Source organism: Thunnus albacares, chromosome 8, assembly GCF_914725855.1.
Source record: "Thunnus albacares chromosome 8, fThuAlb1.1, whole genome shotgun sequence".
In the NCBI taxonomy this organism is placed as follows: domain Eukaryota; kingdom Metazoa; phylum Chordata; class Actinopteri; order Scombriformes; family Scombridae; genus Thunnus; species Thunnus albacares.
Window position 1 is genome coordinate 4628388 of NC_058113.1, and position 61294 is coordinate 4689681.

A 61294-nucleotide genomic window follows, 5' to 3' on the forward strand; every position below is an offset into this window, starting at 1 on the left:
GTTCCCACTAAGGCTACTGAAGTACCGGGTGGGAAAACTGACAAGACAAAAGACTGTACCTTGAACTAAACATTCCAGCCTGTTGCATCAGCAGTTCATATAAAAGCAATATAAACTACAGCAGAATTACTTTGTGTGAGTCATTGTTTTATTTTTAGCGAAAACACTAAACCTCGCAGCAGCGCTACCTTTGGGTGTTAAACACTGCTCAGACTTTACACCTTGTTCAGTTAGTTAGTTAGTCCTGATCATGTTTGTACAGTACTATTCTATCCACAACCAAGATGTAACGGAAGACCATCTTGAAATCAGTCTGGTCTTAGATGAAGGTCTTAGACTCCAGCAGTCACGCATTGGCAATAAGGTCTGTGAATAGGCAGATTGTAAACAATCCACATTTCCTCTTACCTTGGGCATCATGGTGACATGAACCGACGCTACAACTTAGCTCTGCACCATTGATTGTGACTTGTGGCCAGAGTGGCCACTGTTCACAAAAGTGTAAAGGCTCACTTTAAGTTTGAATTGTGCAGGCTTATTTAGTTAATCAATAGTTAACTCTCTAGTAGTTACTAAGAGCTCAGGAGGAACTTTACACGCAAACTTAGTTTTGCATTAATGATTAGCTGGTGCAACTAAATCCACCTGAAATTGTGTTTTTAGGAGTAAGCCCTGAACTGTAACAGCACGCTGTTAGTTCTGTTTGCTCCCTTTTTGTTTAAATGAAACTGAAACACTGACAACTCCTGACAATGGAGCATACATGTTGTTTTTGATACGCTCAATATGTTTCCATCTGGGAAGAAAATACAACTTTATCCCTTGGCAACGCACTCAAAAGCATTCCCTGTGTATACCTCCTCCTTTATCGATTATCTTGAACGTGAATGATCATTGATCGGGTTGAAGATAGCCATAGTGATGTTGAATAATTCAGGCAATAGGCACAGCAGAGTGCTTTGTAGTGAAAGGCTGATGCATCAACATTTATGAATCTAGACTCCAAGGAGCAAAGCAAGACAAAGTCACAGTCTAAATGGTTGTGTGTGTGCGTGTGTGTGTGTGTGTGTGTGTGTGTTTTGTGTGCTTGGTAAGTCTGGCCTGCCTGAGGGTGGTACTCATGGCTCGGTGTGAAAGATATGGGGGTGGCACTGCTGCACAGCCTGAGAGGATACGCTGTCTGAGGTCTGAGATGGAAGGAGGATGGGAAAGAGAGAGAGAAAGATATATCCACACATACACACAGGAAGCCGGGGAGCGCCTGATAGAGTGAGGGGGAACAGAGAAAGAGTGAGCAGAGGAGAGGAAGGGAGGGAGATAAGCGCCTTAGAGGGTGGGAAAGATAACAGCAGATAGGGAAAACAGCATGGAGGCCGAAAGTGAGTGAGCGAGACAGACACAGGAAGAGAAAGAGAGAGATATAGAGGAGGCGAGAGGCTGAATTTAATAAATTAGATCAGGCGCCTCGCCGGTCTCCTAGCAACCCAGACAAGACGAGCCTGGTCTGGCCTGGTCTGTGCTCCAGAGTAAAGGTCTTTCTCCTCCTCCTCTTCTTCCATCTCCCTCTGCCCCTATTCCTCCTCCTCCTCCTCCTCATCTGCTCACTCATATCAGTACTGGACACATTCACTGTCCGAGTCATTGTTACAGACGAGTATATTTAGAAGCAGATTCATATATGGAGGTAAAATGGTGCCATAGATTTACAACTCAGATACCTGGTTTTTGTACTCAAAAACAAGTTACTCGGTATTCATCACTCTTTTCAAAAATAAAAGAATCATTAGCCATTGCAAGCATTCAATACCCTACTTATTTATTATTTGTGCATTACACCCTAAAACCCTGATAAAATATGTCAATCACTAATTAACTGTAAATCCTCTCTCCTGTGCACCCCTGCCTGGATAACAAGGAGAACCAAAATCATGTGCAATGTGACTACTTCTAAGAAACAAAGAATGGAGAGGGAGTATGGGTATATTTTTTGTATATTTCCAAACGATGATAACCAAACCATTTTTTGTAGTAGTAAAATTCTTATATTTTACCCACGTGGGTGGGCAATAATTCATTGTTTATTGAGTTTAACCTGATTCATATTGCAATTATATAATCTTGTTAGGATATCGGTCTACAAATTCCTGCTGTCAAAATTAATGATTTAAAGTTGTAACAAAAAAACTAATTTAGTTAAGCTAATGTTCTAAACAGTGAAGCACAGTTCATTGGTTTGAACATCCACTTTAGAATATCATCAGGGTTTTGAATACATTTGCTATATTATGAAATATATTAATATCAGAAAATATCTAGTAAGTAAGTGCTTATGAAAGGAACCATATGTTGTCGAGTGTGCAGTAGCAGATTTGCCAATCCCCACTTGCTCTAAACCAAAACATCTTATTGAGTTCACATGATAGCTCAATCAGCTCGAATCTTAGTTGAATGGGTTCATTGCCAAGTCAAAAAATCTATTTCTGTTTTTAGCAAATTTCTTGCAACACCATTTGCATATCAGGTGATCCCACTTGGTGTCCCAACGCCAAGGTTGAGAAATATTTTTGCTAAGGTGAAGTAGAAACAGAATCAAGCACTACATCTGCATTACAGCATCCTCAGTGATGGTTAAAAGATTAGCAGTCAAATGCAAATGTAATCCAGTATGACAGCTTGAGTTACTCTGTGTAAGAAAACACACTCTGCTGAATTATTTGTAATTGAGTTGGATTGTGGGTAATGCAGGCAGCAGTTTTTGACAAGGAAATAAAATGATATGGAATAAACATGAGGATATCTCTGGTTCTGCTGCATCGATTTGGATCCTTTTTTTTTTAAACAGTCCATCATGAGTCCAACAATTTTATACGAGTGAAATTTTAAATTGGAGTACTTGATATAGGGGACTCATTGATAAGATGCAGGTTTTTTGCAGTGCACACATTGTTAGATGTAATCAGACTGGCTAACTGTGGTTACTGTGGGATTAGCTTGTAGAGAAAAAGATCAGGCCGCATGCATGTTCATATCAATTCTGTCCTCTCATGTGAGTGTTGGACCTGTACATTTCCAGTGAGTCACATCACAGGGAAGAAGAGCAGACTGACTGTGGCTCAGATCTGCATGTTACAGAAGCTGTTAGATGGCTGTCCGCTGGAGAGGCTTCAAGGCATGACACAGCAAAACAGACAGTATGTAAACGACTGAAACTGCAGCGCTTTGCACCGCTCTCTCGGATGGCACCAGTATTCAGATATATTATCTGCTACCACTGCGCCTCCATACCTGCTGGTTTATAACCTCAGAGGACCAGTGGGCTTCATTTGAACCTGATATTCTGATGATGATGATGCTCTCTCATCTGATTTGAGCTTGTCTGGAAGAGTGTTTTAAAACTCCTGCTCCAGTAATCAGTCCTGTGATTCATCAGTCAGATTTTCTCAGGCAGTGGAGTGACTCACAGGGCTGTAGTAGCCCCACCCTGCCATGTTGTGTTTTATGGTCTTGTGTCTGAGAAGGATGGCATTACTGTAGCTTTATAGTGTTTACCCTGAGGTGTGCTCTGAGTTAATTGCTTGATATCCAACTAATGCCACAGATAAACCACATAGGAAAGGTCCGGTTTTGCAGTCTCTATGGATGGGGATGCATTTTCAGGTGTAAACAGTCAACTGAGGCTCCAGATACAATCTCGTTATGAAGCTGCTATCTTGTATGATGAAATAGTCCTGATAAAGTTTCTTAATGAAATGAATGAGATTCCCTCTGTTTTCAGGGCTAATCAACAGCGACTGCAAAGTACCACCGAGAGGAAACTTCATTACACCCATCTCAATCATTCTCCAAACAGCTGAGTGGAATAAAACTGCCCCCACCGGTTCCATACGACTCGGAAATACTTTCACATGAGCTTGCATATTTCCCTTTTATCGATCAAAGAGAGGAAGAAAATAAACACAGATAGGATGTCTTTTACAATCGATAGCTCTGTTAATGTTGAGGCCAGGATCTTAGGATGGAAACATAGGAGGGGAAAAAAACAGTCAACATCCACCTGACATTCTCAGTCCAGCTAACCCTCTCTGTTTCAGAGCAATGTTCACTTTCCTTCCTCGCTATCCTCAGATACCCTTTTGGTAACTGGCATAGTGGAAATATATTTGTATCTGGCCATGCAACAATGAGCGTCTCATGTCTGTTCAGTCTGCTTGCTCTGCAGATGAAATAAAAAGGTGGAAATGAGCGGAGACAAAAGTGAAGAGCAAGAGAGGGCTGACTGTGAACATTTCCACATCTCCTCATCTACATATGAGTGCTCTCTAGTGGCCGTGAGGTGAAGCTACAGAGGCCCTTTGCTGAGCACAAATGGTTAGGAATCATTTCTCTCACTGGCAGATGGCTGACAGCTCTGAAATGATAAAGGGAGCTGGAGGAAAAATATTGATTCATCTGTCACCTTTGCTCCATTAAAATGAAAAAGAAAAGAGAGGGAGAAGCAGTGTGAAAATGTTGCATGGCAGATTACACATATGATGCAAACTCAAATTAGAGCTACATTATTCATATGTGATAGAAGAAAGAAAAGCAAGTGGACCATAGTTATACTATAGCAAAGATTATATTTGTGTTTACATTTAAAAATATGGTATAAATAGCAGAGCAGTCACAAGAGGGATCATTTTTGTGGGTGAATTAATTTGAACAATGCAAGAATCATAAAACATACTAAACATACAAAAACTAGGATAGGCCTGGATATATATTCTTTGTAAGATCGCACCAGAAGAGGAAAAGGAATGGTATGAGATGTCATTAAGTCCACCTATTTAGTGGCGTATTACACTTTGCACTGGTTTCTTTAATACGCAGAATATATTATTTTTCATCGACACTCTGCACTTAAAGAGGTACTCCAGTGATTTTGTATTGCACCTTTCATTTGTTAGGGGACTTGTAAGAGACAGATTAAAAAAACAACAATCAAAATTGACACAGCAGAGACCAAGATATCCTAAAGTTTCATCCCTTGAATGTGTCATGCCCCAAAAATACTGGATCCTACATTTCCCATAATGCAACTTGATAGTGTCTTTCATTAAACCTTCCCTGCCTGGTAAACTCCATCTGCCCGTTTGTAACACAGGCTTTCTGTTGTAGATCTGTGGTATCCATGGCCTCGCTGAGATGAACCTGATGACATGATCCAGGTGTTGTTTATTTTAGACTTTAGTAAGTTCCTCCTGAGCCCCAGAAGACATTATAATACAACTCCCAGGTCTTGATTAAAAACATTTTTTAACCATATTGAAATCTGCAATGATGCAAATGAAGAAAAATCCAGCCCAGGATCATAACCTTGCTTGACAGTGTGTTGTGCAGTTCACGCTATTTGTCTAAATGTGGATGATAAATGAAAAGACAAAAACATTCATTAAATATTTGTTTTTAGAGGCCTTTAATGAACACCGTTTTACATACAGGCAACACCTTTGACAGTCATCAGCTCGTCAGCTCATTGGTGGTTATCAATACATCGATATTAAACTTCCAATGGAGCTGTAGTTTTGTTGTATGCTAACAAATGTATCATTACTTAAGGCACAAAGGTTTTAATTCTACTTGCAAGCCAGACTGTAGTAGACACTCATTTATCTTAGAATATGATCATCATATAATCACCAGCAACACATTTCACTTCTTTAGAAAGACACTAATAGAACAGCAGCTGGCTCAAAGTCGATGAGTAAGTGACAAAGAATAAAACCAACTATATTATATATACATTGCTAATTTTAGAGAAAATGAACTGAGAGAGCTCAAAGAAGGCAAAAAAGACAAGAAAAACTAAAGAGAGTTACATTACAAAAACAAAGGCAGAGAACACACATTTGGCCATTGTTACAATAATACTGCATGTGTCATCACTGCCCGGCAGAGGATCTATGGTACTTCTGAATGTTCACACATCATCAGATGAGCAAACTGTATATTTGAGTCACAGGAAAACAAAGGCACATTAAAATAGCAGCAGTTTGTACATGACAGGTTTCTCTGATGAATGAAACAATACATTCCACCGGTTTAAGATGTAATGATGACTTTTGTATCTTTATCAAAAAGGTGCAGGAGTTGTGCACCTGCGTTTAAGTCTAAATATGGTCCTGTGCTCTTCAACAACCAAAATGCAACTGAAATGAACATTTGAGTTAGCCAGAAAAGGCAAAAAAACAAACACACAAACAAACAAAACAAGCAGCTCTACCCCAGGGGACAGACTTTGAATAGATTATTGGTAGCGGATGAATCTATAGCTGCTTCCTGGTGCTGATGCAGTGACGTACTGAAGAGAGTGCTTCCTGTCTGTATCAGAATCATGTGGAAAAACCACAAACCACAGGTTGAGCACTGTGTACAGGAAATACATGACACTGCATATGAGCTTTTGAATGCAGTGATATCATGCACTAACACGGATTCTGTTTCAGTTTGATATCATTTAAAGCATGACTAAGTATCATATGTTTATATCTTATAAATAAGTCTTCTAAAATGTTCAGTGTGAGTGTGTTTTTTATCAAAAATATATGTGTATAATATCAATTTACCTTTTAAGGATTTCCATATTATAAAAAAATATATTTTTAAAAAAGTTATTGTTGCATGTTTGGGTCAGTTTGTGTTCACTTTCCTAATTTGATACCCTACTACAGGAGTGATTAAAGGCCACATATAGACAATAATGTACATTCACTAAATGCTGAGGCTTTGTGGTTGTCCATGTTCCTTTTCTTCATTGCATTTGAGAGAGGTAATTCTGAGAAAATACAGTATAACTGTTGTTTAGATTAATTAACCAAGAAGCTGCAACACCACCTGTGTGTGTGTGTGTGTGTTTATTTATGTGAGTTTATGTGCTAAAACATGTAATGTGCGGGAATCATGTGATACAATCCCATGGGCATCAATTCATCAGTGTGGGAATGCTGCTAAAAAGCATTTTAATGGGGACTTGAACTGTGATGTCATCTCAGGGCCTGTATTCATCTGGGGCCGTATTCATAAAGCTTTCTAGTACAAAGAGTTACTCCTAGTGACGAAATTCTAGGAAAATTAGAATTGTGACGTTTTCTAAGAATTGGTAAGAATAAAAGTTATTCACGAAGCATCTTCGCCCTCAAGAGAGCTCCTAAGGTGAAAAACTGTTAGGAGTAGGGAGGAGGACTTTTAAGAGGCTTAAGAGTTTCTAAAGTAGAGGAGAAAAATAGAAATAGAAAGACAAAGAGGTAGGAGAAATATTCTCCAAACGCTGATTGACAGTGAGTTAATGAAACACTACAGATAAGATGGTGCAGGGATGTTTGTGGTCGATCTCGTTAAAGATGCGCTCACACCTCCCACCCAACGCGATAATGCTATAATGCCAGAAAGTGATCACAACACTAAGATATTTGGCAGCTGGAAAAAAAAAAATCTACATGCCAACCAACACTGCTACTTCTATAGACTGGCCAACAATTACAGAAATAGATTAAAGCTGAGCCATTTTCCCTCATTAATATCAAATGGATTAACTACTAAAATGACCAGCATGGTTAATAAATATAAGCAAATAAGTGTAACAACTATCAGCATATGAACAGGCTACTGCACAAGTAGGCCTGTGGTTTCAAATGTTTCACAGGCTACTTTTAAAGAATGGCTCACAATTTATTCAACAGAGATGTTCATTACATAAAATAGTATTTATAATTACACCATGTCTTAATAGAGAATAAATTCTATGATTAGGCCTATTGATTTCACTGGCCATTCTGTCATTGTCATTAGAGTGATTTTTATTTTTTATTTTTTTGAACCAATCACATTTTAAAAAATTAGTCATACCTAGCAACAAGGTCAACCACTAAGGTAAGGGTTTCTGTCCCTTCCTTGCTCAGAGTTGCTCTGAGAATTTTCCTAAATCACTCCTTGATTTAGGAAAATTGAGGACTTGAGGACTCCTTGCTAGAAATGTTAGGTTAACTGAGGAGCTCTCAGAGTATTCTCAGAATGTTTGTGAATATGGCCCCAGGTTTCTAAGAATATCACTGAATATCACATAACATATGAACTTCAGCGTGTCATGACATTTGAGTCGAACTCAGATCGCTGCTCCTTTTAGATACTTTTATGAATAAACAGTCCTTATTCCTGCTTTGAGAGACTGGGATCTTGTGGCACCGCCTGCTGAAGTTTTGCCTGTTATTGGCGCTCCCCTTTTTCTCCAGAGTCCAGAAAGCTAGCTCATCCCTGCTTCAGTCCACTTTATCAAATACTTGCAAAACTCTGCGGTTGAAGTCCTCTGGCTGGTCAGCGTATACGTAATGTCCAGCCCCACGGATTGACTGCAGGGAGGATGAAGCACAGGAAGAGAAGAGGGCGATTAAGAACAGGTGGCAATATGCCAAAAGAGGCAGTGAAGTGAGTATTGTTTTTACTGGAATTAATAAAAAATATTATGAAATATTGCTTTCATAAAACAGTGGAAAGAAACAATTATTTTCCACAAACCCCAATAAAAACAATTGTCTTATCACCAATCAGTATAGGACATCTTCAACAACGGCTAATGATGCAGTCGCTAAGCAACTGAGTGCTAGCATGTTGATCTTTTGGCTGGCAAAATTATATTTACCTGTTATGTGTTCACGTTTGTTGATTGGACACCTTTAAATAGCTTTAAACATGTCTCAGTCAATTAGAGCAGAGGACACAACATTGAGATTTTCAGAAACAGCCAACATGATTTCTTAAGTATTTTTCATTAATACCCTAAAAGTTTGTATAATGTGTGTGAGTGAAAATCAATTTTGACGCTCCAACTTCTTATTGATGTGATATGACAAACTCAGTTACTAAGTCAGTAACTAAATCATAATGGATAAAAAAGTAACACATCAGGAAACATAAATTAGTCCTGCTAAAAGCTACAATAACTAGCCCAGTTTAGATTCCTTTACATTGTCTCAAGTTAGAGTATCTGCTTATCTGAGGGGAAGCAGAATATTTAGTCTATCCGTATCCTCCTCTTTTCATTTTATTTTGCCCTGAAATGTTTTCTTATCATGCATGGCATCAACATTACTTATACAGTACCAGTCAAAAGTTTGGTCAAACTTTCTCATTCAAGTGAATGGGAAGGTGTCTCCAAACCTTTGACTGGTACTGTACATCAACATTACCTGGTAAAAGGCATTGATTGGGATAGTTGTCTGCAATTACCTGTTGTTGGTGTGTTGTCTGGGTTTGTGAAGTTGGGAAGCTGAGTTCTTTATGTTATTAGTGTTCTTTCTTATGTGTTTATTGTTTGTATGTCCCTTATGGAATTATTAAAATTCATTATATGAGAAAAAGTACATCAGAAACTTACAATGATCTCCACACGAGAGCGTGGCCTTGTCTCTTTGATGACGCTGCCTGAGTTGCTGTCGATGCTGGAGCGGGAGCCGTAGACGATGGTGATGGGGATGGCGGGCTGGAGCTGGTCCATCCTCTGCAGCATGGGTCTCTTAGCCCAGCCGTAGGGAATGGTCATATTCTTAAAAGCTGTTTCCCCACTGTGGTGACACAGAAGAACATAATTCAGCACAGGTAAGCCCTTGCTAATAACAAGGAGTAATGTGAGACACTAAAGATCTCAAATCACTACAACAGCAGCGAAGAACACACTGCTGTCATCGCAGTCATTAAGATGAGCAGCGATAATGAGGTTCGACAGGGAGACAGACACAGACAGACCTCGGGGTTTGCACGTTCAGGTGGTAGATGTACTCTGAGACAGTGTTGTCACTAAACATGGAGGAGAACTTCCTCTTGAAGTCGGGTCTCAGAGTCTGGACCAGAGTGGGACCTGCAGGGGCCACAGAGGAGACGCTCAAGTGTCAAAACCAGTCAGGTAGCCATTAAGAGATGAGGCGGCTTCATTATATTTTACATGATTATGAACAATGTAGAAGGTTGGAGAGCACACAGGAACTATGGTTTGATTTAATCTGTTCAAAGTCCGGACCGATATATTTAAAATCATCTTTGGTGCAATTAAATCATGTGCTCATCATATAAACTACTTTCTATAAGAAGGAAACCTTGAGTATAGTTTTAAAACATTTGCAGCTTCCCAAGGACTCATAATACTGTACATGCTTACTTGTAAAATTATGTTTCTTTATTACATTTACAAATACTTTTTTCACATATGTAGTAGTTCTCCACAAGTTAACTAGAGTAACAGTCAGTTCTGTTGTGCTTAACACTTCTCTATTCCTTCTGCTTTCAATTGTAGCTCTGTTTTTCTTCTGTTTATCCCGTTGTGCTGTGGCCGTCACCCAGTTTTCTGTCAGGGATCATTAAAATCTCATTCAATCTAATTACTCAAAACAAGTAGTGTGTCTTTGCTGCCAGCACTGAGCTACTGTGCTATCTTTCACCACCTTATTGCTTCAGTCTTACCCAGTGGTCCAACAAGTCTCAGGCCAGCCAGGGGGTTGAAAGGACTGAACATGGCTCCGAGAGCTTTGATCCACACCGGGATGGGACGGTCCGCCTCTGCTGTGTCTGGACGATTGGGGAAACCCCAGGGCTCCACCAGGACTATGTGCTTTACTCTGTAGGCCAGAGATGAAGAAATAACATACACAGACATTTGGGTTATATAATGTTTTGTTAGTTCTGTTACTGGATGTATACGTCAAATGAGTAAAACAGAGCCATAGAATGCTTAAAACTGTAAAATGTCTTTCACCGTAACTTAAAACCTGGGTCTTTGGCCATCACCTATTTTGGTTATGATAACATTTTACACTGTGTAAGAACTTCATCATAATACTGTCCATTAGACCAAGTAATACAAGCATTCAGATGATCAGACATGTTGTAAAAACACTGAGGATTAATCCAATTAGGCGAGAAGTGAAAATAAATGTGTTACAATTGTCTTTTTCATTGTTAAACTATGTGTTCCCACAGCTACACTAAGTACTATAGTTTAAATTGGAACCAGACCGCTGCGCTGCAAGATCTAATGAATACTGACAATAGACAACGTTTTTTAACTTTAAAGTTTAATGTCGCTTTCATTCCCAAGTAAATGGTTTAGGTGATATAATTAAACTGGGGAGTTGTTTATAACCTGACTGATCTCTTACGTTGCTGCCCTGATAGACTCTGTATCAGAGGGAATGCCACATAGTCTGCATCTCTATAGTCCATCTGATAAGTTGCTATGATAACCGACAGGAAATGATTACCAAAACAAAGAAGTATAGGATGTAGTAATATATTAACAACAGCTGAAAATCTTGTTTTTGTTGACCTGGTTTAACCTCTCACTTTACTGCAATGATTGAAGTAAATGGCAGTAAATAGTGACAACACAGTTTGGTGTTTTTCAGTACATTGTCAATTTTCATAATTTGATAGCTACATTTTATATCCACAAATGCAAATGATCTAAATCCAAAACTAGTTGGCTGATGTTCTTTTCAGAGATCCAAAGCCAAGTGTACTCTAAGCTAAATGAAGAGCCACAAAAGTCTGATTACTGCCGTTGTACTAAGAGTTAAAACATGTCAACCTTTCATCTTCATTTAATTTTTTTCATGGATGTATGTATTTATTTTCCCTCTCTTTTCTATTTTGTTTTTAAATATATAATATTCTTTACTGTGCTGTACCATTTATGCTGTTGTTCCTTTATCTCCTTGTTTGTTGTTCTTTGAATGTTTTCCTGTGTTTATGTAATACATCATTAATTTTTTTGGGAACACGGCTACATCTAACATAGAAGTCAGATGAGGCAAGAAAAACGAGCAGTCAGATGATCAGACAGAATAGAAACAAACCCCTAAGTTAGTCAAACTTATTAGGAAGAAGAAACAGACTGTAAAATGATTACAGTTTACAGACCGGCTTACTGGTTCAGCTTTGGTTTTAACATATTACACACAGGTATCCTACACAATCGCTTTCAGTTTCACCTCCAGATAAAGCGGTTTAGATAATCTTGTTTATGACCTGTCTGATTGTCTGACTCGTGTTTCCACGTTGGATGTTGTCGTAGTGATGTCACCTCAGCAGCTGATGATGAGAGTACAAAGTAATAAACACTGAAAATAATTACAAAGATAAGATCAAAGTTGTGAAACTAAAATTTGTCCTTTCAGAAAAATTGAAAAACTACATTCATCTTCTCTATCTATGGAGGTACTTCTGTGTTTCTATTTTGCAATCAAACAGAATAGGTTTGTAATCAAAAAACAGATTTGAGAGCAAGACTGTCCACACTGCAATCAAAAAATGTTTTATTGCAAGTAAAATATATTTGTGATTAAAATGCGAATCAAAAGTTTTGCTTGCTGTTGAGCTGAATCTTGTGGGCGGGACCTATGCTGAAAGATGTAAGAGATGTCTCTGTTGGCCAGTCTCGATCGGAGTGACAGCTTGGCAACATCCACAGTTAGTAAACGAGCAAAGGTCCCGCCCACAAGATTTAGCTCAACAGCAGGCAAAACTTTTGGATTTGCATTTTAAATCGCAAATTTATTTTACTTGATAAAATTACTTGATTGCAGTGTCGACAGTCAAATCTATTCTGTGTGATTGCATAAGACAGAAAAGTACCTCCATATCTATCCACATAGTCCTGGTTGTAGCAGAATGGAAACTTTGCCTGCATACAAGCAAACATCATGGACACACTGCCAGTGCACCAGAAACCATCAAAAATCTGAGCCAACTGCACCACACTGTCCAACATTACACACAGTACAAATTGCTTTTCGGATCTCAACTTGTAATCTATGATGTTGTTCTGCAAGTAAACAGCAGGCTTTCTCTTTAGGCAATAACATGAACAATGAGCACAGTTCAGCTTAAATAAGGAAACATTGTATGCTCCTGACCAAAAGTGATCCTGATCCTGTTATAACTTAAAGGCCATTTGGAACAATGAGATAAAAATAAGAGGACAGGAAGAAGGATTTTTTTAGCGTTACTGATGAAGGAGGGTGATAAAGGATTGAGGACGTTTTATCAGACGTCCCTCGGGGTGAGCAGGGTGCCTGCTGGAAGCTGGGAGTTGGAGATTCAGGAAAGATACAGGCTAGTGGGAGGAGAGAGGCTTGGAGGACACTGCTGTTATCTCTAGCTGCCAGCACCTACAGGCACACCGCTACAACTCAATCCTGTAAAGATGCTGGCATGTTTTGCTACAGTCGTGTTAACACTAAAAGGGCAGAATCATTATTCAAACACTCTTTAGTGTAAAGTAACATTTTTCTTCATTAGTTCTTTCCTCTATCAACAGCAGTGGTTAAAATTAATTCTTTTTTTTTTCTTTTTTTTTTACAACTTGACAAGACAACCTCCACTTAAGGTCCGTGTATTCTCTTATTCTAGAGCTTTTGACTGCATCACACTGGCTTCATCAGCAGATCAAATTTGCTGTGTATGTTCAAACTTTTTGTTATTTTGAGGACTTCTTTTAGGACTTCTCGTCCATGTTTGCCTAAAAGTTGAGCTTGACAATTCATTCTTGACCTTGGAAACAATGACAAAACAATATCCACTCAGGGTTGACTTACTCACTGACAGTATCACATGGTCTTGATCAGCAGATTAGACAATGTTCACATTACTATTAATAGGAATGATGGCCAAAACTATGAAAACATTACATTTGTAATACATCTTAATAATACTAAACCAGTTTCTTTATCCGGCTAGCAGTCCAAAACCCAAAGATAATCAATTTACCTTCACTTACCTATAAGATGATTCTAACGAAGTAAGTTGGTAAAAACTCAAGTTGAGCTTCTTAAAATATCACAAAAAGTTTAACTGCTGGATGTTTCAGACACATCCACATTCCCTGACTGATGCTTTGCCCCTGGTTAAATATTCATCACACTCAATGCAGCTCATATCAACAAGATCAGCACCAACACAGCCCTACAGTAAGATAAGATAAATCCCATAATCTGCATTCACCTGCTTGGATATTTAATAGCGTATGACACAGCCAGGTATCCTCCCAGGTTGTGTCCCAGCAGTATCATGGTCTCCAGACCCATTTTGGCCCTCCACTGCTCTATGGACTCCACAAACTGGTCCTCCGCCTCCTGGGCGTCTGAGGAGAACACAGGCCGGCTGCTCTGGCCAAAGCCCAGAAGGTCAAGAGCGAAGACGGGCCGACGCTGGGAAAGAGCATCGAGGTTCTGAGCCCAGAGGCCCACACCACCTCCGAAACCATGGAGCAGAACCATGGGGGTTTTGTTTTTCACACTGTCAGAGCTAAAGGTTAAAGTCCACAGCAGGTTGCCATTGGAGATGGGGACGTACTGTTTGGTAAAAGTGCTGTTTACACCTGTAAAGACAGAGAACAGAGAAATTAGAGTGTAGGCTTGAAAAAGAAATGTAACAGCAATTTTGTGATTATTTCTTTTAACTGAAAGAGAGAAATAAACAGGACTGTTTGTGTGTAAAGTCTCTCCTTTGTTCTTAGTGACTACTAACTAGCTTCAAACTAGTGATTTACTAAAACAGGCTGCACCATTACCACTCAAAAACATGTTTTTCATCTTGTTCCTACAGTTGGATGATTAGGCCTCACTGTGCAGAATGATGTATGTGTAGAGTTTAACAAAAGGAGGCTGTTTTCACATTCATCTGCTCAAAGTGGAAAGTTTCTCTGAGCTCATTAAAAACCAGATTTTAAGACATCACAACTAGTTTGGAAGCCAATCCTGGTCCAATATTCAACATACGGAAGTGTAATGTGGAAACCTGAAGCCTCCAGTGTACATACACTGAGAATGGACTACACAGTGAGATAAGAGACCTCTTGTGTCCAGCAGTTAAACTTTTAAAATGAATAAAATTTGCATATTCATAAATTCTGGAATTTTAAATGAGAATGCTATTTTAAGGATTTTAATGTGGTAATTATACTTTTTTTGTGGAAAAAGCAATAACAAATAACAGTTTTAGGGGCCAAAAGATAAAATAAATTTAACTGCCAGTCCTTTGTGAATGTAGGTTTGTCTTTGTTTTACTTAGAACTGCATACCTGGAGAAATGTGTGTGTTTCAGAATTAGCAGTATTCATGCAGTTTACAGTGAGAGGGAAACATCTGATGATGGTAATCAAACTGACATCATTTGGTAATTTAGTCCAGTACTACAGGCATGACGTTATTGCATAACTGTAATTTAAAGGTATATTGTGTTTCTTCTGTGAAGTGTAATGTACAGTAATGTGTCAGGTCAGATATGTTGACTATATTCCTTATTCTTTTACTCAATCTAAACACCTCGCAATAAGGAAATGTAAATATTTAGAGACAACTTATCTCTAAGAACTTTTTTATGAGGTCGTATAGTGATGCATTAATCTCCACTTAGTAAACATGTTAGGCTATATTTGAACTTTGGAACAGCTGGTGGTGTAACTGGCTTGTGGGTGTGTGACAACACTTTTATATATAGTTTTATACGTAGAAAATAAGTTCTTATTATTATTACTTCTCTAGTTAATAACACTCTCACACTCAAACACTCATACGAGGTAGAGGACTAAATGTTTGAGAAGAAGACAGAGTAGCTTGATCCTTACATTGTAGCATCCTGTCCTCTGCGGTCTTCAGCTGGCTCTGAGAGGTGGGACACCATGACGGCAGCCAGTTGGGGATCCAGCACCACCTACACAGAGAGGAAAAACTCCACTTCAATCATCAGGTATATGAGCTTCATCCTCACAAACTTCAGAAGGGACATGGAGTTAATGCAATGTGGGATTATACGTAAAGAATGCATTTCGACAGAAACGGAAAAAATATACATGGAGAGAGGGTACAAGTTAAAAAGTGTTTGTGACTGCCCAGGACTTTAAAGAGTACAGTTTGTGGATGGTCAGAGATGAGACTTACCTCATTGTGGTGTCCACGTAGCCCCGCACACTGCTGAACACACTGTGAGCACCAACAACAGACAGCATTTTCTCAACAGCCCTGGAGTCAAAACAGAATGAAACAAAAAGTGGATAAGAGCAAAGATCACTGACTGTCTGCTCTGGGAGAAAAGACATAGTTTTCTGCGATGGTAAATTATAATTGTCAGTCTAAGACAAATGTATTTAACAGGAGAAAAAACCCTACTATATCAATGCTCTGACTAAACAGCAATGTGCATCATGTTCAGACTGTGTTATCTTCTCTCAACCAACATTTATGGCACATAAAAAAAATAATCTACAAATGTAGACAGGTCAAAGTGTCAGAACACTATCTTTGAGCTCTCTTACACAGGAGGGGCAATAAACCTGTTTAGCCTGACAACACAGGTAAATAACTCTGGGCAGCATGTTCATGTGTGTGTGTTTAACAGGGTTCGAAATACGGGGGAGCTTAAAAGGACATGAGTTCCCCAGAGAACCTACTTTGAGGAAATTTAGGGGGAGCTCTACAACATCATCCAATTTTGTGTCACAGGTTTAAGATTTTGATTTTCTGTACATTAAGGTTCCTGAAATAAATTAAATAAACTAAGTTTATGTTGCCATGTTCAAGTAGTGAACAGTGATGTTGCCTCCAGGATGTTTTACTATGCAGTAGGTGGTTCTGTGTTGTCATGCTAGCCTATGGGTGCATCTTTTCATTACAGGATTTGAGTCCGTCACTACCAAACCCCAGGAACAGCACCGGGCTGTGAAGCCAATTTGACATAGTGGCCAAACTGTGTAATTACAACCTCACGTGACGCTATTGGGCCCACAAAGACTTTTTCCCATAGACTTACATTGTGAAAGAGATGTCTGTAAATCAGCAGATACATTTTTTTGAACATCACAACCCCTGCGAAATGACTCGTCTCACAATCAGAATTTGATCCGTTAAGTCGGATCGAAAATCTAAAAGAGCTGCACGATTTTATTGTTTTATCCACATTCAAGTTAGCCGGAGGGCTAAACCAGAAGTAGCCAGCTCAGCCAGCGAAGGTCACTAGTGCGCTTGCTCTGTGGGCCCAATGATCCGAGTAGCTTAATACGCGGAAGTCGAACTTTTTTGGCTTCATGCGCCACTGAGCAACTTTCATAGGAATGAACAGGCCCTGCCTCCGACACTGTATCCAGTTCTCTTTATACATCCAGCCATCTCAAAACTCTTAGCTATGGTCGAAAAGTAGGCTATGTTGTATTGTCTTTTCCTCACCACTTTTCCTTGACCTTGGTGGAAGATGTCAGGAGGTCAAGGAAAGATGTGAAGGAGAATTCATAAGGATTTAGGAAAAGACAACCGAGAGAATCTGACTGCACTTACACTGGGCTATGTAATTATGCGATGGTGGATGTTATTGATGTGGGCCTGCTGTGGTGAAACTACAATGTTCTGAAGATGGACCACAAAAAGTGCATCTTAGATACTTTGCCCCGGTCGTTCTTAACATGTTGTTTCATGCAGGCTATATAAACGTGGACAACATGGTGAAAAATATTACTTCATTACCAAGGTCGGAACTGAATTAAAAAATGGAATATAGACTACTTGCTTTGAAGTTGTTATGGTTGATACAAGCTGTGGATGTGTAATGTGATAAAATAGTTGATTCTCCAAAGATATTAATGTCAGATAGTCAATCAACACTACTGCACTCAACAATTGACCAATAACCCATCTACCCAACTGAGTAGGATATATCTTCAACTGGTGGCCTATAAAGGGCAGCTGGTGAGTATCAGAGGTTTACAGCAAAATGGGCGACATGGAGCTGGCTGCTGCTGTGTGGCTCACCTGACAGTAAAACCCAAGAAACATTCATAGGAGGAGGAAATGACTGCGGAGGCTCATGGAATTGTGTTCATGAATGTTAAGAGATGCTGATATTTGTTTTGGACATAGATCACAGGACATCTTCAACTGAAGATACTATCAAAGCATAACTGAAATTGTTCCTGCATATCTAATGTGTTTCTACACAGAACATTGCTGTTGTTTTGCCTTACACAACAATAATGCATCATTAGATTTAAAAATGAAAAAAGGAAACTAGACCAGCTCTTATCATGGCTGCCACTAAGATACTTCCGGGATTTCACTCAGTTAGGAACCTTCTTAAACAAAAAAAGACTATTCGACCGTACCTTTTATATCTGCTCCGAGGAGGAGGAGGAGGAAGGATCTCTGAGGAGCCACGAGCGAGGATACACGAGAGCAGCCTTCACGGAAATCTTTGACACGCCCCCTTATTGATTATCAGTTATTGATTGGATGCTGCTGCTGATCAGACTGATCTGATACATTACAACATCACTGAAGGTTCATACAGCAGTGAAGACAATTAACAGAGTAAACTGAATTGTATTTTTATTTTATTGTGTATTATATTCTATTTGTTTTCTGATTCACTATAATTATGAATCTGTTAATTGTCTGTCTGATCAACAAAAGAACCATAAACAACTTTCTTCATTTATTAGAAAGATTTTTCTTTTCATGATCTGTTATTTCCCCCATTAACTGTTATTATGGATAAAGTTCAAGTAGGGAGAGTCTGTCTGTCAGCAAGAAACACATTAAAATAATTTAAAAATGTATATTTCACATCAGTTATCTTCATTTCCATTCAGTCTAATGTGAGGCTGAAAATTCCTGAGCGTCGGGTTTGATATGAGTTGCACAGCTGCTTTGGCAGTGATAACTCTGCACTTTATTAGTATTAGCACAGTGCACATGTGTGCAGACAAACTCCATCAAGAGTCTACAGCTGTTAAAGCCAACTGACAGCTGGTCCAGCTGTGATCAGCTCCCGCCGTCACCAGAAACGGACGCCGCTTCAAGTGACACTTCAGAGGAAAAGACATCTAATTTCTCTAAAAACGTATATTTCCTCTCTCCTCGCATCTTTTCCTTGCGTCTCTCCATGCATCCTCAACTATCCGTCCGTGTTGTCCGCAGCTGTCCGTGTGCGCGTCCGCTCGGGAGTATAAATGAAGCTTAAGACGCAAAGTAAGGACGCACGTGAGGGAAACTTTGATGCAATTTAAGGGACTCGAGATGTACTCTATGTTTTGTGTAAGACCGACAGCTGAAGCTGTGGACATTTTCCGATCATGTGATGTAACCTGCCTGTAGGTCTGGTCTGTTTAAAAGCGTAGCGCAAACCATTGGCCGGTTCACTGTGTGGAGTTTTTTTTGTTGTTGTTGTTGCTCGAGTGATATAAAACATTGCAACAGTCAACTGTTTTTTGTTTCTTTATGGTAGCTGCATGGCTAGATTTTCTCTGTATGAAGTGTTATTGACAGTATTGACTGTATGTAGTAACAGTAGAATGTTTTCGCAATAACCCTGCAACTGACCGTCCATGTTTATGAGAGTGTCTACATGAATAAGTCTGACTTTTGACAATAATAGATGACAACAACATGCAAGGAGTTACACCAAATAACAATATCAGAAGAAAGCCAACAGATATGAGTTGTTGAGTATCGCTTGTATTACAGCGCATATTGTCACAAACAGAGGCTGAGGTGAGTTAAAGGAAATACTCACCCTGCGTTCGCTGTCACCGCCTGCTCGGCCATACTGTCACAAACACTCTCTGATGCTTTACGCAGTCACGTGGTCTGAGAGACTCTGACGTAGGGCCGGTTGAGGACATTAGATTTGTTGTTTAAGATAACTCCACCGAGCGGTGATTTCTTTACCTCGAAGGCGCACACACGACGCGTCTGTCGCCGCTCATCGCAGCGTTTCATTTTCCTCTCTGTAATTTAAAACAAGCGCACCTTGCTACAGAGCGTGAGACGCTGCGGAAGTAGCTTTCCTGTCAAATATCTAAACACTGCTCAGCAGAGGGGACAACTTTGGTAAGGAAAATACATTTGTGTCTGAATCGAAAAGTAATTTGGGCATATTAAACATAACTCTAGATCATAATGTTTGTGCAGACAGCTTTTTGTGCAGCATAAAATGTAACACTGTATAAAACCGCAGTATGAGTCATTAAAATGTTAGCAAAACTGTTGAAAGTACCGATTTAAACTTTTACCTGTCTTCTTTGATAAACGACTTTCACGTTTATTTAACTTGTAAGTACTCATATATAAAGTACATTTATTAAACAATGTATTTTAATGACTAAAGATAAAAATATATAGATTATGATTGTACATATGAGCCATACGAGCCAAGCAGGTTATGATGTAATTCATATTTAACATATAAAAGATCTTTTTCACAGTTGAAATTTTAATCGTCACAGCAGGAAAAAGCACGAATGTAATTCATAACATTGACAATGGCTACACTCAGGAATCATTATCATTAAGGTTATTAACAAGACCTGAGTTTTTCCTGATATTACAGGTCAAAATGGCCTGAATAAATCACTCTCCTCATGTGCTTTCCCAGAAACAAAAGACTAGTCTGCACCACTGCGCTGGTGTCACAATAACATGTAAAAGTGAAATGCTATTTGACTTACCTGTGAATATGAAATGTGTAAATTACTAACTTGTTTTACCTGTTGTATGCCATCCTAAAAAAATAAAGCATGTTTACACATTCACACCCCAATCTCTTATTCTAACATTTTAAGCCAAACATAAAAAATCTCTACTTCTCTTGAACACCTTTCACAATGTTGGAAGAAAAACAGAAATACTTCCTCTTATTCAGTCACATGTTGCTTATTGGTGAAACTAAAAGTGTTTGTGATATGGAAGGAAGTTCTTGAAAGAGGAACAGATATTGTAAGAGAAATAAACACTGATTTTAACAGCCTTGCACGCAGGTGCTTTCTATTAATCTGGCTGATTAGACATTTTGCTCTGGTTGATTATCACCAAACTAAGAATATGCCACAGTAGACATTTTAGACATTTATTATAAGTGTTCCAGTAAGTTATGACAGTAGGTTAACATGCACAATGTCAGGAGTTTGGAAGTGAAGCACCTAAATGAAAGCCATCATTCGTTTTTATAAATTGTATTATTTGCACCTGTGCTTTACCTTCCTGCTTGTCAGAGCAGGAAAACCACATGTGTTAATTATGATATATTGCTTTTCCTGTTAGGTGTGTCAGTGAGACATGCCAGTGAGGCAGGATGTGATGGTTCTTAAAGGCAGCTGCAAAGGCAAATGCAGCTGTTCTTAAAGGACCACTTTGCTGATTTTCAACCTTATCTCTACCTATCTGAATTAGGGATAAAGTGTGAAAAACAACAACATTTTTAATTTTCTGTGTCTGTGGGGAGCAGCAGCACAATCTGTTGTTCTTCTGGCACCAGCGCCATCATTTGATGTGTGCTTTGATGTAGTTGGGAAGAACTACAGGCTATATCTGTAGTGTTGCCTTCAAGGACCATCAACTGTGGGTCTCCCAAAACACTCCGCCTACTATGTTATGCTAGCAATAGGGAAAAGCAGATGCTAAAATATCATACTGCTAAATACTTTAAAATATCAGTATATTTGGAAGAAAACTAGTTTCATAATATGAGGCTGAATATATTGCTGTTCAATCGGACATAACAGAGTGTGGAGGTGGAAGCGGCCACTGCAGTGATATTACAGCCGCAGCTTCACAGTGCAGTTTCTCACACAGATGGCATCGCGTGCAGTGCATTCTGGTTGTTGTAGGATTCCCCCTTAAGAGTGGAATGGGGAATCTACAGCCTTTTTCTTGTTTTTTTCTACTTATAGGGCACAAAATTCAAAAATAATAATCAGAGGGTGGTAATGTTAGTCTGTCCATTTGTCTGGGGACTCAAAGCCTGATATGGGCCCATAAAACAGAGGATGAAGAGGACTCCTTTAAGTTCTAGATCCACCATCAGATCAAAGTCTCCTCTTGTACACAGTAAATATCAAAATGTAATCAGTAGTTTGGGCCAACCTGGAAAAAAATTAAAATGATCACCCTTTCCAGAGAAGAGGCATGAAACTACAGCCTTATGTTCAATAAATATAAAAATAAATACAATTAAAAAATAATGTTTTGAAAAATACCCAGAATAGTTGACCATGTGTAAAAAATAGATTACAGAAACATTCAATTAATTAGATACATAAAGAATTGCGTGATATAAATATGATTGATAGCATATTGATTGTTGCAGCAGAATTTCAAGCCAGTTACATCCTGCAAATGAAAATAACAACCTGATAGTTTACTTGAAAAACAAACATTGGTGGTAAAGTCGGTTTGTTTAAAATGACCGCGAGCGAGCCCGACACATTCGGTTGGTTTGTAGTTTCACGTCCACAGCGGCGGCGCTGTTAGTAACGTCGGTGGGTGTGACAGCTGAAGTTTGCTGCGCAGCGTCGTGACGTGGAACATAACTGAAGTCCACCGGGTGCAGCAAGCTTCAGACTTTAAACTACAGTCATGTCGTTTATAATCTAATCTGATTGTTACAGAGCAGCAAGGCTAGCTCCCGCCCCGAGGCTGGATCACAGCTTTCCTGCACAGACCGACAGAGAGACGCAGACCTGGGTGAGTACCGAGCACAAACCTCAGTGAACCAGAGATTTACACTAGTGTGACTCTGGAGTGAGCACTGTGCAGTCAAAACTATGTGCTACTGCGCTTTAGTGCGACTTCTTGCTGCTTTTACATGAATGTGTGTGTGACTAAATCTTACACGCGTCGCTCCCAGATAAACTCCACCCCTCCTGTTTGTGTGTGTGTGTGTGAGTGAGAGAGAGAGAGAGAGAGAGAGAGAGAGAGAGAGAGATGGTCAGCTGTCTCTGTCAGTAGGCTGTGTCTGTCATCTGTACTAGCCACTGCCCTCACAATTTATGAATGTGAAATAAATCAAGTCCTGTTACAATGAATCATAGTAATGACTCCACTTGTGATTAAAGATCACTTGAGGACTGTGTGCGCACGTGTGTGTTCATGAGTTCATTACACACATCAGATCTCGACACGCTTTGTAGTGAGCTTGACAGTAAATCTTTCAGAATATTTAATTTAAACCAATATATGTAATCTTATCCTGTTTATCTCTTATGATTCTCATTATCTGGTTTTGTTATAGTGCACAATAGCGCCCCCAAGAAACAAAGTGTGCAAACAAAGCTGGGAAACCTGGGAGGAAATCTGAGGATTTTGTTTATTTCAGTTTTGTGTATAATTTTAAGCAACTTTTATAATAATTTTATATTATTAAATCAGTATATCTTTTATAATTCTGATGTAGATATTTTTATTATATCAGTCTTTACCTTTTTTTTCCTTAAATTTTCTTTGGTACTCACCTCACCTGTGGTGCAGGTGTCCTGGGAGAGGTGATGATGCTGCAGGAGCAGTCAGGAGACGGCGGCGGCGGCCCCAGGTTCACTCCTCTGGTGGTGCTGGAGCTGGTCTCGGACATCAAAGAGGAAGCTGTCGCATGGCTGCTGAGCAGGATAAGAGACCCACAACAGAATGGAGGTATGGAAGTCATCTGCTCCCCGCTCATATCTGTTCCAACTATTTTCCATTACATGTCTGCGTTATTATCATATCATATGTGCTCTACCAGGTGCTGAGCTGCTGGTGGAGCAGTTGGGCCCTGGAGTCGGGGCTCAGGAGAAGGAAAACCCCAACATGTTCCTGGTTGGGGCCTCCAGACAGAGGCTGCTCTCCGGCGCTGAGGATGCTGGTCTCTTCAAGGAGTTCAATGATGGATCCATGAGGGGCTTCACCTGCTCCAACAAACATAACTTCAAAGACTTTCAAGGTAAAGTGTGGCTTGTGAGTATTTCTGCTGAAGAAATGAAGTGTGAACTAACTGTGACTGAGGTTGCACCATGATGCGGTACTAGCCCGTATGCAACCAGAAGAACAGATAATCATTTTTATAGCATCTATTGAGGGAGGCCATAGTGACTTGCAGGATACAGCTGCATATATGTGTATAGCAGACATTTGCAGGAAAAAGCACAAGTGCAATTAATAACATTGATGATGGCTGAATGCATAGAATGTATGTGAAGAAATGTTACTGTATATAGATATATCTTATAAAGTCTTCTTATACATCTATGGCTGAATCCCATTTAGTTTTTCTTGATTCATGACCCTGGTATAGTGCATAATGATTCACCAGTGTGGCTGCTTTGGACGCTTGCCACTGACCCATCAGTAATTGTCATCAGTTCCACCCTTTTTCCCTGCTATTACAAGTCAAAATTTCTGCTGTGAGAATATAAAGCATGAGGCATAAATTTCTCTGATAGGCATTAGAGTTAGGTTATGATAGCTGTTTCCATTTTTGGATCTGGTTTTATGATGGTAAAAAGACTCCAATATAACAAATTACCTATTGAATCTTTAAATCTTCTTTCTCTTTTTACTTGCAAACAGCAAAGTTTGCAAACAGCAGTTGGCCAGTCATTTAGCTGATATTATCAAATATTAAATCAATTAGGCAAAACTTGAGGTCTTTGAATGTAAATCATTGAGTTTGTTAAATATTGATTTATTTATACTTTTTTTAAAACTAAAAATCGTTGAAATCTAACACTTAAGAGATTTAGAAATGACTCAGATTCAATAATTGGGTTCAATACTAGTTTAGATTTGATCAAATGTAATCAAAGCCCTACCCTAATAGACATTCATTTGATGAATGACTTGGAATATGCATGTCCATGTCAGAGTTACCACTGAGTTACAGTAAAGGCATGTTAAAGGCTCTTGTCAGTTTATTGACACATGTGTTAAAACACAAGAAGCTTAATCATGATCATCCTTTATTGCGTCAACACAAGACACAACAAAAAAAGCAACAGTGAAATGTAGAGATATGTCCAGTCGAGCTGAAACTATAGTTAATCAATTGATTAGTTGAAACAGAAAATTAATCAGCAGCTATTTTGATAACCGATTAATAATTTCAGTCATTTTTCAAGCAAAAAGTATTACTGAATTATTCCCCACTCCCTCAATCTCCAATGTGAGAATTAACTGCTTTTCTCTGTTTCCCATCTCTGTAAGCAGAACATTTCTGGGTTTTATCTGTTGATCAGATGAAACAGTACATTTAAAGACATCTTGTGCTCTGGAAAATTATAAGAGACACATTTCACAAGTTTAATTTAATTTGTAGGATTTATACATAAAACAAGAAGAGAAATAATGATTAGTCGCAGCCCAAAAGCTCAGTTCACGATTGTAAATGCGAGTGAGTCACTGCCGTTTGATCTCAGCTGACCGAATCATTGCCACAACATTACAGCTCTAACAGCATGTCTGTGCTCCACAATCAAAAGAGCTGGAGGAAAATTGATGTGATGTACCGGAACAAACTGATGTCATTGTACCTGACACACTCTGACCGCAGTATTGGTCACAGTCTGAAATGACTGGCCTCACTATCACAGCCTATCAGCTGTTTAACATGCCTTTGTTGTAAATGTCACAGTAGCTGTCTGTCTCTGATCTGTTCTGTCTCTCCAGGGGATGGGGACAACTTCCTCAGTATGGCGGAGTGTCAATACATCATTAAACATGAGCTGGAGACATTACGAGCCAAAGACGAGACTCACGTACCGGGATACACTCAGGCCAAGCTCTACCCTGGGAAATCTATCAGTGAGTGTTTATTCACCTCCTGCTCTGTCACTGTCACATTCACATCAACTTATTTGCAGTGAATTTAGTGGTAATGATTAGTCGGAGACGTGGACGATATGACAATATATTTACCGTGAGACTATATATTGTAAATTTGTCAACCAGCAGAGATATCGCCATAGAGTTTGTACTTTTTTAAAATGTATTTAGTCATTGTGGGAATATCAGATTTTAGTATCATTTTTGCATCAGTCAGAAATGAACATTCCCATCAATTTTCCTGAACATTTAAAACATCACAATATAAATAGATATAAATGATATCTATGATATAAAATTATGTATACCATGATAGTATTTTGTCCATACTGCCCACCTCTAATTAGTCGATTAATCAGTTAGTTGACTGACAGAAAGTTAATTGTCAACAATTTTGCAAATTGATTAGTCATTTAAGTCATTTATCAGTTTGCTGGTTACAGCTTCCTAAATGTAGGAATTAGCTTTTCTCTGTTTTATGTTTTTGAACATTGAATATTTTTAGGTTTAGGACTGTTAGCCAGACAAGACAAACAATTTAAAGACGTCACTCTGGACACTATTATCCTGACATTCTATAGACTGAACAATTCATTTGTTAATGGGAAAAATAATTCACAGATTAATTGAGAATGAAAATAATTGTCACTGAAGTATCTGAGACCAAAGCAAACGTTGCTGAATGATTAGGTTTGTCATCGTTATTAATAGCAGTGATTATTATTGTATACATTATGCAAATGTCAAATAATCAATAAACAATAGCTACTGAATGCTGAATCTTACCTAGTTGATGCAGAATCAACATAATCAATGCTTTACTCCATCTTTCTGTAACAGATCATTTTTAACTTCAGTTTCAGCATGTGACAAGATTTTACTATTTCACCATCTATTGTGGCACATTTACATTTTTCCTCCAGTTTATTGTATAGTTTCTTAGTATTAGTAGTGAAGCTTTTAAGTTGCAAGAAAAGAAGGCAGCAAGACTTTGCCTCCACCTTAGGAGCAGGCTGCCCCCCCCCCCCTACATCCCCTCTGTGCCTACCTCACTCTTTGTCTTTCTTGCTTTCTCCGTGGTTGCAGTATGGAAACAATAAATATGCAAATGTCGTGAAATATTCCCAAAGCGAGATAAGGAAGCAATGAACTTGCTGCGGAGACACGGCGCCTCTATTCAGCGCCTGTGTTTGACAAATCGCATTAAAACAGAATGTAATCATTCTGGACAAATGATGCACTCAAGAAATGGCAGATGAAATGATAGAGCTTTCATGTACTTGTATTTAGTCACTCTGTATTAGACTGTAGGAATTATTGCTGTAGACAGTGCAGTGTGTACAATGGGCTGGCTCCCAGCTATTGTTTCTGTGCCCTTGTTTCAGAAATTAAGCTGCATGTTTATTTAGTTGGGAAAGTGAGTTCAGACAAACAAAAGGAATAAAAATGCAGCAATGCTGTTCTCATGCTGCTTAAAAGTCAGAAATGTCTTGAAATATCCTCTAAATAATTCACAACTTTTAGAAAACAAAACTTAATGCAACTACCTAAACAAAACATTTGAGTTTATTATGATTTTCATTGATAAAGAAGATAAATATGTATGGTATGATGATGGAACTAATGTAAACTGGTAATACTGGAAATAAGGTGATGATTTCTTGTTGGTATTTAAGTTCGCAGACTGCTGTCCAAAGGCATCCTGATCCAAGTGTTTCCTCTGCATGAAAAGGAGGAACTTAAGAAACTTTGTTTTTCCTGGTACAAGAAGGTGAAGCTGTCTCTTCAGCCTCTTGGTAAGTGGAAGATGTACCAACTATCTCACTTTTTGTGAAAACCTGGAGAGATTGCACTCATAATTCACATAGTCCAGGACGAACAATCGTACTTGATGCTTTGCTATTTGCCCTCCAGCTCAGCTACTCTTAACTTTGGTGGATGTTTTATTCTTCTTTTTATTTATTTATCACCAGTTAATAATAATCTTCCTCCTGTTTTTTGACTGAAATGCTCTCAGTGTTCCTCTCAGTAATCCCACCCACTACTTTATTATCCGTTCTCTATCTCCAGATGACATCAGACACTACTATGGAGAGGGTCAAGCCCTCTACTTTGGCTTCCTGGAGTACTTCACCTTCGCCCTGGTGCCCATGGCTCTCATTGGGTTGCTTTATTATGTGTTTGACTGGGAGGATTACGATAAATACGTCGTCTTTGCTATGTTCAACGTGATCTGGTGCACTGTTATCCTGGAGGTACGGAGACTGATTTTTACTTACTTAAACAGAGTCACTCGGTCACCTGAAGTAGAATTACAACCTAAAGGGTTTAAGAAGAAGAAACATGACTACAAATACAAAACAGTTTCTAAAAAAAAAATGAAATGGTTGAATGTTGAGTAGCTGATTAGTTGAACCTTTCCTTCACCAGTTATGGAAGCGTTTCAGCGCCTCACTTGCCTACCAGTGGGGCACACTGAGCAGGAAAAAGGCGTTTGAAGAACCTCGGCCTGGTTTCCACGGTGTCCTCGGGTTCAACCCTGTGACGGGTCGTCAGGAGCCTCTCTACCCCAACGCCAAGAGGCAGCTCCGTATATACCTCGTGTCCCTGCCCTTCGTCCTGCTCTGCCTCTACCTGTCCCTCTACGTCATGATGATCTACTTTCAGATGGAAGGATGGGTGCTGTCGGTCCACGATGAGGACCCTACCTTCTGGACAGGAATACTGTTGTTCATCCCCAGTATTATATATGCTGTAGTCATTGAGATCATGAACCTCATCTACAGATATGCTGCTGAGTTCCTCACTGAGTGGGGTGAGTTGGTGGTCATTTTTTTAAAATCTATCTGTGAATGCACCAAATCTATTCTTTGTTTTAGGAAAATCAAGTAGTGGTAAAACTAATAATCCATAAATCAATTACTTGATTGACAGACAGTTTTGATAATAAGTTAATTGTTTAAAGAATCTCTCTATCAGTCAGAATTAACTGCTTCTATTATCATAGACAAGTCATTAATGTTGGGTTTTTGACTGCTGGTTGGACAAAACAAACTATATGGACTCTGGGAACTTGTAGTTTTTCACAGTTTTCTGCATTTAATGGACTAAATAATTAACCAGTTATTTGAAAGCACAATTGACAGATTAATGGATCATGAAAGTCATGTTTAGTTGCAGCCTTAGATCAAAGTAATAATCTCTGAAGTATGCAGGCTACCTTGTTTTGAAGACATCGACTTACAGCTACACTTAAGTGAGATTTAAGGCCTTTAGAGATTGATCCCATATAGGAGTTTATTTGGCTGAGTAGACTTTTTCTCAGGACTATGAAAGCCTGTACAAACAGTGCAGACTGACATTTCCTTGACTGTCCTGTTAGTTTTGCTTTGTTAAACCTGTCAGGGTGGGGCAATGGACTCATTCATGGACTCATATGAGTACATGTTGGGTGACTTTTCAAGCTTCCAGCTTGGTTTAAGTGTTCTGATCAGTCAAAAACGTAAACACCTGTGTGGTTGTACAGGCTTTTTAAAGAGATGACGTCAATCCTCTTAAGATTTAATGAAAGACCCTGTTGCTTTGCATTATGGGAAGTGTAGGATCCAGTGTTTTTTGATCTTGACCCAGACTAAAGGTCTGCTGCATTCATTTTGACAATTCTGATATGTGTCTCACAAGTCCCCCAACTTTATGGAAGAACAATACTAAACTAGTGAAGTAGTATTTTTAAACTGAAACAAGCAGAAAACATCCTTCAAGTAACAAGTTTATTTTTGATTGGACTCAACCCAACACAATCATAAATCATATTTATATAAGGAAACATTTAGATTTTTACCTGATTCTTTTTGGATATTGGACAAAATGAATTAAGAGTTATGGAAAGATTGCTTGTGATATTTCTGTAGGTTGAGGAAGGAAATGTGATGTGAGAAACAGAGAAGAGCAGAGGATCTCAGCAGTTAATTTGTGGTACTAACATGCTCCAAATGTTTTTTTCCTCTCTGTGTATTTAGAAAATCACAGGTTAGAGTCCTCATATCAGAATCACTTGGTCCTCAAAGTGTTAGTAGTGAGTATAAATGACTTTATGTTTTCCAAAACATTGCTAATTTCATCCTTCAGTGGTCAGAGCGCAGTTTTACTTGTCAACACTCAACTTATCATCATTTCTCCTTAGTTCAACTTCTTCAACTGCTTCGCCTCACTGTTTTACATCGCCTTCGTCATGCAAGACATAGTGCTGCTCAGACAGGTAGGCATAACATCCTCCCTTCTTCTCCTGGTTACCTCTCTTCCTTCATCCCTTCCTCTTTTTCTGTTTCTGTTCTTTTCGGTTTCCTTCTTCTGAGCTTAATTCTTTGATTCCTTCCTTTCCTGATTACATCATTATTTCCCTCATTACATTTTAACTTAACATAAACTTCTCACCTTCCATTTATCCCCACGTACTGCTTTCTTTCTTCCCTCTCTGTCTAGCTTTTTTTCTGTTCCCCTTCTTTTTTTCTTCCCTTTCCTCCTTTACATCGTTTCATGACATAAATCCTTCCTGTCCTCCTTCCTCCTTGCTCCACCTGGTGTCTGTTGTCATCTTCTCTGGTCGTTGTTTGTTCCCAGAGTCTGGCCACCTTGTTGATCACCAGTCAGATCTTGAATCAGTTCATGGAGGCTTTCCTGCCTTACTGGCTCCAGAGGAGACGCAACAAGAAGATGATCCGTAAAATCCGGAAGAGAAGAACCCTGGAGGACAAGGAGCTTCCTCTGGCCGAGCAGGTCCGACTGGAGGCCGACATGAGCACGTACTTGGTAGGCACACTTAGTCTTTTTTTTATTCAGATCAAAGCCTTTTCATGATTTTGGTATTTAAAATCCTCCTTGATCCTCCTTTATTCTGTGGGCATGAGTGCGTATCAATATGTCGGCCTGTACTTCTCTCTCTTTCTCTCAGGGTACATTTGATGACTACCTGGAGCTGTTCCTGCTCTTCGGTTATGTCAGTCTGTTCTCGTGCGTCTACCCTCTCTCCGCTGTCCTCGTGGTGTTGAACAACATCACCGAGATTTACTCCGATGCCTTCAAGATGTGCCGTGTGTTCAAACGACCCTTCTCGGACCCAGCAGCAAACATAGGAGTCTGGCAGGTGAGCCACGCAAAGACAGCTAGCCTGTGTGTGAATTACTGAGACAGTTTTCTCCAGCAACTTTAACAGATTTTTTTTGACACAATAAAGGTAGTTGACCTGATATTCTTTGGTTTTAAAGGATAGGTTACAATTCTTAAAACAATAATCAGGTGCCCATATGAACGTTGCAACAGGTTTTGCTCATATTCATACTGACCGTTAGAAGATTCCTTCCTCCCAAATGCAAGTGAAGGGGGGGACAAAATCCACAGTCCTCATTTGTGTTTAAAAGTTAATCTGAAGCTAATATGAGGCTTCAGCCATCTGATAAAGTGGATGCCTTCCACATTTACAGTCTTGTTAGTAAAAAAATTCCTCCGTGTGTCTCGACGGACAGTCTTTTCCTGCTCAGCTGCAGTGGAATGATCTTAACAAAGAAGGACTTTGGCACTAAAATGGCAGATATTGACTTTTTTTTTTGACTAATTTGTGCAACTGAAGCCTCATTTCAGTTTCAAGTAAGCTTTTAAACACATTTTTGCACAGGAGGAGGGCTGTGGATTTGTCCCCCATTATTTAAATTGAAAGTGCATTATGAAGGGATCTCTTAATGGTCGGTATGAACAGGACGAGTGATTACAGTCAGAAAAACATGTGTCAATGTTGATTTGGGCTCCTGATTATTGTTTTAGGACAGTCTTGAAAATGTGTGAACCTATCCTTTAAAGAGCACACCAGAGCAAAGGTCAAGTATCATTGAACATCTTAAGGACAATAAATGACACATACATCCTCTCTTGTTGCCATAGTTAACTTCTATATGAAATGTTATCCGAGTACGCTTTTCCTGAGAATATTATACCTCGAGAAATATTGTTAGTTATATTTTTAACAAGCTACAGGGCAGGTTGATAGAGAACAAGGTATCACTACTCTACACTGTGCTCAGCTGGCAAAAATGGTTTCTATTTTTGGAAACAAGTCATTCACTGTTTCTCGCTCTCTGTTTTCAGCTCGCCTTCGAGGCCATGAGTGTGATAGCCGTTGTGACCAACTGCGCACTCATCGGCATGTCTCCACAAGTCAAGGCTTATTTCCCAGAGTCAGAGATGCAGCTCATACTGTGGACAGTGGCTATTGAGGTAATGAATATATACATGCATAGAGAAAGACACTCTCTATCTGTACTGTACAGTAGGCCTTTGTGTAGCGGTCACATAACATCTGTGCTATATTTTGCAGTGCGTCAGTGGTTTTCTAATTGTTTTGGTATGACTTATTATAAAACAAGACATGGCTTGTTTCATACCAGAGTGGCTAAAGCACTAGCAGCCTCTAAGGAGCAGGGTCAAGTCAGTTTGTGTTCAAATTGGTGATGTCCAGAGCCGTCTGCAGAATTGCAACCAGAGTCGATCATGGCTACTTTTAATCAATCAGTATCGGATATATACTGTAAGTTCTAATCCACCTTGTATTTTTTGTTATTGTAACCCATTGTGTCCGGGTACAATAGCTGCCAACCCCCACAGTGTGCTTCATTGCCCTTCAGACACGTTTGTGAACAAGTTTGCTCCTAGTCAAAAATAAGATGTTGACACTAGATAGATGACACTATCTAAAATACAAAACAAAACAATTTAAGAGGACATAGACTTAGACTTAGAGAACTTTAATGTCCGAGAGGCAATTTGTGGTAAACAAAAACAACAATAGTCCAAAATCATCTATAGCAGCCATCATAAATATAATCACCGTCCAGGCAGGCAGGCATTTAATGTGCATGTACCAACAATTGTAATAAAAATAAATAGTGAATATACTGCACATCCCCTATGTATCTATGTATTCCACGTCCCTTAGTCCATGTATTTCCCCAGACCCCCCATGGCTACCACATGGGAATAAATGAGTTTTTTGCCCAGTTGGTTCTGATCTTGGTGTACCTCTACCTCTGACCAGAAGGGAGTGGCTGGAACTTCACTGAAAGTGGATGGGATGTATCCATACAGACCTTGTCTGCCTCCTCAGTCAGCTCGGTCAGGTACAGGTGGTACAAGTCAGCCTGCTGCTCCCCCATGGTTTTCCCACAGGTCTTCACAATTTTTTCTAATTTGTTCTTTTGAGTGATTTTGGAACGTCCATACTAGCATACAATACAGTAACAGAGGATACTCTCAATAAAAGATTTGTAAAATAGAGTGAGACGTTAAAAAAGTTCAGTTTTCTAAGAAAGTAAATGCACTGTTGGCCCTTCTTAAAAATAGCATCAGCACATTAGTCCCAGGAGAGTTTGTGATCTATAATAAGACCAAGATACTCATACTCCGTCACCACCTCAATCTCCTCTCCTCTGATCCTAGATATAGTTGGTGGTGGAACATCACATCTAAAATCTAAAATCAGTTATTTGGTTCAGATTCAAATGTGAGGCCTTATACCAGTCAACAAAGTCATTTAGAACTGGATCATGTTTGACTTCATTCTGCTCCAATAGGCTGACCACGGCAGTGTCATCTGCAAACTTAATTACATGGTAATGTAATTAAGCTGTGACAACAGTCCGTGTATAAAATATATAGCAAAGGTGACAGCACACTGTCCTGTGGTGTGCCAGTAGAGGTAAAACGCACCTCTGACCCATCAAGAAACTCAAATTCTATGGGATTGGTTTTGAGTCCAGTCCAATCTGCTCTTTCAGAAGAGCTGTTTCATGCAGAAGAGAAATCAGCAAAAAGGACTCATGCATGTGTTTTATAACCCTCCAGATGCATATACAGAAAGTTTAAAAGTGTTATAATGGTGTTGTGGGCCTGTAGTCATTAAGATGATGGGACCAGCTGTATCCAGTCAGTGTTGAAAGAGGGAGCAGAAAATCCCACTCAGTTGGACTGAGTGTTTCAACACCCTGACACTGATGTTATCAGGCTCTGGGCTCTTGCGTGTGTTTGTGCTCTCAAACACTCGCTGCACTACTCCTCCTTGATGATGAGTGTGTTGACCATCCCAGCATTGTCTGTCTCTTGCCGAGCAGGAATGTTGTCACCACTCCCTGTCTCGAAGTGAGTGAAAAATTCATTCACTTTGTTAGCTGAAGAGAGGCACACCCTCTCATCTGGACAGGGGTCCAATTTTTTGGGTTGTTTATGCACAGAAATACCTAGTAAATGTTGCCAAACCATCATGAATAACAAAAATTACAACAAAACAAAAATAATAGTAATGAAATCCTATAAAAATAGTATAATAACATTGTGTAATAATATTAAAATTATATATTAATATTATTAAAAGATAATTTCTCTCTCTCTTCACTCACTCCCCATAGACACACACACACACACACACACACACATCTCCTGTCCCCCCACTATATATGGATATATCTGTATAGCAATGTATATCTGTACAGCAGGCTGCAGCTTTCTTGCACTTTATTTCTCACATCTCAACACACACACACAGACACACACAGACGTGTTGACCTAGGTCACTTTTGGGGACATTAAGTAGACTTACATTCATTCCCTGGAGACTTACTCTAACCATAACCTTAACCACTGACCCAAACATTAGCTTTTTCCCTATTTGGGGACACAGCTGTTGTCCCCCATCGAACAAGCCGTCCCCAATTAACTGGTCTTTAGTCTGTTATTTGTCCCCAAAAGTAGCCTATGACAGACACACACACACATGCACGTACACACATGCACACACAGACACAGGCACACACCTCCTGTTCCCCAGCTGTATAGCAGTATATAGGCTGCGGCTTTCTCGTGATTTATTTCTCACGTCTCAGCGCACACCTGGTACAGCATGCACATTTTTAACGTGTAAGAAAATATAAACAAGTTATTTTGGGAATTATTTTGTTTATCAGATCATCTCATGGTCTTATTTGCCTGTTCTGTTCATCATAATCAATAAAATAGATAAATTGTGCCTATTTTAAACTAAAAACAATTTGTACATGGTAAGTTAAATGTGATCTAAGGTACATAAAATACCAAAGTAAGCATATATGTTATGGTTATTGATGAATAATAAGTCACTTAGCAGGTAAAATATTTTACTGAATGATAATTAGTGTTTTTTTCAGTGCTTGTTAATGAATTCAAACACGGGTCAAATTTGACCCATGAACACTAAAGGTGTAAACCTTTTCTAACACATTAGGAGGGTTAAAGGTTGGCATTTGCCATGGTTTTTATGCTAACCCATGCAGCCCTAGTGTTGCCCTCGGTAAGGGTACACTGTACTTTGTCCCTGTACTGGCATTTGGTCTTGTTTTCCTTGTTTACCTTCCTCTGTATCTCCTTCCTGTCCTGCAGGCTCCCAGGAGCAAAAACCGTCTTTTTCTGATTTAGTACCTCCTTTAACCCTTTAGTCACCCACGGCTTGTCGTTTGGGTACACTCTGCTAGTCTTCGCTGAAATAACCACACCCACATAGAAGTCTGTATAGCCCGAGATTACTTCTGTCATCTCATCTAAATCGGCAGATGAATCCTCAAAAACGTTCCGTGATGTGCACTCAAAGCACCCTTTCAGAGTCTCAGCACTGTCCACATCCCACACCTGAATCTGCTTTTCCACTGACTTCACCCTCTTCAGAACCTGTCTGTAGGTGGGTCTAAGAAGGACAACATTGTGGTCTGAGCCACCTAGGGGGGCCTTGGCAATGGATTACTAAGCCTTAGGGATGGAGCCATAACACAAATCAGTGGTTTTGTTTTTTCTTGTAGGGCAGGTGACATACTGAGAATAGGTAGACAGTGTGCGTTATAGGGTACAGTTATTAAAATCACCCATTATGAACTTGGACACATCTGGGGAGATTTCATCAAATTCTTGGGTAATATTAAAACAACTTTTGTGCGCAGGGACAGTGATAAAAGTTCAATATCAGGGGTACAGATCTTCTTCCTCACCACCGTTGTTTTTCACCATCTGTCATGTATCATGACACACACACACCCTCCTTGCTCCTTGCCTGTAACGTTAGTCTCTCTGCATCGGTCCATGTGTGATAGTAAATCCGTCTGGACAAACATCAGAGTCCGGCACAGTCTCGCTAAGCCAGGTTTCAGAAAAGGCGAGAACACAAGCTTCCCTGTATAAATACAAGTAATGAATGTTTGCTCGAAGCTTGTCCACTTTTCCTTTAATCAGTTGAGTGTTTGAGAAAATAAAGGTTGGGAGTTTTTGTCACACCCCTCCCTTTTTTCCTCTTGTATCCATCATGAATAAAATGCCTTGTTATCTCTGCAGGGATGTTTTTTATCAGGCTGATTCCAGTCACTTGAGTGGGAGCTATGCAGAGGGAAGTCTCTGTTGTCACATTTGTGTGAATCAGATTTGCCAGCTGGTTCACTTGCAATGTTTATTGCAAACAAAGTAACTCCCAGCAATAAAACTAATCCCTGTACACTCATCTTGTTGCCTTGTAGGGTCTTTCATTAAAACGTGGAGGTACAGACCTGCTTCATGCTTGTGTATATCCTCCACCACACTACTGTAGATGGGGGACTGTTGAAGGTTTTTGCCCACTAGATGGAGCCAGAGTCCAAACTAACTCAACACAGATCTGCGAGTGATAGAGTGAGACAGAAGGAGAGAGATTTTTCTGTGTGTATTCCTGCCAGCCTAGCATTGTTTGGGCCTTTTTGTGTGTGCCTGTGTGTGCCTGTGTGTGTGTGTGTGTGTGTGTGTGTGTGTGTGTGTGTGTGTTAAATCCAAATTTCCCATCCCAGATTCTCCCTCTGCTGAGTCCACCTCTATTAACGTTAGCATCAGCCAGCCCACTCCCGTTTCCTCTGCGTTCTACTCCGACAGCACAGAAATACATACACATGCCTCCAGAGAAAATGCTGAGAATAACAGCACAAACAGAGAAATAGCGAGGCTGTAGTGAACAGGGGGGATGATACAGTGTGGAGAGGTTTTATCAGGACACATCATGGAGAAAACATTTGTGTGTGTGTTTGTGCTACCTTAACAAGCTCCTGAGGGGAGATTGTTCTAACCATCTAGTTTATGTCTCAGACCGTAAAATGCACTACACAGCCTACTGTACCTTACTGTACAGCAGGTCGCTGCTGATGCTGAGGCAGAAACTGGGTCATATTGATCGCCTGCGTGTTTGATTGAATGTGTGGTCCGCACACAGAGAGCTGAATGATGAACTCCTCTGTTCATGAAAAGTTGTTCACCGTTTGTGATTTTTCTTTTTCGGCAGCTGTCAGGATAACCTTGAGTGTAATTACACTTTTCTTTGGTTGGAGTTCACTTTTGGTGAATGATGGATCGAGTTAGTTGAGGTTCGCTCTACTTCACAGGCTGCTGACTACCAGATGCGTATTTTGTCCGAGTAAGACGGAAAGACTTTTGTCACCACTGCTGTGGTATTGACCGCTGAGACTATAAGTCTAAGGGATGAATGGTTGGAGAGACACATATTTCTTATCTTATCTAATTTAATTAAGTAAATTAAGACTGTCTTTTTGCTGGAGACTCCCTCGAGGCTTTATAAAGAAGCCTTGATGGTCAACAGACTCTGCTTTGAGAGCCACAGGTATAATGACAATGCACTTATGCTCTACTGATTGGCCAGCAGCCCACAGCTTTTTACTTTATTAGAGGGTATTTTGTATTCTCAGCTAGGCAGACTGCAAACAAGAACCTACAGCTTGACTGTTTTAAAATATTTTTACATTAATAAACAGGCAAAACGTCTACAGTCAATACTTGTTATAGTCGATTAAAGTGAATATGATAGATTCCAAGTGCCCCTGACTCAGAAAATGATGGATGAATAGAGAGGGGGTGAGAAATTACAGGAAAATAAATTAGTGGGAAAACATAGACATGTCCATGCAGGCCATAAAGTCAATGGAGTCAATGGTTTGATCGTTATTAAAATTGAATCATATGCTATGGCTGTAAAAGTCACCAGATTTCAACTCAACTGAATGTGAGATTTTGGAGAAAATTATTTGACAGCATCTACACGACCATTATCAAAACAAGAATGCTGTTCAACCCCCCAGTAGAGCTCCACACACTTGGAGAATCTATGAGTGTGTTTACATGCGCATTAGTATCTTGATTATGATCAGGTTTATGGAATATCTCAGTTACGTGTTGCACATGTAAACTCTATATCCTGATTTCAGAAACCTGCATAAGACCATATTCTGGTTATGAGAAACCTAGTGAGCTGGAGCAGTCCAATAGAAACCAGGATATCATGGCATGTAAACACCTGATGCAGGATTCTAATAATTCTGTGCTACTCGTGTAAAAGTAAACGTACTTTATGACAAGGACTACTGAATCTGAATCTGCTCCCATGGGGACAATGTTTGTTTTTTTATTATTTTAATGACCCCATGGTCTTTCCTTTTGTGCCATCCTCAGGACAAACCATAATTTTAACAGCATTACTGGTCAGACTCTAACAACAGCAAAATCATCAGTTTGTTTACTGTTGGTCCACCACTTTGGTTTGGGTTTAATCTGTAGTCCTCTGGGCTGCTAGAAGAACTTTGGGCTTTTAGTCTTGTTGATTAAAAACTCAGCCAAGGAGCGATGGGGAAAGTCTGATGCTCTTGCGCTAACAGGGAACATGCCACTTCTCATCCATTCCGACCTCCTTCAAACTGTCTCCTGGGCTGAATAGAAGTGAACATGACTTTTTATAGCACCAGACTGCACGCTGGCCTCGGGGGAGATGCTCTCTGTTTGACATATACTCTGCCCCCTCACCTGAATAAGGAGAGGAGGTGAGGTGCTGCTCTGGTGAACACAGAAAAAAACAAAAAAAACAAGGTCAGCTCACAGCATGTGTTAGGCTATTTACTCCGTCTTCCTGTTTGCTTGTGTGTCAGCGATCCATCCTACACATGAAGGCACACTAGATCAGTTAGACCTGTCTGTGCATATGTGTGTGTATATATATATGTGTTTGTGTGTGTGTACCACAGGCCTGTGACAGACGGCTCGGATTAAAGTCAAGATAGTAGGAGTGAAAAAGAGTGGACAAATGAAACGAAGGCGGAAACAGACAGAAGGGAGGAGATGGGGAAATAGGGTTAAGGGAAGAACTGATAGGTCTGAGGAGAGAGAGAGAATGAGGGGAAGATGGACTGAGAGAGGGAGAGGGAAGCAGTGCCTGCGTTGGGATGATGAACCTGAGTCACTAGCTGATTGTACATCTAAGCACGTTCCTCCCTGTTACCATCCAGCACATTTCCTAGAATAGAGCAAGAGCAAGCAGGCTATTAAAGAGATGGGACAACAAGAATAATGAGAAGCAGGTTGTATAATGTTAAGCGTACCAAGAGGGAGCTGCACACAGATATCGCTTATTGACACAACATCCAATATATCGCCATTAGAGAAGCACTTTTTATCTAAAGCCGTTAACAGGTCTGGGAGTGCATGCATTTTTCAGTACCTCCAGCGGGAATAGAACCTCTAACCCAGACTCTTATTAGTGCTGGGCTTCAAGCGGACAGAGAGCCACAGAGCGTGTTCAGATTTCTCTTGTTAGCCCAGTCGTCATCCTTACAATAGTTAGAATCATCTTGCTTTAAAGAGAGAATGAAGATTCAAACAGCTGAGGGTTAAAATAACATCATTCAGCCCCTCTTATCTTGGTTATGGAGTCGGGGTGGGGGCGGGCGGGAGGGCAGTGCCTCGTCGCTTTTCAGCAGCGGTGCTATGATACCTGGGTAATTACTGTATAGGGCTTACACACATCAGTGAGCAGTAACCAGGCAACCGGCCAGCCTGCTACAGAAACAGACACTTTCTTTCAGAGTCACGGGTCTGTCTGTTATAATCTACTCATTTCAGTGCAGCCGAGCCAACCAAACAGGGACTCTGAACTGTGTCTGCTCACAAAGCCCGAAAAACGAAAGGAGGCATCATGTCAACCTTATGACCTAGTAGATAGAAGGATTTGTCATTTCACGTGTGATTTGAAGTGTACAACAAGCAGCCGATGTGGTATAATTGCGTGTTGAAGCGATGATTTGTTGACCTGCTGGACTGTCCTGAACCAAAAGTGCCAGTAAAACCCGAACATCACACAGTACTGACCAGATCGCCACTGAGCTTATAACCAATTCATGCATGTGGAGCTGTGGGTAACTGCAGTGGATTAACTGCACTTAATCACGTCCCAGTTTCAAGCAAGTAAACATAGTATTCTACTATAATAAACATCCAGTCAGGCATTATTCATTCAATTTTCAGCAGGTAGATCTTAATTATAGGTCATTTTTTATCAGCTTTCAGTCCACTTTAGTGTGAAAGCTTAAATCATGATGCTAATCCATTAAGTCTATGCTAACGTCCTAAAGTATCATTTCAACAAAGACATACAGCTTATTGATATTGTAGCTCGGCACACCGATAAAGGTTCCCATGTGTGTCACCTTTCATACTGTATGTGTTTTTCAATTTGTCTTATTTCTCCAAGGTTATTTTCAGCAGCCCACCACACAGTAATCCCATTACACTGTTTTTTAGATAATCAGATTAGCTTTCGCCCACCGGCAACTGCAGAAGCATCAGACCTGGACTCTGAAAGAAATCAGCCTAGCCCAGCGTCGTACTGTGTGTATGGTCTTACCTCGCAGACAGGGCTCGGGACTCGGTGTACCAGGCAACTTAATCTTCCATCCTAACCTCCTATAATAGGATGGTCTCCGGATACAGGTATTAGTCTGTAGGGAAACCATATGTGTGGACTGTTACCCCTAATAGGGTTAGATTCATGTTTTGCTGGGGGGGTTGTTTTTATCCTTTTTTGATCAGGATTTTTTGCTTTATTGATAGAATGAATTGTAGCTGCTTTTGAATGACATCTCCCTTTAGCTGGTATGTGATCAGTCTTTTAGAATATCACAGTGAAGTCTATGATTTATTTCAGTTTTTGTTTTTGAGGCATGAAACAATTATTAAAACCCACAGCAGGGTTTTAATAATTGTATTTTATCCAGAATTTGTAGATACAGGTACTCTGATGAGCAACAGTGGGCAAGAATAAGGAAATGAAGTGAAGAGTAGTGATGACTCCACAGATTAACATGTGCCAGAGAGTCTGGGTTTGAATGACATATTCTGCTCATGTGGGATCACACATGAAATGGCAGAATTAGTAGTTCCTCATCAGTTGAATTGATGGTGGATTGAAATGCTAATTTTCCAATTAACAGTGAAGGGGTGCCATGGTAACAGGATATAGTGCTGAATACTGAGTAGTGGAAGTAGCAGTTGCACTGTGGTCCCTTTTGATTTGTGCCAGTCTCTTAAAGACCTGTCTGCTCTCGTCTCTCAAAATTTTATTCTTCAGGTTAGGACACTGTCTGGGACAGAGGATGATTATTCTCATTACAGAAATGGCAAAGATAACATTAAAGATGCTACTAGGGACTCACTTCGGCTCCATTAAGAAGCTTTTTCTTTACCAGCTCCGTGTCTGGAGGAAGGCTCGGTCATTGTGAATGCACAGGAGGAGACTCGGGTCATAGTAAGGGTGAAGGAGAAGATCAGTCAAGTTCCTTTTCCGGCTTAATGTACTCAGTATAGCAACGACAACGAAAAAAATACCTCTCAAACTGAGCACCTGGAGTTTGATCACATCCATTATGTCAGATGAAACAGAATTTATTGTCAAACCTTTAAAAAGAACAACAGCATTTCACAAGCCACATTCTCCTTCCAGTCTTCACCGGGGCGTCCAACCTTGTGCTGCTGAACACACAGAAATATAAATTAGGCTTGAATAGCATTAGCAATCAACTAAGAGCTGCAGTCTTTATGGTGCACTTTCAATCACCATGACAAGTCACTAAGATCAGGGATTTCTTAGCTTGTTCTCCTTGTTAATTTGTGGGGCTGCTGTGCTGACTGGAATGACAAAAACTTCTGAGTCTGTGCTTCTTGCCCTTGCGTCAGTAAAAATCTGTAATATAAACTGCAAAGGCAAAGAACAGAACTTCATTACGCTAATTATAAAATTCTTGCAAATTAAGGCACCGCATTTTTTTTTTCCCGAAATTTGCCAGAAACCTCATCTAGTGTGACCTGCACATAATGATGTCAGAATATCTGAATAGATTCAGTGTGACTTACACTTCCTGAAGATGATATCATCTCTGTGTACTAATAAACATCCCTAAATCTGCTTAGAAATGATAGAAAAAAGACACTCCCTAGAACTCCACAATATGCTTAGAACTTGCTGAGAATATTCTGGTTTTGAGTTTTCTTAGTAAATGTGTGTAATGTGAACATATCCTGTTAAAGAAAATATTAGAACTGAACATATTATATATTATTACATATTATATTAGAACATAGAAGCTCAATGATTCGTCTTACTCAAATCACTTAGTTCAATAAGCCTGAAACCAATTTCCGTGGAACAGTGTGCCCTCTTCTCTGCTCTCTGTCTAACCATTTGTTACATCCACTGTAGCATAAATGAGAGCATACATGAGTCCATTACTGTGATGAGGAAAAGGGTACTGAATCAAAGGAGCTGATGGTGGTTGGCAGTCCTCCAGATGGACTGGTGCAGGTGTGTGTGTGTGTGTTTGTGCGGGTTAAAACGTGTGTATAGTGGCCGGTCGGGAGCCGTGTTTGCTCAGCATACATATGAGTGGATGTGTACTGTCATCTTCGTGGGAAAACACGCACCCTGCTGATTCAGTGAAGGGCTGGTCAGCTGTTTCTGATAACCAGAGCTCTGACAGAGGAGAGAAGCTGAGGTCTGAGAAAAACAAGTGTGCTGAGTGAAGACATTTATTAACACACAGTTGTTTGGGTACTAGCTCATATGTTAAGCACTCTTCTGTTCATATGTACCCTCAGATGATTGCATATTTATTTTTATATGTATGTAGCGTACAGAGCCAATGCTGACTGTTCTGTTGAACCAAACTGCTTTATTTTTTTGTCCTCGATGAGCTTCAAGGACATTTGTAGAGAGGCTGTCAGTCTCACGGTGAGGAGAGTCACTCCCCTTCTCTTCTTCTGTCCTGTCTGCTTTTCCAGCACAGTGTCTCATGAAGGACACAGTCCTTTAAAAACATAATCACGACATGTTGATCTCTCTGTCAAAGCATGTTTTCCTTCCTACAGTTTTTTTTTTTTTTATATAAAAAGGAGGCAAATAAAAGCTGAAGTTGACCCATAAGTATATTAATCCCTGTGATGCATTTGTCTGTCTTTGATTTCAGCATGGGCTGCTGGCCTTCAAGTTCATCCTGACCTTCCTCATCCCAGATGTTCCCAAACACATCCAGATCAAACTGGCCCGTCTGGAGTTTGAATCACTGGAGGCGCTCAAGAAAAAGGTACAACCTCTTCATGGTCTCTGTATGGATGGAGGAAAGCCTCAACGTTGGGTGTTTTCAACCCTGCGTTGTTTAGTTCGGTTTGTTCTTCACTGTGGTACAGTTTGTTTGGGCAGATCCGAACGCAGCATTCCTACTCGGGTGTGGACCAAAACAACTGCACATAAACTCTTTAGAGGAAGTAGTTTCTGTATAGTCACAAACAAATTCTGGAGCAGTTTGTTTGCGGTCGGAACGTGATCCAATCTTGATCTGACCCGACTAAAAGACATAATCTGCAAGTTTTAGCAGCTCCGGTAACCAGATGTGCTTTGCATGCTGGGATGCAGATGAGAGAAATCAACCGTTAACAGCTAGCAATCAGTTTCTAACCTGAACAAGGAATGAATATGTTGGGCAGACAGGACCTCCTTCAGGACCTTCTTCCTGCATTTAAACTATGAGTTCTGTCCCAGCGTCATCTGACCATGTGGCTTTTAGTGATATGCATTCTGGTTTGTTTTAAGGTAAAACACAACAATTTACAACTTCTCCACAGATTTGGATCACAGCAAATGAACTGTAAGTTTGAAAACGCCCTTACAGTCACTCTGAACAAAGATGCTGTCCTCCTTAGATAATCTGTAGCAAGTTAAAGTTGTATTATGTATCTTTTAACATATACTTCTTCTTTGTGTACATAATTAAGGACATAGACAAAATCTTCATCATTGATCATTCTGTGCTGTTTCCTCCACCAAGCTAACCGTCAATATTGGAGAAAGACTAGCTTCCAGAAGAACCGATTATTAAAGCATGCTTAGTTGTCAGTAAATGTTGTTGCAATCTTGTAGATGGTCCCATCATATTAAAACAGTCAGTTGCTGTTGTGTTTGCTTTTAGGTTTTAAATTTGCCTATCAGCAGCTTTTTAGTGGAGGGAGGCCTGATCACCAGGGAACAGTATTAGCAGGAAACACAACAACTATTTGATGCCTAGGAACAAAAGGTCTTGTAGAAATTAATCTACACTGATTTAATCCTGTTTAAAAACTATGGACATTTTTCAATGAAAACATATTATATAAATATAATGAACTTAGCCTTCCACCATCACACACAGATAAACACACTGGAATGTATTTATCAAAAGAAAACTGAATATGTTTATGAATAATTGAATGAATAAAATGAATTGAAATGAATATGTTTCCCCCCACTAGAAAACCACAGAAAGGACAGATAGAGCCAAAGATACAGCATTTGAATGTATTCGTGTCTGACTGTGAGCTGACAGCGTTAAACTCTGACGGACAGCAGTAGGACATACGTAACGCCATTAAGCAAGGCAGCGAGCAGCGTCACGGTTCAGTGACTCCGCTGGAACGGGTGTGAGCTGCACTGCTGATCGTGTTGATGTAGACCTAGGAAAGCTCATCAGTATTAACAGTGTGTGTCACCATGTGTGTCTTATGTGTGTGTGTACGTGCATACTCGCCTGCCTCATCAGCATTGTTATCCAGTCCTGATCGCTTAATGACCTGAAAGTCAAGCTACTCCACACCATCACCGCCTTTGCAGCTCTGCTTACTTTACAGCTTAACAGATAAACTGGCAGTGTGTGTGTGTATGTGTGTGTGAATGTGTGTTGGAAAAAATGATATTGCAATATATTTGTAATGTATAATGCAATATTAAACAAAAAGACCAGATAATTTCACCAGATATATGCAGCTTTAAAGCATGTGTACAGTCATTTTTAAAGACATCACCCATGCAGTGATTTGGATGACACTTATATTTAATATTCACCGATAAATACTGGATTAAGTTCTTTATCAACATATTAATAAAGAACTTTGCTTACTCTAAAAGAAGGAGCCTTCTCTGAGAATGGGTAAAGAATTGTGAGGAAGGAAGCTTCAAATTCATATCGTCCAGTTTGAATTATTATTCTAATTCAGGATTTCCTTCAGAAGATTGTTTAGCAGAGGTGGAAGGTCACGCTGACCTTATGCATCTCGTTTTGATTTTGATCTTTCCAGTCTGCAGATAATGGCCTGAACCACAGACACACTAGTTGAATATGTGGCATTTGCTGTGCAAAATAGTGCTTCTGATGTTTTTTTTTTTGAAGGCTGAGCTTTTATTACATAAAAGTGTGTTAGTATGGTCTTTATTTCAGGTAAATTGGCCCACCTTGACAGTAAAACACTGCAGGAAACCCTATAATTATCCTAGCATTCAAAACATAGCATTTGCTCTGTCTTGGTACTTTTAGGTGTAAACAAAATAAGTAAAATAAATAAGGTGTGTTGCATTGTTGAGTGAATACCCTTTGGTTCCATGTAATCTTTTTTAAAACCAAAATATTTCTCTCTTACTTGACCATTTTATTAAGAAATTATAATTAATTTCCAATTAATCCGACTGTGTTAGACAGCACTCTCCACCAACATCATCAAAACACCAAATGAGGGAATATCTTTTTGAAGAATGGTCTTCCTCAGACTTGGCATTGATTCTACAAGTCTCTGGAACTCTTCTGGAGGGATGAACAGGTGGTGTTCAATTGGGTTGAGATCTGGTGACTGTGAAGGCCATAGCATATGATTCACATCATTTTCATACTCATCAAACTATTCAGTGACCCCTCGTACCCTATGGATGGGGGCATTGTTGTCCTGGAAGAGACCACTCTCAGGATAGAAATGTTTCATCATAGGGTAAAGGTGATCACTCAGAACAACTTTGTATTGATTTGCAGTGACCCTTCCCTCTAAAGGGACAAGTGGACCCAAGCCATGCCAACAAAATTCCCCCCTAAAGCATAACAGAGCCACCAGATCCCCTCACTGTAGGGGTCAAGCATTCAGGCCTGTTTTTACTTTAAGTTGTCACCTGTCTGTATATTAAAGCTGCTGAAATAGGGTTTAAAAAAATGTATATTTTCCTATTGTATTAAATAACCATTACTGAATATGCAACAAAGGTATTTATCAAGAGTTTACTTGACAATGATCTGTCATCACATTGTGATTCAAATGTGGATAAATCCTGATTGGCGCATAGAAGTATGTGACATCACCTTTTCCCACATGCTGAAAACCACTGAGAAGAAGTCAGATAAAACAAAAAAAACAGAAAATCTTTCCTGAAATATCAAACTGTTTGAACTTTATGCCTCATAGTAAGAAGTTAAAAAATAGGTTGTCAGGGCCTTAAACAAGAACACAACAAGACAGTTAAACCATATCAGTCATTCAGTACAGTCTTTTGATCAAGTTTATTGGTGTTGAGATTTCAGTTTACCTTTTAAATCCTGTAGACTAGGTCCGTTCTATTTATATCCCTTACCAGCTGATTCCATAATACTGCAGGCTGTTCTTGGTCGCAGCATTTCAGGCTGCTGGGATTTCCAGGAGATGTGGATAGTACGTCTCCAAAGCCTTTGCTGCTGACCTTGTGCAACCATTAGGGGCCAGTGGTGATGCCCACTTAAACAGTTCTGTCAGGAATAGAGCAGCAATATGACAGACAGATTTAAAAATCACTCTTAATACAGTTACAGTGACTCTGTCGCCTATGCTATTGACACTAGATGTTTGCACAAGTTTGTCAATCCTTATGTGATCCTTCAGAGTCTTGCCTGTCATGAGATATGCAGGTGTGATAATCATTCCTTTAATCTGGTCTGAACCTGTTTAGTGACATTCTGTTATTAATGTGACTTTTACATTTGCTCAGATATTCAGGACACAAACATGTATCTTACGGCTGGGGTGAGGGTGTGTAACTCTGTGCTATGAGTGGAGATCACATGCATATGTCCATTACAACATACTGGTCTATAGCTTCCCATTTTGCATTAAGAATGGGCTCTTGATGCCTGTCCCAGACCACTTCGCTGAAGACAAATGGTGTGCCCTACGTAATAGTATTGATATGGCTCCACAGTAAAGCATTAGCTTGCTCGGCACCGCAGCCATTTGTTTGATGGGGACTGACGGGGCTGAGTGCTTCTGTGATGAGGTGTTTGGCTTTTGGTTCATGATTTCTCTCATGTGGTTTCTGTCAGACTTCTCATACAGCTCAGTATGTCACCATTTTAGAGGTTTGACTCTTTACACACTCTGCTTTGCTGCCATATAGTTCCTTCATACACAAGAACAACTGTTTCTAAAATATGGTCTTTCTAAATCAGATTGCAGAACAGCGGATTTCTACAATCTTAACCTGTGACGGAAATGACTTAATATTGTGGTGGTTGGAACATGTCTTTTGGCAGAATAAAAGTGCAGCTTACATACAATAATCTGTTGATGTTTATTTCCAGTCCTGCGTGGGCTGCAGTTGTGATGAAATACTTGATGTTTGGTTTGATCAGTGTTGTTTTGTGGTGTCTTGGTTCTGCAGAGACCGCTCCATGGAGGGTGAGTAGCTGTGTGTGAGTTGGATGGCACTGATTTATAGACTGGGGTGACATTACTAAATGGTTTTGTGTTTTCACTGAGTAATTGGTTGATATCAATAATTTATGAAGACTACTCATCTGATGTTCTAACTCAAATGGTTTTGTTGTGAATCTGTGATCTAACATGCTGTGTTCTGTTTAAAGTTTTGAGATTTAGCATTTCAGGAAGATGACTGAAGGTTTTCATTTTCTGCTGTGAAAACTAAGATTAAACCAGTGTCTGACTGTCAGCATCATGTAATACCTAACCTCATCACATCTGTACTACTATATGTTTTGGGTCTTACTCAAGATTAAACACATCTCATGATGCTTAAAAACTTCTTTTTTCACCTCTTTTTTCTACCTTGTCAATTGTCCCAGTTTGTGGTGGATGGCAGTCTGTTTGACCTCAGCCTTGGAAACACAGGCAGACAGACAGAAACATATTCAGACAGAGCTGAAGCTAAATTAAGGTTGTTAGACTGGTCCTTAAGCCAGCAATCACTATATTCTGACTGAAATAGACAGACATTTAGTACAAATTGCTTGGTTAGAAGAGATGGGATTGATAGAAACAGAAGGATGGAGAGACAGAAAGAATATATTATTTGAGTAAGAACTCTTGGAAGATGTAGGTCTTCAGGAGTTCAGGTAGGTGGCTACCATGCTAGCAGCCACTCTTTAGGCAAGCATTAACAGCTCGCAAGCCTGTTAGCTAGCAGCCTTGCTAGAAGGGTGTTACAGTAGTCAAAGCAAGAGATGACCACTCTCTGTACAAGGAGTTGAGCAGCATATTTAGTCAGATAAGACCTGATCTTTCTGATGTCATGTAGTGTAAAGCAACATGATCGAGATGCAACATGATCAGTGCAAATTAGTTGGCTATTAGTAACGATTGCCAGATTTCTAGCAGACGTTGTTAGAGAGTGCAAGGCCGATCTAAGCTGGATACTAATGTTGTTCTGGACAGAAGGACTGGCTGGGAGATTGAGTTGAAGGTGGCGTTACATCATCTATTTTTAGATATCATTGAGGCAGGGTGAGATCCACACATGGGGCAGGCGGGTTGTCTGGCGGGAAGGACAGATAGAGCTGGGTATCATCAGCATAGCAGTAGTAAGAAAGGCCATATGAGCAGATAATCAGTCAAAGGAAGGTGCTGTATATTGAGAAGAGAAGGAGACCAGGCACAGATCCTTGTGGTACCCCAGTGGAAAGAAGTTTCACTTGGACTCTTCTCCTTGCCATGCCTTTTTGAATGATTGTCCTGTGAGGTAGGACTTAAAACCTCACTCCAGCCAGTGTTACTTCCTGTTGAATGGTTAACGTTCTTTCTCAAACAGAGAATGGGGATGTGGTTAATAGTTGGACATAATCCATTACCATGGCAACCAGATTGCGGTTCTAGCGTACTGGCAATGTGTCGGAATGGTAGTGATATTCTAGCCTAACCTGTCCACTTACTACAGCATTAACTATATAGACTAGGTTACATGTAAGTAAGAGATATGTGAAATCAGACAATGACTTCTTTATTGATGGATCATCTATCCTAAGTAGGGGTGTGCGATATGACGATATTAGATCATGAACGATTAAAATGTCTCCATGATCTGCCTTTACAGAGAGATCGTTAGTGTTGTGCTACAGTGCATATTGTATCAGTTCAGCTCCATGACGGAGTGCAGTCTGCTAGCAGGAGGCTAATGGGTAACAGCACCGACATGGCGAGCGCCTCGTACCACATCTCCAATCTGCTGGTGAAATCTACAGCAGCTTTAATGTAATGCTAGGAAGCTCACTTGCTCCACATCATGTTAAACTGACAGCTGGGCTGCAGGTAAACACAACCGTTTGGCAGTTAGCTTGCCTGCTAACTGATAGCACTAACTTTTCTCATGTCGCAAGCTAGCTTGATGTCAGCTCTGGTGTACTGTGTTAGTGCGTTGTTTTAGTGGTGCACATCCTGCTACTTACCTGAAATGACACACTAATGCTTCTACATAACATCAACTGTTTGCTTTTCAGCTATGAAATTAGTTTTGTTGTACTGTTAGTTTGGTTTCCCACTGCAGGCCACAAGGCCAAATAGACTGTCACTACTTTTTAATGCAGCTTGCTCTTATTTATTTATGGAATTGTTTGTGTTTTAATGTAATTTTATGTGAGTCTTTCATGGGTATATGTTTTATGCTGTTTGTGAGCCACTAACCTAAGACAAATTTCTATCATTATGTGATAGACTATAAAGTTTTTTGAATCTTGAATCCTGAGTACTGTTCAGTAACTTGCAAAATAGTTTTAAAAACCAACATGAAAAAGAATCGTGATAAGATCGTTCATTGTGATCTCCTGAAAAAAATCGTGATATGATATTTTTGCCATATCGCCCACCCTTAATCCTAAGCAATGACATTTTGTTTTATTTTATATTAAATATCTATACATTTTCTTCTTCAGTGGCCTGGCCTCGTTCTATAATATACAAGGGTGCAAAAGCATGCATTGCACCCTCAGTTTAATATTTTGCATCCTCAGCTGAAATTTGAATAACAAATACCAAGTGCAGCATGGTAGGTCTTAAGTGCACAGACTGTGTGGTCATCACCATGCACACCAGCTATTTTGGTTCATGTATGTGTAGCAGCGCAATGTGCAAAAGGGCTGAGTGAAGGTGAATATAGATCAGCAGTTGTGGTGATTAATAACTACTCTCTCAGCCAGTGACATCACTGGTCTCCTAGCTCTGAAACAGCTGAGCCAATCACAGTTAAATTTGATGTTTGAGCTGTCAAATTTAACAGCTCAACAAATGGAAAGCTTTTCTTCAGGAAATGTCTGGATGGTTCAGAGCATCAGGATATGAACACACATCACCACAAATGTGCAGCCAAAGACAGATGGATTAGTTTTTTTCTATCAGTTGCTATAATAACAATAGAAATAAAAAGAAATTGATTTGGTGAAGCCATTTATATGATTATATCCGGCTGACGCTATTTCAGCAATAATTCTAATGTATCTGACATCTCCTTCATAAAAAAGCAGAATATCAAGTTAAAACCGACAAGTCTGATGTGTGTAGAGGTGCACGTGGTTAGTCTGTAGCAGCCTGGTGATATCAGGTGATTTAATGAAAGTAAACACAGTGAACGGCTGTGCGTAACGGCACTGCACTCTGGTGTGGCACTTCTCAGAGGCTGCAGATTTATCAATGTATCAGTCCTGCTGCCTTCAGATGCTGCAGAGATTTAATGAACTTAAGGAGAAGCTTTTCATACAGTATAAAGCAGCTGTCCACAGCCGATACTGTAAGAATCACCCACATTCATTTACAGATCAATGCAGACTGATTAACTGACTTTGCTGCTTTAACCACTGATGATACTGATACTGATACTGTGTCAGTAGCCTATGTGATGCTCACAAAAACAAAGGGGTTTTATGAGGATGACGTATGACTGCAGTGTTCTACTATAGTCATTCGTCATCGTTCTGTTTTAGCAACAGCTTACATTTTTTAACTTAGCTCAAAATTATAATATTATTATTACAAATACTTATTTGTCAAAAAATATTTGGTGAATGTGGCTAATCAACATTGTCGGGAAATGACTCATAATATGAAATATCTTAAAAATACCAAAATACACTGGAGGGGGGCTTTAAAGCAGAGTAGCGCTGTACAAGAGATGCACAGTTCAGATAGGGTGGACAGGAGGACTCTCTAGAATTTTGGATCGGAAAAATAGTAGCTAGTTGGATCAGCCTGTAGTTTTCAAATTGAGATGGGTTATGGTTTGGCCCTTTCAACATTGGGGTATCCTGGGCCTTCTTAAACATTGTGTGGAATATACCCAAAGTCAGAGAAGCATTTATCATGTACATAATTGCAGGCATGATTGATGATGATTCATATTACAGATGACGGAGACTAAACCTAAAGCTGTGTTCCTCAGTCACCTAATGTGTCACTTTCCATTCAACCATTTCCAATCGCTGTTGCAACATCTCAGTAAGCAGCTGAGCTAAATAGTGTGCCACCACATCCAAAAGTCATGTAGTAAAAGTAAATAAATTTTAAAGCTAGCTAGGTACAGCTTGGATGTTAAAGTTGCTCAGGTATAACGGTATACCTCTTTAAATACACACATACAGAAACTAAATGAAAATACTTCAGGGATGAAGGTCACTGTATATTGTCCATCACAGTCTCAACAAAAAGAGGCAGGGTAAGGAAGTCAAAGTGTTGAGGAGTAATCTAACATATTGTTGGTTTTGGTCCTTTTACTGGATTTGTTGACAGTAAGAAAACACTACAGTGGAAATTAAAGTAGTCATGTGCAACAGTTTATCAGAAATACAATGAGTAAAGTGCAGTACGGTGACAGATTCTTCATGGTTTTAGTCGGGAGAGCTGTTCAGCATGCATGACGTGTAGATTAACCCGAAACTACAAGAGTGTGTCAAAATGTAATGATGCTGTGAGTTATGATGATCTCTTAATTACACAGGAGTGTTTGATTCGATGAAAGTGGAACACTGTGCCCTTTGCCTCATGTTGTTCTGTAGAATGATAATGTCGCTAGATAAAATCTGCTCATTGACTCTCTGCACCAAGCTCTTAACATGCAGACACAGAGGGGTACTATAGGCTATCTAGGATAAAGTGGTGAGAGGAACTTGTGCCGAGATCTCACATTCCCACAAGAGACACTTGATCAGACGGACAAGTGACTTTCTTGGCTGCACTTCTCCAGCTACAAGTCACCTTGCTGTGCACTGCCATCTGAGCAGATCAATCACAGCAAAATGAACAGACACAGCACAAGATCTTCTCATACCTAAACCCTGACTTCATTAGACACAGAAACAGAGGATACAGCTGAGAGCTTTCCATTTGACGTCATCTCAGTGTATACATGTGAAAAGATGTCTATAGTACTTTCTGAAAACATAACACATTGTACACATACCTACATGTAAAAAAAAAAGTGTACAGAAGCACACATCAGACCTCTCTTTTATACTTGGTGTTCTTGGCTACCAGGTGAAGTGATGGTGGTGTGAATTTTGTAGAAGTGTGTGGCGTCTGTGTGTCATGGCCAAGGATCTAAGGTTGCACAAACTGGGTGTTAGAGGTTTTGAAAAAATGTATTCAGGTTTTTGTTGCACTAAAAATAATTAAATCAGTGATGCTACAGTGCAGGAGGAGGTGTGGCTGTAGGCTATTTTACTTTACTTAATTTCCCCTTTCATGACAACTGTACGAGGGTGAATTTTTTTATAACTCACTCATTTAAATTTTATTAAGCTGTAAAGTTGTGCATAATGAAGGACATGGCTGCTTTGACTGACAGGTCCACCAGCTGCCAGGTGGCTTTTTTCAGCCCTTCGGCCCGCCACTTTGCCCATTTTGGATTTGCCAGGAGTTAGGCAGAGTCACGCACTGCCAAGATGGTGAAGGCCGGAACGGCTCACTTTGAGCTTCAAAAGCGCTCTTCAGAAACCAGTGGGTGACATCATGGTGACTATGTCCATATTTTTATACAGTCTATGATTCAGATCTGTTTGTTGACCAGTTAGAAATAAAGCAGGGAGGAATAATACAAGCAGAAACAGCCACAGTGATGATGTTTGATGAAGAACTGCACACAACCAGCACACCTCCAACAGGTAAACTACTTATTTTACTTTACCCTGCTTAATTAGTGTATAATCACTTGAAAAAGAGAATCGTTGTGTTTTCGTTACCTTAGAAAGAGCCCATTATATCCACAGAGGGAGCGTGTCCTCTTCCACAGAGCCTGCCATGCTGCACCGTCATGTTTCTGCAGTAGCCCAGAACAGACAAACCAAATACTGGCCCTAGAGAGGGCCTTTCGTGGTTTTTGCGAGTTTTGCGGCCAACGTAGGTTCTCCTATATGCTTGAGAGGGGAAGGGGAAGGGGGGGAAGGGGTATTCAGTTGGTTGCAATCTGCAACCTCACCACTAGATGCCACTACATCTTACACACTGGTCCTTTAATAGCCTCAGTCTCCTCTATACACTCTCTGTGATGGTGCTGGCATTGTGGTCTGGGGTTGTGACAGCTTATGAGCACAGCTTGGGTTTCAGGAGGAAATTATTGCACCATCTACATACAGGGTCTCTTCCATTTAAGAACAAACAAACAAACTTTTTCTCTTCATCTCACTTTGTCTCTCTCTTGGTGTATGATACACTGTCTGACATCAGATGAACAAAAAGAAAAATCTTGGAAAAAACAGATACATAAAAGTAGAAGAATATATGATTACATATAGATATAGAAACTGTACATGCATGGATCACAAAACAAAAGGGATATAAGATAACTGTTTAGTCACATGGTGTTACAACAATCAGTAGCTTATATCACAGCTTGCAGAGAGGATTCATCTAATGTCACTGATATACTGATGTACTGAAAACACCCAGACATGTTCTTGCATTGTAAGGTTTTGGGAATTCTTCTAAGTGTTTGCACAGGGTCTGGATTGCTGTTGTGAGACTGACTTGTAAGGTCCACTGACACATTGTATATAATAGTGGTGCAGGACAATTTAACTTAGATTGATTTGGGTGTGAATTGTTGTGAGGTCACTATGACTGAGGGGTCCAGGGATGTTATAGGTCAGAGTCTTCTGGCATCGTTAGAGCTGAGAGTGAAAGCCAGGTGTGGTGCAGCAGTGTTAAAGGACCAATGCACCATTTTTATACGTAAACCTGAGTCCAGTAATTTATGTTATTGATGCAGAGTCAGCAGTTTGCATCACAGGATCAAGCAGAGCAGGTCCACACCGGATCAAACACACGTCATGACTACAGCACAGACTTCAACATGTTACACACACACACACACTTTTCACTTTCACAGAAAAGAACCCAGTGTCCCTCACTCACACAACTTCATAACTACAGCACAGATTGTGACAAGTAATTACTCTCATATATGACACGTGTGCACACAGATTCATGGACAGCTACAGACTGTGATAAGTAAGTAATCGGAGAGGAGTTGTAGCACACACACACACACACAAACACACACAGGCCTGACAGAGAATGACTTTAATTGTCCAGCCTGTAGCCTTAATAATCCTCATGCACAGTACTGTAATCATAGCGAGTAGCCCCAACACCCCAGAGGGTTAAATAAACCAAGACCCACAGTAGTGTTACATGTTTCTATGTGTGTGTGAAGAAGTGCATATGTGCATGTTTGAGTGTATGCATGCTTTGTGGGTGTGTGTATTTGTGCGTACTCTGATGTGGAGGAGGAACATGCTCATTTTTAATCCTTTTGTTTGTGTGTGTGTGTGTGAGAGAAAGAGAGAGAGAGAGAGAGAGAGAGAGAGTGATCAAATAAGGCTGTGTAAAGCCCTGCTTCCTCTCCTCTCTGATCAATACTGACATATCAGGACAATTAGTAGAACATGTTGAGCAGGGAGTGGCTCTGGCTCTGAGGACAGCCGTGTGTTGTGTAAGGCTTCATCCACATTGAGCTGTGCGGTTATTGAAAAATACCACACAAAGTGAAGGATGCAGTTTTCATGAGTGTTTTTTCTCATATATGGTTTGGAGTGAATTATTCTGCCTGCGTACCACCGACCCCTGGTAGTAGATAAAAGTATCAGTCATATGTTATCGTATTTTCAGACAATCCACCTTCACACTCAGGTATGAAGATTCATTCGCTGCCGCTGTGTCAAAAATGTTTGTTTATCTGAAAATAATGCATGCATACGGCCAATCAGAACCAGTTATTCTGTGTGGTCATTATATAATACACTGGAACAAAAGACCCTGCAGTCCATGAGCTCCATCTTCTTGGTCGCCCATTGCTGTGATGGCTCTGCTCGGCACTTGTTACACACTGTGATATGTTCTTCTACTTGGATTCTTCTGGTGATTTGGTCATTTTCTGTAGGTGGCGCTCTTGTCACATTTGTCTCAATTTATTTCTCCTTTGCCTTCACATCGCACAATCAACATAACCAAAATGATCTGAGTATATATATTATCTCCATGATACACAAATGACAAAAATGTCTTTTTAAATTTTTTATTATTATTTTCTTATTTTTTTTAATTATTATTTCATTTCATCATCATAACTAAAAACATGGAGGTATAAAACAACTGTATTTGGAGGTAAAACTGAAATGTAATGACTGAAGAAAAGAGTCAAAATAAACTAAAAATATGAAGCAGCTTGATTAATTTCTCCAACCTCCAGTATAGTTAATTATAAGTAGCCCTGTGTATTTATTGTCAGATACAGTTAGATCTGGTATTGTACTTTTTACTGCAATAGACTTCTTTCATTTTTGCAAACTAGCCTGCCAAACACTAAAACCAAAGTAAATCCAGGCTGTAGACGCCCCCGTTCCTTATTGAAAGAATTTAATAGCTTCTTAATGTTCCTGAGGGACTCAGTTTGTGTTTAACCCCTCTGATGCCCCTGAAGCTAAACATCTGCCTCAGCACAAAACCCCCAGTGGCTCAGTCTATGGGACAGAAAGTTTAATAACATCCAACACTTCTGAACTGCAGATGTAATGTGCTTGCTTTGCTACTTGCCAGAAGCAGGGAGGAGGAATTAATTGAATAAAAAGTGATTCTGCCAAGATAAGCATCTAGGGAAGAGGGGTGTCTTCAAAGTCGTGGACTGTAATTTATTAAAGAGCAACTAGGAACTGTTGGAGAGGCTTCATTAACTAACTGGAACAATCTACCAAAAGTTGTCCGTGCAGCACATCTCCATAAGTTTTCACACAGACCTGCTCTGTCCTCTCCTGTCTAACCTTGTGGGAAAATCCCAGACGTCTTGTGTTTGGACAGCTGTGGAAAGATCCGATCTGTGTATCAGGATCAGGTTTTTGCTTACAGTGTAACTACAGCCCGCATCGACGGTGACGAGCTCCGTGTCCCGCTCCAGAGACTCTTGATCCTCGCTGAGATATGTGCTGTCAGCAGAGCGCTACAAACAATACCTGCCTGCCGTCCCTGCATGTCTCCGTATGATCCAGAGAGCCTGACATACACTGTCCAGACCCCCGGCAGCCCTGCTCACATCTAATGCTATTTTAAAAGCTCTGCTTCCCTTGTTGCTCAGGACTTAATGTCATTTTTGGAGACAAGAGAGAAAAAAAACTCTCTGCCTCTGGGGATTAAATGAAACAGGTAACACCAGCCAGTGAAGCGGTGTTTACATTTTTGGAGTTGGAGGTGTTTCCATAGACGATGGGTTTCATACAAGAACATCTTCATTCTCTTTTCCTAAACTTCCTTTACTTTTGTTTAGTGTCCCAAGTCGGATTCAACAGTCTCTTAACTGCACAAACTCATAAATCACTTGTTTCAGTCGGATGAATGTCAGCTGTTCATGAGGAAGTGGGCATCCGTTAAATCTGTGATCATTAGCATAATCAAGGCCCCAAAAATGTCCATATAAGGCTACGTGTCCCAATCTGTTGGTGGGTGATGATGAAAATGTTCCAGAAGAACTAAAAAAGTGTTTCTAAAGCAAAGCAAAGCAAAAAGAATATTACAAACCATTCACACGACAGCTCTGGACCACTAGAACATTTCATTCATTCATTCAGAGAACATTCTAGGTACAAGAATACTTAGAACGCTTCCTGTCAGCATCTCACTGCCTTCCATACAAATGACACTGAGTTTCTGGAAAAAGCTCCTGATGCAGTGAATCATATAAATAGGAAAGATGACGCTTACTTTTCAGACAGTGTCCTTGAAGGGGTTCTTGGTGTTGTACTGGTGGTTCACACAAAAAGTGCCAGAAGGCAACAGTTCAACCAGATTACTAAAACTACTGAAAGTGAGTGCACCTAAAATATCAGTAATAATCCTTCAAACTTTGTGAGCACAACTACGGTAAGTATAACAGGTCAAAGTTGATAATATAAATTGGGTTAATCATTTTACTGTTCAACTTTTTCTTCCAAAATAAGTTTGAATAAGCGGGGGGGTTTGAGAGCAACACAAGCAGTTGGTGTTGTCCTGTAAAGTAGCACCTGAGTAGCTACTTTCACATGATCACATTGTTGAAGCCTTTAATGAGACTCATGCCGCCAGAAGGCAGGTGGGAAAGTGGGTTTCTGCTTCTTATTCCAATAAAATGCAGAGCTAACAAAGCAGCACAGATGCCAACTCCTCTCACCTCCCTTTAAATTACACACACACACACACATGCACACATGCACGTTTCCATGGTGAAAAAACCCCCAACATGAATGTGTTTCTGTGTGTTTCAGAAAATGCTTGAAGCCACGGAGTTCAGTAAGAGCGTCCAGTGAGGAGGAGAGGAGAGCGTACAGATACTGACGGACCCCAGCAGCCGCTTCACACAGCTTAAGACACGTTACTTTTGTCACGTTTATGTGGCTGATCTTTATGCTCATGTGTGCCGTTACATCTGCAATATCTTTACTCCATTAAGTGGGTGAGTTTACCGTAAAAACAGGGACAAACAGTTTGTTGTTCCAGTCTGGGAGCAGCAGATGACTGTTTTAGGTGCGTAGCTGTGTACCAAATGTGTTATGTTGGTCTCTAAATGAAATGTACTGTAATGAGGTTTTGTTTTGGGGTGGTGTACACAGGGGATAAAGGTGGGAAATTTGGTCAAAGCCAGGTGTTAAAATCACAGAGGGATGCTGTATACACGTTATACTGTAGCAAATGTTGATTCATATATAAAGTAGTTTTCTGATATATATTATATTTGTTTTGTTCTTCAGCCACTGAAGTCACTTTGGGTTGGGTTTAATCTGTACTGTGGTTTGGGATTATGCAAAAGTTTAATTTTGTCCACCTACAATTGTAATTACTGTTGAGGTTTAAACACACAGTAAACACACTTCACCAAAGCCTCCATCTAATAACCTGCTGGCTTTAATGACACAATAACAATGACATCTATCTCAGTACCGATGACATCTTATTATCTGCTTAAGTTCTGCACTCCAAGTATGGAAGTAAAGAAAGGACCTAAAGATTTTAATCTAATACCTTTTATTATCTCCACTGAATACTAAATATTGAAATTGAACTGAATGTATAGCACTGAAAATCATCTAAATTTATGTAGATTCCCATTTTTGAAAATTTTAGTGGATAATTTCAAGTTGTGAGACTTCACTTATTCTTGTTTTTTTAGGGTTGATAAATTCAGACAAGAAGTTTCAAGGTTCTCAGATTCAACTGGTCATTTCTGTGTCTAAAACCCCAAAATTCAAGACGAAAATTTTGAAATGAACATCCTGGATACCAAGGAAAAGTAATCAGACCTCTGTTCTATCAGTCATAAGATCCAAGACAGAGAAGTTCAGAAACTTGTAGGAATATGGGATAGGAAAAAAAAAAAGTTTTGTAATTGTAAAACTTGAAATGACCTTCAAGAAATGATGGTTTGCAGATGAAGTGGTTCTTAAATGTCAAAACTATTCAGCAGTGCTTACATTTCACAATTATGTAATCAGTTGCTGACAAGATTCAAACTATGGCACGTCTTTTCTTTCATGTCCAACAGGTCATGATAAATGTATGTCTTATCTTAGCATGTAACGTGACCAGGGTAGTGGTAACTATTATCATTTCAGTTTGTTACTTTCAGTGTAGATGAATAATGAAGTTTTGAACCATCCACTCTGTTAACACCCCTGGTGCCTTGAAATGCAAAGCCTATCTGAATATTTGTTTTTATATGCTCTACATACACAGTCCTCTGGTGTTTACACAACCATGTATTGAAACTGATGTGAAGAATAAAGTAGAATGAAACATAAGAGGGTCTCTGTGACTTAATAAAGTTAAAAACAAGGAAATGAAATGTGTGTCTAGTTGTACCTGCTGTATGTTTGAACTGTTATTAGATTTTACTGCTGGAGGCTAAAACATGTTCAACACTGAGCTTCCTATCTAAGTCCATCCACTGACTGGTTGAAGCTGCACAGTGTTTGTGTGAGGAAATTAAGAGCAAGTTCTTAGAAAGATTGAGACTCAGTGCGTGCCATCTGGTTTGGGAGCTTTTGGGTTACTAGAGTGGCAAGGCTGAGAGTTGAGTGTGCCAAGCGTAGACAGTAAACCTCCTCAGTGTCATGTAGCATGTTAATCACCACTGACTGCATTTCAACACCCTCAATGACCTGGATCACAGCCTCACGCCTGTAGAACTCTCTCTGTATCTGACTCGCACTGGCCTGAGTTTAATTTAGCAGTTCCTCTCAGCTCTGAGGAGCATTTTAGCATCTTTTAGCTCATTGTTTTGGTTGTCCGGCCCACAACTTCACTGGTTTGGTTTGCAGCTGTTGGTCATAGTGGAGCATTTAGAAGCTAAATAGCCAGATTATTCTGGTGAAGATCAAAACAGAGCTAAAAGGAGAGTGAATAGTGGACTTATATTTATCAGGCTGAAAGACACAGAACTCCAAATAAAATCTAATGTTGCTCAGAATCTGCTGGATGTGTAAACAAGCAACCGTTTTACATGTTATCACCTTAAAGTGCTGTTAATGCCAACTTAAGCCAGTGTTGTGTTTGCAGCTTGTTCTGTCTGAAACTGCCGTACAGTGTTTTGGGTTCTGATAAGCTTTTAAATGCATTCATTTGTAACTCCAACTCGACTTCCTGGATCATATTTCACTGTCTCACTGGTGCCTCAAACAACATGGTGGGAATGCCAAGTCCATTCTGCTAGATGCCATTAAATTCTACACACTGCACCTTTAAAGGACATGTTCACATTTTTTCATGTCGATCTTAATATAATACTCACATGCTCATATGTACATTGAAATAATTTTTGGTCGCTGTAATTGTTCTTCCTGTCTGTAATGACCGCAAAGAAATCTCTTCTGAAAAGTATTTTCATTGTAAGTGATGGGGACAAAATCCACAGTCCTTGTTATGTATATACTTTACTACTACTTTACTATACAATACATTGTATACAATTAGCTAGTTTAGTCCAATGTTTTCCAACCCAGGGGTCGCGCCCCTCCAAAGGGTCACCAGATAAATCTGAGGGGTCGTGAGATGATTAATGGGAGAGGAAAGAAGAAAAAACAAAGTTCTGATACACAAATCTGTTTTCAGTTTTTGGACTTTTTCTCTAATCTTTGATTTTTGGTGATATATTGGATCATTTGAACATTTATTGAAATGAAAGCATGTGAGAAGTTTAGAGGGAAAAATCACTATTTGGTGGAGCTGTTAACAACTCATAGACATGTGAAATGTGACCCCGACTACACACTGCTTTTTGTAAGACGTCAACACTGGTTTCATCTTTAACAATGTGTTGTATTTTAAAAGCTTGTTGTATTATCCATTGTGTCAAATCTTTAGCATCCAATGGAAATACTCAAGTATAGTGCTCGAATAAATGCATTTGGTTACTTTCCACCACTGTATATTTGTATAGTTTGAGCCAAATCTAAGAAGAAAGACCCAGACGACCACACATATGAGACAGTATTCCACATTTTATTTTTGGATATTACCATAGCTATATGTAACGTCTGACAACAGGTATCAACTACAGAATAATACACTGAATATTTCTGTCAGTTCCAACTTTTTTTTTCTTCTTCTTCTTCTTCTGTTGCTTTTTGGTCCAGTAACATTTTCTGTGGCTGACTTCTCGTTCCTCTCAGTGTCGCCGAATGTCAAACATTGAAACA

At 39.8% G+C, this 61294-nt stretch overlaps 2 protein-coding genes across 5 annotated transcripts; one reads left to right on the forward strand and one right to left on the reverse strand.

Moving 5' to 3' along the window:
• Positions 1 to 5438: 5438 nt before the first annotated feature.
• Positions 5439 to 19703, reverse strand: abhd5a (abhydrolase domain containing 5a). Its single transcript, XM_044359373.1, has 8 exons — positions 19582 to 19703; positions 15963 to 16043; positions 15650 to 15735; positions 14026 to 14401; positions 10489 to 10643; positions 9778 to 9889; positions 9410 to 9596; positions 5439 to 8384 (listed from the first exon to the last, which is right to left on the reverse strand). Exons 1-8 carry the CDS (start codon positions 19611 to 19613, stop codon positions 8295 to 8297), a joined length of 1119 nt encoding a protein of 372 aa, XP_044215308.1. The 5' UTR covers positions 19614 to 19703; the 3' UTR covers positions 5439 to 8294.
• A 119-nt stretch (positions 19704 to 19822) lies between these two features.
• On the forward strand, positions 19823 to 58060 carry ano10a (anoctamin 10a). Of its 4 annotated transcripts, XM_044359369.1 has the most exons (16): positions 19823 to 19898; positions 22454 to 22529; positions 23313 to 23471; positions 23563 to 23760; positions 25482 to 25616; positions 27314 to 27433; positions 27708 to 27892; positions 28068 to 28452; positions 29657 to 29712; positions 29821 to 29895; positions 30258 to 30446; positions 30589 to 30780; positions 31776 to 31904; positions 43016 to 43132; positions 47527 to 47543; positions 57869 to 58060. In XM_044359369.1, exons 3-16 carry the CDS (start codon positions 23330 to 23332, stop codon positions 57936 to 57938), a joined length of 2010 nt encoding a protein of 669 aa, XP_044215304.1. In that variant the 5' UTR covers positions 19823 to 19898; positions 22454 to 22529; positions 23313 to 23329; the 3' UTR covers positions 57939 to 58060. The 4 variants fall into 4 exon arrangements, with proteins under 4 accessions (XP_044215304.1, XP_044215303.1, XP_044215305.1 ...); XM_044359368.1 differs by lacking the exon at positions 19823 to 19898 and having other exon boundaries at positions 22343 to 22529; XM_044359370.1 differs by lacking the exons at positions 19823 to 19898; positions 47527 to 47543; positions 57869 to 58060 and adding an exon at positions 44334 to 45400 and having other exon boundaries at positions 22343 to 22529.
• Positions 58061 to 61294: the final 3234 nt, after the last annotated feature.

Excerpts from the sequence above, each read along its gene's own strand:
- abhd5a (XM_044359373.1), bottom strand. The coding sequence starts at position 19,613 with ATGGCCGAGCAGGCGGTGACAGCGAACGCAGG. Across the intron at positions 9,890-10,488 it reads GAGACTTGTTGGACCACTGG|GTCCCACTCTGGTCCAGACT; the intron begins GTAAGACTGAAG and ends TGGCCCCTGCAG. Across the intron at positions 8,385-9,409 it reads GCTCTCGTGTGGAGATCATT|TCAATCCGTGGGGCTGGACA; the intron begins GTAAGTTTCTGA and ends TCCTCCCTGCAG.
- ano10a (XM_044359369.1), top strand. The coding sequence starts at position 23,330 with ATGATGCTGCAGGAGCAGTCAGGAGACGGCGGCGGCGGCCCCAGGTTC. Across the intron at positions 23,761-25,481 it reads TAACTTCAAAGACTTTCAAG|GGGATGGGGACAACTTCCTC; the intron begins GTAAAGTGTGGC and ends CTGTCTCTCCAG. Across the intron at positions 29,896-30,257 it reads ACATAGTGCTGCTCAGACAG|AGTCTGGCCACCTTGTTGAT; the intron begins GTAGGCATAACA and ends GTTTGTTCCCAG.